At 43.6% G+C, this 72,089-nt stretch overlaps 1 protein-coding gene across 3 annotated transcripts; it reads left to right on the top strand.

Moving 5' to 3' along the window:
* Window positions 1–18,828: 18,828 nt before the first annotated feature.
* On the top strand, window positions 18,829–65,119 carry LOC122929121 (Friend leukemia integration 1 transcription factor-like). 3 transcript variants are annotated; one of them, XM_044282605.1, is made up of 9 exons: window positions 18,829–18,967; window positions 49,627–49,808; window positions 50,890–51,056; window positions 54,553–54,756; window positions 55,275–55,352; window positions 55,435–55,494; window positions 55,609–55,653; window positions 59,006–59,089; window positions 64,051–65,119. In XM_044282605.1, the coding sequence occupies exons 1-9, from the start codon at window positions 18,950–18,952 to the stop codon at window positions 64,557–64,559; spliced, it is 1,347 nt and encodes a 448-aa protein (XP_044138540.1). In that variant the 5' UTR covers window positions 18,829–18,949; the 3' UTR covers window positions 64,560–65,119. The 3 variants fall into 3 exon arrangements, with proteins under 3 accessions (XP_044138540.1, XP_044138537.1, XP_044138538.1); XM_044282602.1 differs by lacking the exon at window positions 18,829–18,967 and adding an exon at window positions 19,177–19,326; XM_044282603.1 differs by lacking the exon at window positions 18,829–18,967 and adding an exon at window positions 19,178–19,326 and having other exon boundaries at window positions 59,006–59,053.
* The last annotated feature ends 6,970 nt before the right edge of the window (window positions 65,120–72,089 follow it).

Genomic DNA, 72,089 nt, shown 5'->3' with positions numbered 1-72,089 from the left:
ACACACCAGAGGCTGCAACACCTAAGCAAGAGGCATCACTAACACTGCCATGAAGACCGAGGAACTCTCCAAACAAGTAAGGAACAATGTTGTTGAGAAGTACAAGTCAGCGTTAGGTTATTAAAAAATATCCAAATCATTGATGATCCCCAGGAGCACCATCAAATCTATCATAACCAAATGGAAAGAACATGGCGCAACACCAAACCTGCCAAGAGCCGGCCGCCCACCAAAACTCACGGACCGGGCAAGGAGGGCAGTAATCAGAGAGGCAGCGCAGAGACCTAAGGTAACCCTGGAGGAGCTACAGAGTTCCACAGTAGAGACTAGAGTATCTGTACATAGGACGACAATAAGCCGTACGCTCCATAGAGTTGGGCTTTATGGCAGGGTGGCCAGAAGAAAACCATTACTTTCAGCTAAAAACAAAAAGGCACGTTGTGAGTTTGGGAAAAGGCATGTGGGAGACTCCCAAAATGTATGGAGGAAGGTGCTCTGGTCTGATGAGACTAAACTGAACTTTTCAGCCATCAAAGAAAACGCTATGTCTGGCGCAAACCCAACACATCACATCACCCAAAGAACACCATCCCCACAGTGAGACATGGTGGTGGCAGCATCATGCTGGGGGGACTGGGAAACTGGTCAGAGTTGAGGGAAAGATGGATGGTGCTAAATACAGGGATATTCTGGAGCAGAACCTGTCCCACTCTGTGCGTGATCTGAGGCTAGGACGGAGGTTCACCTTCCAGCAGGACAGTGACCCCAAACACACGGCTAAAGCACAGTGGCGGATCCAGAGCCTGGTCTCGGGAGGGGCACTTTCAGATTATTTTCTGTCCGCCGCCACAAAACAATGGTACTTATAGAACAGACTACACAGTGTAGCGGTATACTGTATATTGTGTGGCACAGTGTAGAGGTATACTGTATATTGTGGGGCACAGTGTAGGCTATATGTGTATAACATAAACATATTTCACATGAAAACTTACAGTTACTTGACTTGACCCTTGGGGATCTCGGACGCCACTTCCACACTTTGGCCGGGGGCTCGGCGGAGCTGATGTGTTTTATCCTAATGAGAAAGATTTCATAATAAGGATTTGGAGAAGGGGAAGAGGAATAGCAGAGCAGGGAGAGGCTGGTGCTGCTACTAGGGGGTCATACCATGGGGGAGTAATAAAGCCCACCATAATGCCCACCCAGTAGAAATATTTCTCCTTATAATGTGACAGTGCAAAAAATACCCCCTTGTAATGCCCCCAGTTGAGCTAATGTCCCCATAGTGCCCCAGTATAAAATACCCCTATATAGTGCCCCTAGTAAATGACCCCATAGTGCTCCACACCCAGTAATAAGAGCCCCCCTGTGCCAGTAATAACAGCCCCCAGTGATAACAGCCCCCAGTGATAACAGCCCCTCTGTGCCAGTAATAACAGCCCCCAGTAATAACAGCCCTCAGTAATAACAGCCCCCCTTTGCCAGTAATAACAGCCCCCCTGTGCCAGTAATAACAGCCCCCAGTAATAAGAGCCCCCCTGTGCCAGTAATAACAGCCCCCAGTGATAACAGCCCCTCTGTGCCAGTAATAACAGCCCCCAGTAATAACAGCCCCCCTTTGCCAATAATAACAGCCCCCAGTAATAAGAGCCCCTCTGGGCCAGTAGTAACAGCCCCCAGTAATAAGAGCCCCCAGTGATAACAGCCCCCAGTGATAACAGCCCCCCTGTGCCAGTAATAAGCGCCCCCAGTAATAACAGCCCCCGCCAGTAAAAGTATTGTATATAATTAAAAAAAAAAACACATACTTACCTCCATGTCAGCGATGCGATGCAGGCCTCTTCTGGCCTGTGTCTCACGCTGTATGGCTCAGGCAGCGCGATGACGTCATCGCGCCGCCTGCGCCAGCCTCTGATAGGCTGCAGGCACTTGGCCGGCAGCCTATCAGAGGAAGGGAAAGGGACACGCCTCTCCCTCCCCTGCCGCAGCACAGGCATCTGTATCGCTGTCCTGAGGACAGCGATACAGATGACTGGAGATGAGCGCTTCCACAATGGAAGCGCTCATCTCCCTGTGCCCCGCTGCCGCCCGCCGCCAGCTCGGGGGGGGGGCAATTGCCCCGTTGCCCCCCCCCCCTGGATCCGCCACTGCTGAAGCAACACTTGAGTGGTTTAAGGGGAAACATGTAAATGTGTTGGAATGGCCGAGTCACAGCCCAGATCTCAATCCAATAGAAAATCTGTGGTCAGACTTAAAGATTGCTGCTCACAAGCGCAAACATCCAACGTGAAAGAGCTGGAGCAGTTCTGCAAGGAGAAATGGGCAACAATCCCAGTGGTCAGATGTGGCAACTGCTCATAGAGACTTATCCAAAGAGACTTGGAGCTGTGATTGCCGCAAAAGGTGGCTCTACAAAGTATTGACTTTAGGGGGGTGAATAGTTATGCACATTGACTTTTTCTGTTATTTTGTCCTAATTGTTGTTTGCTTCATAATAAAAAAACAACATCTTCAAAGTTGTCGGCATGTTCTGTAAATGAAATGATGCAAATCCTCAAACAATCCATGTTAATTCCAGGTTGTGAGGCACCAAAATACAAAAAAACAGTCAAGGGGGGTGAATACTTTAGCAAGGCGCTGTGTGTATATATATATGACATAAACATATACAAACCGGATTCCAAAAAAGTTGGGACACTATACAAATCGTGAATAAAAACTGAATGCAATGATGTGGAGGCGCCAACTTCTAATATTTTATTCAGAATAGAACATAAATCACGGAACAAAAGTTTAAACTGAGAAAATGTACCATTTTAAGGGAAAAATATGTTGAATCAGAATTTCATGGTGTCAACAAATCCCCAGAAAGTTGGGACAAGGCCATTTTCACCACTGTGTGGCATCTCCCCTTCTTCTTACAACACTCAACAGACGTCTGGGGACCGAGGAGACCAGTTTCTCAAGTTTAGAAATAGGAATGCTCTCCCATTCTTGTCTAATACAGGCCTCTAACTGTTCCATCGTCTTGGGCCTTCTTTGTTGCACCTTCCTCTTTATGATGCGCCAAATGTTCTCTATAGGTGAAAGATCTGGACTGCAGACTGGCCATTTCAGTACCCGGATCCTTCTCCTACGCAGCCATGATGTTGTGATTGATGCAGAATGTGGTCTGGCATTATCTTGTTGAAAAATGCAGGGTCTTCCCTGAAAGAGATGACGTCTGGATGGGAGCAGATGTTGTTCTAGAACCTGAATATATTTTTCTGCATTGATGGTGCCTTTCCAGACATGCAAGCTGCCCATGCCACACGCACTCATGCCACCCCATACCATCAGAGATGCAGGCTTCTGAACTGAGCGTTGATAACAACTTGGGTTGTCCTTGTCCTCTTTAGTCCGGATGACATGGCGTCCCAGATTTCCAAAAAGAACTTCGAATCGTGACTCGTCTGACCACAGGACAGTCTTCCATTTTGCCACACTCCATTTTAGATGATCCCTGGCCCAGTGAAAACGCCTGAGCTTGTGGATCTTGCTTAGAAATGGCTTCTTCTTTGCACTGTAGAGTTTCAGCTGGCAACGGCGGATGGCACGGTGGATTGTGGTCACTGACAATGGTTTCTGGAAGTATTCCTGAGCCCATTCTGTGATTTCCTTTACAGTAGCATTCCTGTTTGTGGTGCGGTGTCGTTTAAGGGCCAGGAGATCACGGGCATCCAGTATGGTTTTACGGCCTTGACCCTTACGCACAGAGATTGTTCCAGATTCTCTGAATCTTCGGATGATGTTATGCACAGTTGATGATGATAGATGCAAAGTCTTTGCAATGTTTCGCTGGGTAACACCTTTCTGATATTGCTCCACTATCTTTCTGCGCAACATTGTGGGAATTGGTGATCCTCTACCCATCTTGGCTTCTGAGAGACACTGCCGCTCTGAGGAGCTCTTTTTATACCCAATCATGTTGCAATTGACCTAATTAGTGTTAATTGGTCTTCCAGCTCTTCGTTATGCTCAAATTTACTTTTTCCAGCCTCTTATTGCTACTTGTCCCAACTTTTTGGGGGATTTGTTGACACCGTGAAAATTTGAATCAACGTATTTTTCCTTTAAAATGATACATTTACTCGGATTAAACGTTTGATCTGTCATCTACGTTCTATTACAAATAAAATATTGACATTTGCCATCTCCACATCATTGCATTCAGTTTTTATTCACAATTTGTTTAGTGTCCCAACTTTTTTGGAATCCGGTTTGTACTTGCAGACGCTTGCTGCGTTATAACCCTATGAAATGGCTGTTTAGTTGCAGAAATGAAATAAATCTGCTGCACCCGTCTAAGGTACTTTCATACTAGTGTTTTTGTTTTCCGGTATTGAGTTCCGTCCTAGGGGCTCAATACCAGAAAAAAAACCTGATGTTTTATCCTAATGCATTCTGAATAGAGAGCATTCCGTTCAGGATGCATCAGATCAGTCCCTTTTACGTTTTGTGGACGGAGAAAATACCGCAGCATGCTGCAGTTTTATCTCCAGCCACAAATACTGAACATATGCCGGATCCGGCATTCTCTTACATTGAAGTGTATTAGTGCCGGATCCTGCATTGTGTTCCGGCAAAACGGACCCGACTTTCCAGTCTGCGCATGCGCAGACCTTAAAAAAAAAAAAAAAAATGAATACCGGATCCATTTTTCCGGATGACACCGGAGAGACGGATCCGGTATTTCAATGCATTTGTCAGACGGATCCGTATCCGGATCCATCTGACAAATGCCATCCGTTTACGTCCGGCGACGGAACTGCCTGCCAGAATCCTCTGCCTCAAGTGTGAAAGTAGCCTAATAAACCATCCTGTGCTTCTGTAGAGGGGCTACATTGAACCCACCCCCTGATGATGTGAATCACACCCAGATAGTGGAATCTGGAACTCCATGTTTTTCAGACCCTACATTTCCTTTGGGCCTGGGCTACAGAGACAGGAGAAGAGAATTCTCCGGATTCACCAGCCAGTAGAGTGCACGGGGTGAAGTTATCGAAAACACACTCCAACTGAGCTGCTCCGACCACAGGTCCCTAACCTGAAGATGTTTCCTCTAGTCAGGGAGCCCATAGTTCTACTACTTTAGTCAATCAGCTGAGAACCTGTTCAATGATATTTTCCTCAAGAATAACTTTTCATGGGAAATTGTTATATAATAGATATCAAAAATGGGGATCCAATATTTATGCAATATCAATTGTTCCCCTGATACATGCAAGTTAATATTGCTGTGGATTTGGTTTTTCTCATGTGGAATCCTAATCGCATCAGCACCAGTATGGTTTCGGCTACATGGCGATCCTGGTCACATGACAGGTGTTGTCCCCAGGTATCTGATTGTAGTGGGGGCAGCAATAGAAATAAATGCACGTTTGTGAAGACCACGAAACCAGAATGGCGCCCATGGCCACCATAAGCAAGTGTAACTCCATGCGTTCCTAGAGGGCGAGGGCATTGCGCAAAGATGTCACGAGTCTCTGCCTATCGCTCACTACCGCATTAGGGTTCAGGCACACAAACGTATTTTCTTTCCTTATCTGTTCCGTTAGTTTTTTTTGCGGACTGTTTGCAGAACCATTACTTTCAGTGGGTCCACAAAAAAAACAGAAGTTACTCTGTGTGCATTCCGTTTTCCATATGTCCACATGTCCGTTCCACAATAAAAGATAGAACATGTCCTATTATTGTCCGCATTACGGACAGGGATAGGACTGTTCTATCAGGGGCCAGCTGTTCCGTTCCGCAAAATACAGAATGCACCAGACGTCATCCTTTTTCTTGCGAATGCGGATCCATGTTTTACGGATCCAGTCTTTTTGCAACATTAGTCATTCTCCTGTTGTTAATGTACTAGCCATGATATTTCGCTACAGGGTTGCTTTTCTTTAAAAAAAAAAAGCGGGCAGTCATTGCGATAATCTTCACATCCTTCAAGAAAACAGCACTGACACACATCTAAAGACAATTGTAGCGGTATATAACGTATCCCGAGGCAATGGTATTCACAAAGGCCTCATGCACACGACGTTGTCCTGGTCCGCATCCGAGCCGCAGTTTTTGCAGCTCGGGTGCGGACCCATTCACTTCAATGGGGCCGCAAAAGATGCTCCGTTCCGTGGCCCCGCGAAAAAAATATAGCATGTCCTATTCTTGTCTGTTTTGCGGACAAGAATTGGCATTTCTACAATGTTTTGTGGATCCGCAATTTGCAGACAGCAAAAAAACGGAACAGTCATGTGCATGAGGCCAAAGGCAGATGGTGGATCCTGGCCCAGAGAATCCAATACTTATGCAACATTAGTCCTTCACCTGTTATCAACACACAGTCAATGATATTTTATTATGGAAACTTTTCTTAGGCCTCATTCACATTTCTGTTTTTCACGGACGTATACTATCCGCCTTTTCCACAGACACCACAACTGCCCATTGATTTTAATGTGTTCACACATCGGTGGAAAGTAGAAAAATCACGGAGACGTGCCCTACTTTGGTCTGTGATGCAGACTTAACAGGCCTATTGAGGTCTATGGGTCCGTGAAAAAACACTGACACAACACGGATGGCATACGTGTTTGGTCTGCGGTTTTCACGGAGCAGTGGTAGAAGATGCTCTGGATATTAGTTTTCAGCCAAGCAGTTTCCGTGGAATACAGATGACACACGGGTGCAAACACGGATCCATCACATATATCTTCACGGATGGAACACGTACAGATTTTCCACGAGGCCTGTGACGAGATCTGTGACAAGACGGTCTGTGGTTCATCCGTGAAGATGTCCAAATGACACTGCTAGGCTGACAATGCATTTCCAGATCATCTCCTACCAATAGTTCCAAAAAACACGGATCAAACACGGATGGCCTCCATGTTGTGTCCGTTATTTTCATGGACCCATAGACTATAATGTGCTTGAAGGATCCAGGGCATACTTCTGTGGAAAACCACTGATGTGTGAATCCACACGTGAAAGTCAATGGATCTCCGATAGGTCCGCGATTCACTGACGTGCGAAACAGGTCCAAGTCAAATAGGTGGATCCAATACTTATGCAACATCAGCCGTTCGCCTGTTTTCAACACACAATCAATTATATAAAAATCCCGGAAACAAGCAAAAAATATTCAAATAGTTTTTTAATAAAAAGGCTAAATACGGTCGGATTGCCCAATTGTGGCCAATATAAGGAGACACGCTCTGTCGATGATCTATTGAAAGATGGATTTTATGTTCTATAGTTCGGAGGGCGGAGGTTTCTAGAAATCATTGAGGTCACCCCATGCCGGGTCCGAGGACACGCCCCAGCGCCCCGCAGATGTCGTCGAACTCTAAGGGTTAATCGCTTCCTGCATCTCTGGTAGCTGAAACTTTACAAGCTGTTTAACAAGTTGGGAGATCCAGTTACCCCCGGGTGCAGGGGACAAGGGGGGGCTTCAGGTTAGCGGCCGTCACATCAATCAGCGTTACCTTATAAAATAACAGCAAAGTGAAGGCATCGAACCTGTTTCCTCCCCCCCCCCCCCCCCACCTTGTCCCTTCTGTCTGTGGCTATTTTAAGCTCTGTTGTTTGAACTTCTAAGCCCCCAGAGGGGTCTGCAGGGACGACCTGGGACCCTCAGATAAGACCTCACTGATTTGGAAACTTTTGGCTGAAATAACATTAAGGGATAGAAGTTGGAAAATTGGTCACTGAGACGCCCCCCACCCCCTACCTCTTCCATCACTTACTGAGACACCTTATACCTCTCCACTAATAGTGAGCCCTATCACCTCTCACCCTGGACTACAACCTCCACCGTGTTGGTGCGTGATGTCCAGAGGGTGAGCTGACCAGTGAAGGGGAAAATGACCCCCGGGAAGAGGAGATTTCTGCAGAGAGGATACAATGTGGCTTCAGGAGCAGCAGAAAGAATGTTGCAAATATTTTGATACTTTTTGTTACATTTGGATCGTACCAAAAATAAAAAATAAAAGGTAGGGACTGACCCCTAGAGATATTGGACGGGTCGTTTGTAGTTAAATGAACAAACCGCATAGACGCAAAGCCACAGTCTTCGAGACCCCCACTGGGGGTAGTCATCCACTGAATGATGGGGGCATTGGGCCCACGTGGTCCCGAGGAAGGGGGGGGGGCTCCAGATTTTACCAGCTATGGCTTATATTATCGGAATGGAGGAGCAGATGCACATAGGATATCAGAAGACAATACCCATAGTAAATGACGGAGGGGGGACACGGCTGAGTGCAGGACGTGGGGGCAAGGGCCACGCAGGAAGTGGCTCTCAGTCCTTGGTGTTATGACAGCGGGGAGGAAGTCACTGATGGCATTTTGTAGATTGTGGATGATGGGTCTTCAGGAGCTGAGATCTAACAATCATGGGATACCCATCATCCACACACACAATGGCCGCAGGGGGGCAGGGTGGTGGTCTCAGGGCCTTGGGGGCACCATGCAGCAGGTTGTAAAAGAATTTAAGTTGTCAACTTTTCTCTATCTTCTTTTTTTCTGGGACTGCCCATGGAGGAGGGGGATGTCCTAGGCGGGCCTTCACCATTTGGGACCTTCCACCACCCATCTGTCCTCAGTGGGCAAAACCCGCTGTGCTGTTGTATGGCTTGGATACTACACAGCAATACATGTTCACTGTATAGCACTTGTATGTGGGCACTATATGGCGGTATTATGTACACGCTGCAGTGACAAACCTATGCGGGCAGTGTAGGGCACATTTATACAGACCACAGGGCGAGATCAGGTGGGCATCGTACGTCAACGTGATGTAAACACAGTCTATAGCAGCATTATTTAAAGACTGCATGGCAGCATTCTGTAGGTGGTACTGGGTAATATGTAGACGATAGGGCAGTATTATATGTTTCACAGTATTATGTAGAGGATTTGTCTGTGTTAGGTAAACTCTTAATGAAGCAAGGTCGGCCAAAATGATATAGCTACTTCATGGCAGTATTATGTAGACTCTGTATGGCAGTTCTACTTAGGCACTATATGGAAGTATTATCTGTACATTTTATGGCACTATATATACGCTTTGCTGCAGCATGATGTCGGCACATAGACATTATAGCAACAGCAGTTTTAAAGGGATTGTCTCTTCTCAGACACGGATGGCATATCACTAGGCTATGCTGCCAATATCAGATACACTGAGGAACAGAAGTATTTGAACACCCTGCGATTTTGCAAGTTCTCCCACTTAGAAATCATGGAGGGTCTGACATTCACATTGTAGGTGCGTTCCCACTCTGAGAGACAGAATAAAGATAAAAATCAGGAAATCACATTGTATGATTTTTAAAGAATGTATTGTCTTGCACGGCTGAACAGAAGTATTTGAACACCTGAGAAAATCAGTGTAATATTTGGTACAGACGCCTTTGTTCGCAGTCACAGAGGTCGGACTTTCCAGCAGTTCTTGACCAGGTTTGCACACACTGCAGCAGGGATTTTGGCCGACTCCTCCGCACAGATCTCCTCTACATCTGTCAGGTTTCGGGGCTGTCGCCGAGCAACACGGAGTTTCATCTCCCTCCAAAGATGTTCTATTGGATTTAGGTCTGGAGACTGGCTAGGCCACTCCAGAACCTTGATATGCTTCTTACAGAGCCGCTCCTTGGTTATCCTGGCTGTGTGCTTTGGGTCATTGTCATGTTGGAAGACCCAGCCACCACCCATCTTCAATGCTGTGAATGAGGGAAGGAGGTTGTCGCTCAAAATCTCACAATAAATGGCCCGATTCATCCTCTCATTAATACCATGCAGTCGTCCTGTCCCCTTCACAGAAAAGCCCCCCTAAAGCATGATGTTACCCCCCCCCCCCCCATGCTTCACATTGGTGATGGTGTTCTTGGGATGACACTCATCCTTCTTTTTCCTCCAAACACGATGAGTGAAGCTTAGACCAAAAAGTTCTACTTTGGTCTCATCTGATCACATAACTTTCTCCCATGCCTCCTCTGGATCATCCAGATGGTCATTGGCAAACTTCAGACGGGCCTGGACATGTGATGACTTGAGCCGGGGATCCTTCCGTGCAATGCATGATTTAAAACCATGGCGGTGTAGTGTTCTACCGACAGTGACCTCTGAAGCTGTGGTCCCAGCTCTCTTCATGTCATTGACCAGCTCCTCCCTTGTAGTTCTGGGCTGATTCCTCACCTTTCGTATCCTCAGTGATACCCCACGAGGTGAGATCTTGCATGGAGCCCCAGTCCGAGGGAGACTTAAAGTCGTCTTTAGCTTCTTCCATTTTCTAACAATTGCTCCAACAGTTGATCTATTTTCACCAAGCTGCTTGGCAATTGCCCCGCAGCCCTTTCTAGCCTTGTGGAGGTCCACAATTTTGTCTCTGGTGTCTTTTGACAGCTCTTTGGTCTTGCCCATGGTAGTAGTTGGCGTCTGACTGACTGTGGGGTGGTGTGAGGGATTACCAGGGCGACTTAGGGTCTCTAGGAATCCTGAGTATGAGTCGTCCTACCATCGGGGTCCGCTCATACGGTGAGGAGTCAGGGAGAGGATTAGGGACGCTGTAGGAGGTGACCCGCTCCCTTATTACTCCTTTTGGCCAGGCTGATTCCCTTTTACCCTTTGACACAGCACGGTTTCCCCCACTCCCCACCGTGACAGTATTACCACAAGGGTGGCCCTGACTGGACAGATGGAACACCCTGGACTGGAGCAGAGCTCCAGCACCAACCACAGCTGAAGTACAACTCACTCCAGCCAGGAAACCACAGAAGATAAAAGCCAAGTGACCACACCCAGTCAGGGAGTTAACCCTTACAGCTCCAGACAGAGGGAGGCTACAACTTAAAGGGGAAGTGCACACACAAGCATACTAAACACGTAACCACCGGCAACAGCATGCGTGGCAACTATGTCATGGCAATCACCCAGAAGGCTGGCACTGCCACTGCCACCGCATGCTCTCACAGCAACACGTTGCCGCGGGCAACTGCAAGTGTGGCTACAGTGTCACAGAGCAAACCAAAGGCATTCATTAAGCCAGAAATCTAGGCCAGATTTCAGCGTCTGGTGCTCAAAGCTCCTGTGATGCACCAAAATTATCAAATGCTATGTCTCTCTTTATAAGTATGGCCAGCAATCTTAGTAAAGATGGTACGGTACTATTCTATAGGCACAGTATGGCAGTAATACAGTATGTAGAAACTGCAGAGCCATATTATGTGGGCAGTGGATGAAGTAGGCTCTGTACAGCAGTACTGGGGTATGTTCACAGTGAGACTTTGTGCTCAGACTTCGGTGAGTTTTCTTCTGCAGGAAGTGATCTATAATAACATTGTATCAGCTGAGGCCGAGCATTCACTTCATGGTTTATCACAAAAAGAACTTACAGCTCATTGCACAAAGATGGCACAAGAGCATCAGCCGTTTACCACAGCTGCAAAACCACAAGCAACACGCAACCTCCACACATTACAGCTCAACTGCAGCCGCACGGTTACACAACTGCACACAGATGTCCCGAATATAACAACAGTACAACTATTATAGCAGTATTATATAGTTATATTCTTGTACATAGCAGGCAGTATTATAGTAGTTATATTCCTGCACATAGGAGGCAGTATTATACTAGTTATATTCTTGTACATAGGAGCAGTATTATAGTAGTTATATTATTGTACATAGGAGGCAGTATTATAGTAGTTATATTCTTGTACATAGGGGCAGTATTATAGTAGTTATATTCTTGTACATAGGAGCAGTATTATATAGTTATATTCTTGTACATAGGAGGCAGTATCACAGTAGTTATATTCTTGTACATAGGAGCAGTATTATAGTAGTTATATTCTTGTACATAGGAGCAGTATTATATAGTTATATTCTTGTACACAGGAGCAGTATTATAGTAGTTATATTCTTGTACATAGGAGGCAGTATTATAGTAGTTATATTCTTGTACATAGGAGCAGTATTATAGTAGTTATATTCTTGTACAAAGGAGCAGTATTATAGTAGTTATATTCCTGTACATAGGAGGCAGTATTATAGTAGTTATATTCTTGTACATAGGAGCAGTATTATAGTAGTTATTTCCTTGTACATAGGAGGCAGTATTATAGTAGTTATATTCTTGTACATAGGAGCGGTATTATAGTAGTTATATTCTTGTACATAGGAGCAGTATTATAGTAGTTATATTCTTGTACATAGGAGCAGTATTATAGTAGTTATATTCTTGCACATAGGAGCAGTATTATAGTAGTTATATTCTGGTACATAGGAGCAGTATTATAGTAGTTATATTCTTGTACATAGGAGGCAGTATTATAGTAGTTATATTCTTGTACATAGGAGCAGTATTATAGTAGATATATTCTTGTACATAGGAGGCAGTATTATAGTAATTATATTCTTGTACATAGGAGCAGTATTATAGTAGTTATATTCTTGTACATAGGAGCGGTATTATAGTAGTTATATTCTTGTACATAGGAGGCAGTATTATTGTAGTTATATTCTTGTACATAGGAGCAGTATTATAGTGGTTATATTCTTGTACATAGGAGGCAGTATTATAGTAAGTATATTCTTGTACATAGGAGCAGTATTATAGTAGTTATAGTATTGTACATAGGAGCAGTATTATAGTTATTATATTTTTGTACATAGGAGCAGCATTATAGTAGTTATATTCTTGTACATAGGAGGCAGTATTATAGTAGTTATATTCTTGTACATAGGAGCAGTATTATAGTAGTTATATTATTGTACATAGGAGGCAGTATTATAGTAGTTATATTCTTGTACATAGGAGGCAGTATCATAGTAGTTATATTCTTGTACATAGGAGCAGTATTATAGTAGTTATATTATTGTACATAGGAGCAGTATTATACAGTTATATTCTTGTACACAGGAGCAGTATTATATAGTTATATTCTTGTACACAGGAGCAGTATTATAGTAGTTATATTCTTGTACATAGGAGCAGTATTATAGTAGTTATAGTATTGTACATAGGAGGCAGTATTATAGTTATTATATTTTTGTACATAGGAGCAGCATTATAGTAGTTATATTCTTGTACATAGGAGGCAGTATTATAGTAGTTATATTCTTGTACATAGGAGCAGTATTATAGTAGTTATATTCTTGTACATAGGAGGTAGTATTAAAGTAGTTATATTCTTGTACATAGGAGGCAGTATTATAGTAGTTATATTCTTGTACATAGGAGGCAGTATTATAGTAGTTATATTCTTGTACATAGGAGGCAGTATTATAGTAGTTATATTCTTGTACATAGGAGCAGTATTATAGTAGTTATATTCTTGTACATAGGGGCAGTATTATAGTAGTTGTATTCTTGTACATAGGAAGCAGTATTATAGTAGTTATATTCTTGTACATAGGGGCAGTATTATAGTAGTAATATTCTTGTACATAGGAGGTAGTATTACAGTAGTTATATTCTTGTACATAGGGGCAGTATTATAGTAGTAATATTCTTGTACATAGGAGGTAGTATTACAGTAGTTATATTCTTGTACATAGGGGCAGTATTATAGTAGTTGTATTCTTGTACATAGGAAGCAGTATTATATACCACACCACTTCAAATACATAACATAAACACAAGACAAGAACACATTTCTACATCCTGATTGTGTCACATCCAGTGTGTCCTAAATACTGCTTTTTTAGTTATATATTCTGAATCTGTGAGCAGTATATTTCCTCTCTGACACACCACAACCCAAAGTGTGCTAATTGTAAAGTAATAAATTACTACAAGCAGCAGGGACACTCTAGTACTGTTCCGTCGCATCTAAGTTTATCAGATGTAGCATTTGTATCTAATCCTATCATGTGTGATACAGTCCGCTGTGTAGACTAAAATTTTCATATATCCACTTGATGGACATGGGCCCTTCTGTTCCTTTCTAGAGAGGCTCTAATAGCAGATCTCTCCCAGTATTAGCAGTCCAGGGCATTGCACCGACCTATAAATATGCAGCCTTTGTAGGAGGAAAAACATATTCATGGTTCCCAGTGTAAGAGGCTTGGGAATAACTGGTCTAGGAGTTGCCTCCACAACAATTTCTAGTAGAACAGCGCCCCTAGTGGCCACTCACATCACTGACTCCAACCTAGTTGTTTCCATTACAGGCTTGGTGCAGACTGTGGAGATGCTGATGTGTTTCCAATAAGCAGAAAGACATATTAATGGGCATTTTACCTAGAAATGGTACTCTAGGTTTTTTTTTGTATCTTTTTATGCTGCCCTCTACTGGAGTGAGTTTTTGCAACTTTTTTTGTTTTTTAAGATAATAAATCGAATGCCTAGATCTGACGTGATCCCCATTAACATACAGACCACGCCCACCTCCCCGCCCACTTTTCACGAGAGCAGCGTAAAATTTCAAAAAGTTGCACATTTTTGTCCAAAAATTGGAAGTTTAAACTCCGCCCCCCCCCCCCCCCCACACACACCACACACACTCACACACACACGCACCTCTTGCTAGCAATACATGGAAACACTCTTGTTTACGTCCTGTGCAATTCTTGTGATTCTCACAGCTGAGGGTTTGTTACAATTGCATCCAGACCATCTCTCTCCTGTCCTGACATCACACTGTATCAGCGCAGGTAAAATGTATCAGTTGGGAATCTAGACGGTATATAGCGCACAAAGATAGACCGGATCTCATTGTAACAAACCCTCAGCTGCTCTACACATCTTGGATCTAAACATTCATGGCAGCCATCTTGGTTGCAGAAGGATTACGTTAAGGGCTCGTGCACACGACCGTATTTTCTTTTCTTTCCGTTCCGTTTTTTTTTTTTTTACAGGTCCGTATGCTGAACCATTCACTTCAGCGGGTCCGCGAAAAAGACGGAAATGACTCTGTGTGCATTCCATTTCCATATGTCCGTATGTCCGCATGTCCGTTCCGCAAAAAAAAAATAGAACATGTCCTATTCCTGTCAGGCATTGTTACAATGGATCCGCAATACAGACGTCACACCTATGTCATCCGTTCTTTTTGCGGATCTCTGTTTTGCGGACCGCAAAATACATACGGTCGTGTGCACGAGTCCTTTTGCACATTATAGCAGAAGTATAGCATACAATAGTGGGCCACTATGGTCTCATCTTGAGCTTCCTGGTTCATGACTAGAATTCAGACCAGCAGTGTAGACTGACACACAGACACGGCAGGAATAGAGAGCAACTATGTGATGTAACTCTGCAAAACAATACAGCTTTACATATTATTATGGGGATATGGAAAGCTGGGTGCTGGAATGGCAGCCATTTTTGGTTGTTGCTATGCCCTTATATCCGCTGACTGTCTCCCTTGACAAAAATACAATTGGGCCTGCTGAAATCCAATAGGCCCGAGACTCCTTTCCCTGACATTTGAGAGGAAAGTCAGGAATCCTACATTCGATGTTCGTCTGTTTCCGCCTAAAATCGATGAATGAACGCCTGTCCTACAGGTATAGCCGTCTTGAGGTATCCCCTATCCACAGGGATGTGTCTGATCGGCGGGGGTCCCTGCTGATCACTACAACATGGGCCTCTATTTGAATGGAGCAGGAGGCCCTGGCAGTCAGACCCCCGGCAACCAGGGGAAAAGTTGTTGTCATGGGACCGCCCCAATGTAAAATGGTGACACGGCCATGGGCACCCCCTTAAAGCTATTCCGCTGTGTATAGGATGTTCTAATGATAGGAAGTATTTCCGGCAGCTTGGTAAGCCATTTCCTGGTTCTGAATGATGTTTGGGGGGGGGGGGGGGTTATATGGCTGCCCACGTCCCGGCCCTGTGCCCCCTCCCCTCCTGCGTCTCTGTAACCTGCGGCTTTAGCTGGAGATGTAGATATAGCGGTGTAAGCAACAAAGAGACTTATCTTCATCTACGGTTCCCCAGAAATGTCGTCTAACCGTGGAAACTGTGAGTCACCCCCAAACAGAGGCGGAGGGCGAGGCCCCCACATCCAGGGTCATTAGTACAGTCCATGCTAATGATAGTGAGAGTTATAGTAGATATTAGGACACGTCATCTGTATCTGATCTGTGGGGTCCGACGCCCGACACTGCCAGAGATCGGCTGTTTGAAGCAGCCTCCCCACAGCGCCGTACATTGTATAGTGGCCGTGCTTGGTACTGCAGCCCAGGCCCATTCACTTCAATGAGGCAATGTGACCAATGAACGTGACATCACAGGCGTAGGAAGATGCTGTGACAGCCGATCCGCTTGGGTGGCGGGAATCGGACCCCACTGATCAGATATTGACGACCTATCCTGAGGATAAGTCATCGATATTCTAGTACTGGAAAACCCCATTAGTATCAGATGGGTGGAGGTCAGACTCCGAGCGCCACCGTCTCACTAGCGGTAGCCATCTCCGGCGGATGAACAGCCTGTCAGATCCGTGCTACCGCTAGTGCACCGTGCCGCCAGAAGTCCTGCTCTGGCCCCATTCACTATGATGGAGGTCCGGCCGCAGCGCGGCAAACATGCCGAGAGGCGGCCAGAATAAAGCTGTAGCATGTTGCAGTTTTATTCCGGCCGCCTCTCAGCGTGTGTTGCCATGCTACAGCCGGACCTCCATTATAGTGAATGGGGCCGGATGGGACTTCCGGCGGCACGGTGCACTAGCGGTAGCACGGATCACCGCTGGAACAGCCTGCCGGAGAAGGCTACCGCTAGTGAGAAAGTAGCCTGAAAGGCTGAGGCGCTCAGACCAAGCACAGCGCCATCCATTGTATAGTGGCTGTGCTTGGTATCGCAGCTCAGCCCATTCACTTTAATGGGACTGAGCTGCACTTTTGTCATGTGACCGATAGATGTGACATCACATGGCCCCAGAAAAGCTGATCAGGAGGGGTGCCGGGACCCCACTGATCAGATATCCATGACCTCTCCTGAGATTGTTTGCTGTTCCTTTTTACTACTATCATCGGTGTAGTTATAACTGCCAGAATTAATGTTTTTATTGACAGTAGGATGCCTAATAGTATTAGTATTTGTACTATCGGTATGTGTATAATCAGTAGTATGAGCAGTATTCTTAATAGCATTATTACTAGTAGAAGCATCAGTAGTATGGAAATATCAATACTGTTGGTAAAGTAATTATTGGTGAGAATCAGTCTTTATTAAAAAGTGTATAAGTGTATAAGTATTACCGGTGTATTAGTGCCAGTAGTATGATGATAGTATTATTATTAAGCCTCATGCACACGACAGTTGTTTTTCTCGGTCTCCGTTCCATTTCTTTTCCGGATAGGATGGGGACCCATTCATTTCAATGGGTCAGCAAAAAAATGCTGATAGTTCATTAGTTTGTGTTTCGCGTCTGTTGTCCGTGTTTCCCTTCAGCAAAAAAAATTGTGCACGTCCTACTTTTTTCACATTTGCGGACAAGGATAGGCATTTATTACAAGGGATCTGTGGGAAAAAACTGATCCTCCCCAAAAAACGGATGCCGCATCCATTTTTTTTGGCGGATGCACAATTTGCGGATGCAAAAAACAACTGTCGTGTACATGTAGCCTAACAAGTAGTAATAGGAGGATTATCAGTATTTTACCAGTACTCTCAGAGGTATTAGTATTGCTATGGTTATTCCTATACCTATTATCTGTACTAATATTATTATCAGTATTATAAGTATAACCACTTACTGTCCTTTTCTATTAGTAGCAGTGTAGCTGTACACTTTATTATTTGATGCATAGAGAAGTATAGGTAGTAGTAATAGGATTATTACAAGTAGTAGTAGTATAATTATATATTACATAAGTATATCAGTATAAGTAGCAGTATTATTATCAGTATGATTAGTAGCAGGATGTGTATAGCCTGCAGGAGTTACTCTTTACATTATTATATAATAGAGTATCATTGGTAGTAGTAATATGATTATCAGAAGACTAGTAATGGTATATGTATTATCAGTAGTAGTAACAGTATTTTTAGTAGCAGGATGTGTATAGCCTGCAACAGTTACTCTTCACCTTATTGTTAGTAGTATAGAGAGTTACAGCAGTATTAGTTTAGCAGTATAAGTATTATCAGTATTAATATTATTAGTAGCTGTATAAGTATTATTATGAGCAGTATGTGTACTATCAATAGTAGTATCAGTAATATTTTTAGTATCAGTATTATTAGTAGTAGTAGTAGTAGTTGTATTATCATTATTATTAGTACAATTAATAGTATTATAGCAGTATAAGTATTATCAGTAGTAGTAATGGTAGTAGCAGTATTATTAGTATCCGTTTTATTAGTAGAAGCATAGGTATAATTATTAGTAGTAGCAGTAAAAGTATTAACACTAGTACTATCAATATTCTTAGTAGTAGTATAGCAGTATTAGTAGTAGTATCAGTACCGGAATACCCTGCAGCAGTTACTCTTCCCCATCCAGGACACCACAGACCCCCTCACAGGAGCCCACCCCTCCTTACACCTGCAGACCCTTCACTTCTGGCTCTGGAGCTGCTGACAGTGGAAGGTCTTGATGTAGTCCACCCCATGCCCCCCCATCACCACCATTTCTCCATCTCTGCACCCCCATCCCATCTTTGGGGGGCTCTTTTCCACCTCTTTGGTGGAGCCTTCTCTTTGCTGGCTCTTTTGCTTTCTCCTTCTTCTGTGCAGCAAGTTCAGGACTGAAGCTTTCAGCTGAAAGTTTCATTTTTGAACATCTGTCACCAAGAAGGAAACCAAAGTGACATCACTTCCCCAAAAAGAAGGGGACACAGAGTCAGAGAGCAGAGCAGGCTCACACCCAGCCCGCCCCAGCTCTGCTGCAGAACCTCACCTGGACATGGCCTCCTCCTGAGGCTCCTGCAGCACCTGCTCCTCAGCTCCACAGGAGGTGACATGGACTGCACCATCAAGGTAGGTGATGATGGAGCTGCAGAGGAGCCCCAGGAGCCGGACACCATGGACTGCAGCCACCCCCTTCCTTCTTCCCCTGTGACACTCAGCCCTGGGGCGGTTATTCCGAAGCCCCAACTCTTTCCTTCTGGTACCAGATTTCCTCTTCCTTTAGTGGTTCATGTCTCAGCTTAAATAACAACAAGCAAAAACCTCCAGTTCTAGAGCTCAGAGCTGGGACCAGGGGAGCACACCAGCCAGGATGGGGAGCCTGCAGCAGGCACTTGGGGGGTCATCAGGTCTGGGGGGGCCACCACCTGCTGTCCATGGACAAGAAGGGAGGAAGAGTCCATGGTGCTCAGGATCCTGGGGCTAAACAGGTGGGTGATGGAAGTGCAAGGGTGTCCTAGAGATCAGAGGAGACCTCCAACCATACATGGTCCCCAGGCAGGTGTCCTCTGCTCTCACTGTCTGAATCCACATCGATGTCGCTTACTGTCACTCATTATTACATTTATACTATTCAGTAATGTCTGCACATACTGCTGTGTTTTTAGGTATTTATTTTTTGACTCGGAAATCATAAATTATGAAAATATAATAATCGTGTTTATTGGATATTTTTTTATAGTTTTTATGTCATCATTCGTTTCCTCTATTATTTTATAATAGAGACAGAGATAGATAGGAGATAGGAGATAGATAGATGAGTGGAGCTACTGTATGTTGTACAATACTCGCTCATGCTCGTTTTATTTAAAATTATTTATTTAGCATTTAATTTATTATTTTTATTTCGCATTTGTACCTTTTTTTGCTACATATTTAGTATTTTTTATTTCTTTATTTTTATTATAATTCCTCCACATTGGTACCCCCCATATTTTATTTTTTATTTATTCATTTATTCTAATTCTAATAAGAACGCTCTTTGCTCTCCTCACAATGATCGGTCCGGTCCGGATTTATTATAACTGCCGCTAAAAGCTGCACAATCATAAAAATCAAGAGATAGATGAGATCTGGGCGCCAAGATGATGATGATGATGATGGCTGCTCTGCTGTAGTGTCAGGTTAGGGCGCCTATGAGCTTAAAAACCCCTCTCTATGGGCATCTGGTGCATTTTTATTTTTATTTTTTTACTTCTTCATATTTTATTCGTTTTTCTGTATATGTTATTTGTCTTTTATTTATGTTGCTTATCATATTTCTATATTACTATTTCTATTCTCTGTGATGCACTGATGTGTTTTTTTTTTACTATGGATTAATTTTCTATGTATAGATCAGATATCATTTTCCCTTAGTAGATCATTATTATTGTTAATTAAGAATTAATGTATTTTTTATGTTTGTGCATTTTATTATGTTTGTATTGGTTTTATAATGAAGCACTGTATTACTTCAGGAGAATTTTTTATTTATTGATTTAACTTTTTATTTAGTTATGTATCAACTTCGTTTTTATATCTGACAAGGTTACTAAAAACTAAAAAAAGCAAAATATATAGTTGTTAGTGTTAATTAATTTAGGAATTCATGCATTTTTTTACTTTTTTTCTGCATTTTTGGTTTGTTTTTGTATTCGTTTTCTCTTGTGGTATTATTTAAAAGTTTATTTTAAGTATTTTTTTCCTGCTTTTTATTTAGTTATGCATCAATTTCGTTTCTTTATGAGAAAGGTAGCAAATAATCCAAATATATAGTTATTATTGTTAATTAATTAATTTTTTTATTGTTGTGCATTTTTATTTTATTTTATTCGTTTTATTCAAGTTTTAATTTCAAAGATATTATATTTATATTACTCTACTATAATTATAGTATTATATTAGATTTGGACCCTAACTTTTTTCACTGTGCTTTTGTTTTTTTTTGTTTTTAAATATATATGAGAAAAGAAAAAAAGCAGCACACATTAATGGCGGGTGCAAATCCTTCCAAGGACCTGTGACCAAGGTCCCATATAAATATACATATATATATATATATATATATATATATATATATTTATTATTTTATAATATATACTTTTTATCATTTTTTTATATAATATATATATAATTTTGTTCCCTTTTTTATAATATATATTTTTTATTATTTATTACATTTTTATATTATATTATATATATATATATATATATAAAAATGTTGTTACTTTTTATTTATTGAGGCAAAGGTATCAAAAAATCTAATTGCATAAATCTTCCTGGTGGGCTCCATCCTGCTCTTCAGCTGTGGTACTCTCAGCCTGTGGCTGTCAGGGCATGCTGAGAGTTGTAGTCTGACCTCAGGTTGGAGAACTCTATTTTACATAGTAATACGTTGGATGACGTACATATAAGTCGTGCATAATATACAAGATTCTGATTGGAAACACAATGAATATCGACACCTGATCCAGATAAATCCATATTCCTGGGGTCAGAGTCGGTTCGGCCTCAGGACAGTTTTGCAGAAAATGCTATTTAGTGACAGTTTTCGTTCGGTTTTAGGTATGAGGAAGCTGCTGTTTCCGCAAAGAGCAGCAGGTTCAGGGAGGGAGGGGTTAACCCCTTGGTGGTAGAATTGGTTGACAGATAAAGATGTAGCAGACCTCACTGTGTCATGCACCAGATACAGCTGCAGTGCTGTGTAAAAAGCACCAATGACACACTCAGCTCTGCTACATCTCTGTGTAAAACTACACATGCATGCACAACAAATGCAGGTTTGTTTGTTTTGTTTTTGTTTTTTTCATTTTTTGCACATGACAAACTCAGCTTTGCCACATTTTGCAGATCCATGTTAGGCATTTCTAATAATGGAGGAAGATGTATAATACATAATACATGGTGATTTCTTAAGCACTTGCACATGTGCTATTTCCATATGTAAGCATGCATAAAAAACATAAAACACAAAAAGGTTCAGGACGCCAGAAATTACCCAACTATTGATTTATTATTTTTATAGAGTACAGATGTAGTAGTGATGACTTTGTCATTGACTTCTTTGGAACGGTGCCATTAGTACATAGTGACGACTGAACCAAAAGTGGAAGGCTTTACCTGCAGTCCCATGCAAAACTGATTTTAATTAGCAAATGGTTTAGGTCGCAGGGTACGATATGAAATGGATTGTACAGGTTTAGCAGAGCTGACATTGTCATTGGACCCTTTGGCACTGTGCCGTCAGTACGTTGTCAGGACTAGTAGGCTCTACTTGCAGACTAGAAATCCAGGACCGCATTATGAGTTGCTGCACATGACAAACTCAGCTCTGCATCTCCATATTACATTTCTATATGAATGCATGCATACCATGTATCAGAATCATGTGTTCAGACACCAGAAGGCACAGAACGTATAATACATTTCTCAGAAAACATCCTGCAGAAAACCTGTGTCCTGTGTAGTAATGCAATTGCGCCATTTTCCACTACAGCCCTGTAATTGTATTCTTAAAGGGCCATAGCCGTATTTATAATCCTTCTTTAAACATGGAGGTTATATATGATTATAACATCCGTAGCAGATAATTTTTGTGCACAGCAACTCAGAATGATCTGGCGGTCACCGTTACTGCTGGTGTCAGTGGTGCAGCTCCAAATGTATTATTGTACTGCTGGTGTCAGTGGTGCATCTTCAGATGTTGTATCATTGTATGCTAGTGTCAGTGGTGCCGTTCTAAATGTATTACTGTATGCTGGTGTCAGTGGTGCAGGTCCAGATGTCATATCATTGTATACTAGTGTCAGTGGTGCAGCTTCAGATGTTGTCTCATTGTATCCTAATGTCAGTGGTGCAGCTCCAGATGTATTATTGTATCCTAGTGTCAGTGGTGCAGCTCCAGATGTTGTCTCATTGTATGCTAGTGTCAGTGGTGCATCTCCAGATGTATTATTGTATCCTAGTGTAAGTGGTGCAGCTCCAGATGTTGTGTCATTGTACTCTGGTGTCAGTGGTGCAGCTCCAGATGTATTATTGTATTTTAGTGTCAGTGGTGCAGCTCCAGATGTTGTATCATTGTACTCTGGTGTCAGTGGTGCAGCTCCAGATGTATCATTGTACTCTGGTGTCAGTGGTGCAGCTTCAGATGTATGATTGTACGCTGGTGTCAGTGGTGCAGCTTCAGATGTATGATTGTATGCTGGTGTCAGTGGTGCAGCTTTAGACGTATGATTGAACTCTGGTGTCAGTGGTGCAGCTTCAGATGTATGATTGTACGCTGGTGTCAGTGGTGCAGCTTCAGATGTATGATTGTACGCTGGTGTCAGTGGTGCAGCTTCAGATGTATGATTGTACGCTGGTGTCAGTGGTGCAGCTTCAGACGTATGATTGTACTCTAATGTCAGTGGTGCAGCTTCAGATGTATCATAGTACGCTGGTGCCAGTGGTGCAGCTTCAGATGTATCATAGTACTCTGGTGTCAGTGGTGCAGCTTCAGATGTATGATTGTACTCTAGTGTCAGTGGCGCAGCTTCAGATGTATGATTGTACTCTGGTGTCAGTGGTGCAGCTTCAGATGTATCATAGTACGCTGGTGTCAGTGGTGCAGCTTCAGATGTATCATAGTACTCTGGTGTCAGTGGCGCAGCTTCAGATGTATGATTGTACTCTGGTGTCAGTGGTGCAGCTTCAGATGTATGATTGTACGCTGGTGTCAGTGGTGCAGCTTCAGATGTATGATTGTACTCTGGTGTCAGTGGTGCAGCTTCAGACGTATGATTGTACTCTGGTGTAAGAAGTGCAGCTTCAGATGTATCATTGTACTCTGGTGTCAGTGGTGCAGCCTCAGGTGTATGATTGCACTCTGGTGTCAGTGGTGCAGCTTTAGATGTATTATTGTATTTTAGTGTCAGTGGTGCAGCTCCAGATGTTGTATCATTGTACTCTGGTGCAGCTTCAGATGTATCATTGTACTCTGGTGTCAGTAGTGCAGCTTCAGATGTATTATTGTATGCTGGTGTCAGTGGTGCAGCTTCAGACATATGATTGTACTCTGGTGTCAGTGGTGCAGCTTCAGATGTATGATTGTACGCTGGTGTCAGTGGTGCAGCTTCAGACGTATGATTGTATTCTAATGTCAGTGGTGCAGCTTCAGATGTATCATAGTACGCTGGTGCCAGTGGTGCAGCTTCAGATGTATCATAGTACTCTGGTGTCAGTGGTGCAGCTTCAGATGTATGATTGTACTCTAGTGTCAGTGGCGCAGCTTCAGATGTATGATTGTACTCTGGTGTCAGTGGTGCAGCTTCAGATGTATGATTGTACGCTGGTGTCAGTGGTGCAGCTTCAGATGTATGATTGTACTCTGGTGTCAGTGGTGCAGCTTCAGATGTATGATTGTACGCTGGTGTCAGTGGTGCAGCTTCAGACGTATGATTGTACTCTGGTGTAAGAAGTGCAGCTTCAGATGTATCATTGTACTCTGGTGTCAGTGGTGCAGCCTCAGGTGTATGATTGCACTCTGGTGTCAGTGGTGCAGCTTTAGATGTATTATTGTATTTTAGTGTCAGTGGTGCAGCTCCAGATGTTGTATCATTGTACTCTGGTGCAGCTTCAGATGTATCATTATATGCTTGTGTCAGTGGTGCAGCTCCAGATGTATCATTGTACTCTGGTGTCAGTAGTGCAGCTTCAGATGTATTATTGTATGCTGGTGTCAGTGGTGCAGCTTCAGACATATGATTGTACTCTGGTGTCAGTGGTGCAGCTTCAGATGTATGATTGTACTCTGGTGTCAGTGGTGCAGCCTCAGATGTATGATTGTACTCTAGTGTCAGTGGTGCAGCTTCAGATATATGATTGTACTCTGGTGTCAGTGGTGCAGCTTCAGATATATGATTGTACTCTGGTGTCAGTGGTGCAGCTTCAGATGTATGATTGTACTCTGGTGTCAGTGGTGCAGCTTCAGATGTATGATTGTACTCTGGTGTCAGTGGTGCAGCTTCAGATATATGATTGTACTCTGGTGTCAGTGGTGCAGCTTCAGATATATGATTGTACTCTGGTGTCAGTGGTGCAGCTTCAGATGTATGATTGTACTCTGGTGTCAGTGGTGCAGCTTCAGATGTATGATTGTACGCTGGTGTCAGTGGTGCATCTTCAGACGTATGATTGTACTCTAGTATCAGTGGTGCAGCTTCAGATATATGATTGTACTCTGGTGTCAGTGGTGCAGCTTCAGATATATGATTGTACTCTGGTGTCAGTGGTGCAGCCTCAGGTGTATGATTGCACACTGGGTCAGTGGTGCAGCTTCAGATGTATGATTGTACTCTAGTGTCAGTGGTGCAGCCTCAGATGCATGATTGTACTCTAGTGTCAGTGGTGCAGCTTCAGGTGTATGATTGTACTCTGATGTCAGTGGTGCAGCCTCAGGTGTATGATTGTACTCTAGTGTCAGTGGTGCAGCCTCAGGTGTATGATTGTACTCTGGTGTCAGTGGTGCAGCCTCAGGTGTATGATTGCACACTGGGTCAGTGTTGTGTAACCTCAGCAGAACACTCGCACATCCTCCTCCCATTTACAGAAACTGCTTACTCAAAACAGCGCAGTTAACCCTTCCCCTTCACGCCGGGTGCATCTACAGTGCGTGTGGAAAGTCTTCAGACCCTTCCACTTTTGTTATGTTTCTCCTTGTGCTAAAATACAAAAAGTATCCAGTTCTTCCCCATCGTTCTGCGCTCAACCGCCCAGAATGAGAACGTGAGAACAGAAGGTTAGAAATCTTTGCAAACTTATTAAAAAGGAACATTTTGCATTCAGACCCTCTGCTGTGACACTTGACATTTAGCTCTGGGACCTCCCGTTTCACTGGATCATCTCTGAGATGTTTCTACACCTTGATTGGAGCCACCTGTGGTAAAGTCAGTGGATTGGACATGACGTGGAAAGACTCAACCAGGTCATGAGGAGGAAAGAACTGCCTTTAGAGCTCAGAGACAGGATTTTGTGGAGGCACAGATCTGGAAAAGGGGGACAAAAAGGTTTTGCTGCAATGAAAGTTCCCAAAAGCCCAGTGGCCTCCATAAATTCTTACATGAAAGAAGATTGGAACAAGACTCTTCCTAGAATGAAGTAATTGGGGGAGAAGGGTTTTAGTAAGAGAGGTGACCAAGAACCCAATGGTCATTCTGGCTGAGCTTCAAAGATTCTGTGTGGAGATAGGAGAAACGTCCAGAAGGTCAACCATCACTGTAGCCTTTACCAATCTGGGCTTTATGGCAGAGTGACCAGAAAGAAGCCTCTCCTCAGTAAAATACACATAAGTTTGCACAAAAAAAAAGCACCTAAAGGACTCTTAGACTGTGAGGAACAAGATCCTCTGGACTGATGAAACCATGAATGAACTTTTTTGGCCTCAATTCTAAGCATGGAGAAAACCAAGCCCTGCTTATCACCTGCTCAATACCAGCCCTACAGTGAAGCATGGTGGGGGCAGCAGCATGCTGTGGGGACTGGTCAGGGTTGAGGGAAAGTTGAATGGAGCAAAGTATGATCCAGAGCTCTGGACCTCAGGCTGGGATGAAGGTTCACCTTCCAACAAGACGATGAGCCTAAGCACACAGCCAAGACAACACAAGAGAGACTGATTAGGGACAACTTTGTGAATGTCCTTGAGTGGCTTGGCCAGAACCCTGACTTGAACCCAATTGAACATCTCTGGGGAGACCTGAGAATGGCTGTCCATCAACGGCCCCATCCAACCTGACAGATGTTGAGAGGATCTGCAGAGAAGAAGGGCACAAAATCCTCAAATCCAGGTGTCTAAACCTTGTGGCATCATCCCCTAGAAGACTGGAGGCTGTAATCACTGCCAAAGGGGCTTCAACTAAGGGCTCTTGCACACGACCATATGCCCTCCGAGATATAAGGTCAATGAGCGGGTCATATGTCCCGGAGCGGCATTGATCATGCGCACGGGAGCACACGGCATCATAGATTACAATGATTCTGTGCACATCGGGCCGCCCACGGGACTATTGTCCCGCACTCCTATGATCTTATAAGTGCGGGACAATAGTCCTGCGGGTGGCCCAACGTGCACAGCATCATTGTAATCTATGATGCCGTGTATTCCCGTGCACACGATCAATGCCGCTCCGGGACATATGGCCCGCTCACGGACCGGATGTCTCGGAGGGCATACGGTCGTGTGCAAGAGCCCTAAGTCCTGAGTAAGTCCTGAGTGAGATACCGGACTGGATTCCTGCTGAGTGCAGGAGCGCACGGCGTCATTGGTTGCTATAACGCCGCGTGCTTCGTGACGCCGCTGTTGTACAGTAATACACTTGTATAGATCATACGAGTGTATTGCCAGTCCGGTATCTCACGGACCGTGTTCCACGGACGTGTGAAAGTTACTGCAAGATTTTAGTTTCTCCTCTTCAATAAATTGGCAAAGAGTCTGTTCTCACCTTCTCATTATGGGGGTCGAGCGCAGAACGATGGGGAAAAACTGGAATTCTTTTTATTTTAGTACAAAAAGCAAAACAAGAAGTCACGAAAAGTGAAAAGGTCTGAAGCATTATATATATATAGGAAATAGACTCTAGAGCCAAGTGACTCCACATGAGGTTGTCTTCTGCTGGAACTTTGGGGCCCTTTATGATGTTAAACCCTGGGGCCACTGGAGGATCCTCTGGTATTCTGGTGACTCAGACCACCCTGCATTCACAGATAGATACACACAAATACACATATATCTACAGTATCTCACAGAAGTCAGCACACCCCTCACATTTTTGTAAATATCTTATTCTATCTTTTCATGGGACAGCACTGAAGATCTGATACCATGTACAGTAGTCAGTGTACGGCTTGTATAACAGTGTAAATTGGGCGTGCCCCCAAAGTAACTCAACACAGAGCCATTCATGTCTAAACCGCTGGCAACAAAAGTGAGGACACCCCTAAGTGAACATGGCCAAATTGTGCCCAAAGTGTCAATATTTTGTGTGGCCACCATTATTTTCCAGCACTGCCTTAACTCTCTTGGGCATGGAGTTCACTAGAGCTTCACAGGTGGCCACTGGAATCCTCTTCCACCTCTCCATGATGAGATCACGGAGCTGCTGGATGTCAGAGACCTTGCGCTACTCCACCTTCCGTTTGAGGACGCCCCACAGATGCTCAATAAAGTTTAGGTCTGGAGACATGCTTGGCCAGTCCAGTACCTTTACCCCTCAGTTTCTTTAGCAAGGCAGTGGTCATCTTGGAGGTGTTTGGGGTCGTTATCATGTTGGAATACTGCCCTGCAGCCCAGTTTCCGCAGGGAGGGGATCGTGCTCTGCTTTAGTATGTCACAGTACATGTTGGCATTCATGGTTCCCTCAATGAACTGTAGCTCCCCACAGCTGAAGCCCCAAACCATGACACTCCCACCACCATGCTTGACTGTAGGTAGGACACACTTGTCTTTGTACTCCTCACCTGGTTGCCATCACACACGCTTGGCACCATCTGAACCAAATAAGTTTATCTTGCTCTCATCAGACCACAGGACATGGGTCCAGTAATCCATGTCCTTATTTTGCTTGTCTTCAGTAAACTGCAGGTTTTCTTGTGCATCATCTTTAGAAGAGGCTTCCTTCTGGGATGACAGCCATGCAGACCAGTGTGATGCAGTGTGCGGAGTATGGTCTGAGCACTGACAGGCTGACCCCCCACCCCTGTAACCCCTACAGCAATGCTGGCAGCACTCATACAACCTCTGAGCATGTCCACTCAGCTTCTCTGGTCGACCATGGCGAGTCCTGTTCTGATGGAACCTGTCTTGATAAACCGCTGTATGGTCTTGGTCCCCGTGCTGTAGCTCAGGTTCAGGGTGCTGACAATCTTCTTATAGCCTCGGCCATCTTTATGTAGAGCAACAAATCTTTCTTTCAGATCCTCAGAGAGTTCTTTGCCATGAGGAGCCATGTTGAACTTCCAGTGACCAGTATGAGTGTGAGAGCGATACCACCAAATGTAACCCTGCTCCCCATCCTGAGACCTTGTAACACTAACGAGTCACATGACACCGGGGAGGGAAATGCCAATTTGGCCATGATCACTTAGGGGTGCACTCACTTTTGTTGCCAGCAGTTTAGACATTAATGGCGTGTGTTGGGTTATTTTGAGGGCACACCCAATGTACACTGTTATACAAGCCGTACACTGACTACTGTACATTGTATCAGATCTTCAGTGTTGTCAGATGAAAAGATAGAAGAAAATATTTACAAAAATGTGAGGGGTGGACTGACTTCTGTGAGATACTGTAGATACATATATACAGATGCAATAAAAAGTATGTGAAGCCTTTGGAATGATATGGATTTCTGCACAAATTGGTCATAAAATGTGATCTGATCTTCATCTAAGTCACAACAATAGACAATCACAGTCTGCTTACACTGATAACACAAAGAATTAAATGTTCCCATGTTTTTATTGAACACACCATGTAAACATTCACAGTGCAGGTGGAAAAGTATGTGAACCCTTGGATTTAATAACTGGTTGAACCTCCTTTGGCAGCAATAACTTCAACCAAACGTTTCCTGTAGTTGCAGATCAGACGTGCACAACAGTCAGGAGTAATTCTTGACCATTCCTCTTTACAGAACTGTTTCAGTTCAGCAATATTTTTGGGATGTCTGGTGTGAATCGCTTTCTTGAGGTCATGCCACAGCATCTCAATCGGGTTGAGGTCAGGACTCTGACTGGGCCACTCCAGAAGGCGTATTTTCTTCTGTTTAAGCCATTCTGTTGTTGATTTACTTCTATGCTTTGGGTCGTTGTCCTGTTGCAACAACCATCTTCTATTGAGCTTCAGCTGGTGGACAGATGGCCTTAAGTTCTCATGCAAAATGTATTGATAAACTTGGGAATTCATTTTTCCTTCGATGATAGCAATCCGTCCAGGCCCTGACGCAGCAAAGCAGCCCCAAACCATGATGCCCCCACCACCATACTTCACAGTTGGGAGGAGGTTTTGATGTTGGTGTGCTGTGCCTCTTTTTCTCCACACATAGTGTTGTGTGTTTCTTCCAAACAACTCAACTTTGTTTTGATCTGTCCACAGAATATTTTGCCAGTACTGCTGTGGCACATCCAGGTGCTCTTGTGTAAACTGTAAACGTTCAGCAATGTTTTTTTTGGACAGCAGTGGCTTCCTCTGAGGTATCCTCCCATGAAATCAATTTTTGTTTAGTGTTTTACGTATCGTAGATTCGCTAACAGGGATGTTAGCATATGACAGAGACTTGTGTAAGTCTTTAGCTGACACTCTAGGATCCTTCTTCACCTCATTGAGCAGTCTGCGCTGTGCTCTTGCAGTCATCTTTACCGGACGGCCTCTCCTAGGGAGAGTAGCAGCAGTGCTTCATAAATAAATTTTTACTGTAAAGAAACATTTCCCCGAACTCGGGTTCAGTTTCCTTGGAATCGAACCCGAGTTCGGGAAATGTTTTTTTACAGTATAAATCTATTTCTGAAATTATTATGCGAAATCTCGCGAAGTAATAACTTCGGCTCATCGACAAGCTACTAGAGAGCGGCCTGGATGTATTTCTGGAGCGTAATAATATCACAGGCTATAGCTACTAGAGAGCGGCCTGGATGTATTTCTGGAGCGTAATAATATCACAGGCTATAGCTACTAGAGAGGGGTCGTTGTTCCAGGGAGTAATTCTGATTGGAGCCGGGAAGGGATTAGTTTTTACCCATGTTGACCCATATGTCCATGTGCCTGCTGGCAGAGCAATGCGCTGATTGATTTTACCCTTTTTGACCGCCGATCTATTACAGTACCCCCATATATGATGATAGGGAGAGCACTGTATACTATATATATATATATGTTGTGGGCGGAGTTACAGATGGAGTGGCGCTATATACTGCACTCTGTCTTTGTACTGGAGGGGTTAACTCGTCAGATGTAGACACAGCCGTTAGTGGTAAGAGACCCTGCGGGGGAGATATGTCGGGTCCTGAGCAGGTTCCATAACAAGAAATACCGCAAAGACAACCCCCCCCCCCCCCTCTCAAAAAATAAAATCCCCTCCCCCAGACGCAGTCTGTGCAGTATCTTCGATTCTAGGTTATTTCAGTTATATTTGTCACATAGCTTTGCAGACCTGACTACTAAGAAACAAGAGGAGTCCTAAGGTGTCAGAGGCGGGCTCACTTCTTCCTGGAGCTATTTAGTGAACTCAGTGGCGCCCCCTATACGTCAGCACTTAGAGGACGTTGCATAGATGACGTGTAAAGGTTGGGATCCCTTCAAGTCACTGTTGTACGGATAATCAAAGATCTCGCAGTGTTAATCTTTTTGATTCAGTTCTTCACCATTTGCAAGATCTTTGCTTGCTGTCAGTGAATGGGGGACATTCTTATTTACACTCAGTGTCTAAAAAAAACCTAATCATATACAGTTGTCTCTCTCCTGTCCTGGTAGTTTGCTACAATGTATCAGTTTGGAGAGCAGAGGGTTGTACAGGCTGCATGCAATGGTACCAAACCCTCAGCTGTTAACCCTGGGTTCACACCTGAGCGTTTTACAGCGCGTTCAAACGCGCTGTAAAACGCTCAAGACATGAAATCCAATGCTTCCCTATGGGAATGGTTCACACCTGGGCGTTTTACAGCGCGTACGAACGCGCTGTAAAACGCCCGACGCTCAAACAAGTACTTGAGCTTCTTTGGGGCATTTGACGCGCGTTTGTGGCCATAGGACACTGCAGTCAATGACACAAACGCGCGTCAAACGCGCGTTTACTATTACAAAAAACGCGCATAAAAACGCGCAACAAAAACGCGCGTAAAACGCGCGTTTGCGCAACGCTCAGGTGTGAACCCAGGGTAAGAGTATTAGGTGATTACAGATTTTTAAAGGGGTTGTTCAGCCTTTACTAAGTGATGACCTATCCTCAGCCATCAGTAGCTGACCAGTGAGGGCTTCTGACACTAATCAGCTGTTTGGGTGTCTGCATTGGAACTACACAGCTCATTAGTGCAGCGCTGCTCCTTTGACTTCAATGGGAACAGTGCTGTAGTAACGCGTTCCCTCCACTACAAGGTTGATGGCGCTGTGTGGTGCCTGCTCCGGGTTACGGCAACTGAGCTACACCGGAATAGCTGATTGGTGGAAGCACAGGGTGTCGGACCCCCATTGATCAGCTACTGATGGCCTATCCTGAAGGCTGGACAACCTATATAACCCCTATAAACTAGAATGTTCACATTCACTGATAGCAAGCAGCAGTCTTGAAAATAGATGAGCCCTTTAAAAAGGGTTCTCCCATGATTAACATAAAAAAATCATCCATCATATAGTACATGAAAACCTCTTTCTAACAAACCTAGAACCAGCCCTGAACCTCACATGGATCCAGAGATCTCCTTTCATTCTTCCAATTACTCAAGGGGGAGCGTCCTTTCTCAGGGAGCATGTCCTTTCTGCTGCAGCTCTCTCCCTATCACAGCTCATGGCGCATGTCCTTTCTGATACAGCTCTCTCCCTATCACAGCTCACGGGGCATGTCCTTTCTGATACAGCTCTCTCCCTATCACAGCTCATAGGGCATGTCCTTTCTGCTGCAGCTCTCTCCCTATCACAGCTCATGGGGTATGTCTTTTCTGATACAGCTCTCTCCCTATCACAGTTCATGGGGCATGTCCTTTCTGCTGCAGCTCTCTCCCTATCACAGCTCATGGGCATGTCCTTTCTGCTGCAGCTCTCTCCGAATCACAGCTCATGGGGCATGTCCTTTCTGCTGCAGCTCTCTCCCTATCACAGCTCATGGGCATGTCCTTTCTGCTGCAGCTCTCTCCGAATCACAGCTCATGGGGCATGTCCTTTCTCAGGGGGATGTCCTTTCTGCTGTCCTTTTTGTTGCTGCTTTCTCCCTGTAACTGTCACAGTTTCTAACAGTCGAGAAACTGGCCATTGTGTCCATGACCCGACCTGTAATATAACATAACGTACGGCAGTCACATGACTCGTCCTGTAATATAATATAAAGTACAGCGGTCACATGACCCGTCCTGTAATATAATATAAAGAACGGAGGTCACCTGACCCATCCTGTATTATAATACAAAGTACAGCGGTCACATTACCCGTCCTGTAATATGATATAATGATATCAAGTACGGAGGTCACCTGACCCGTCCTGTAATATAATATAAAGTACAGAGGTCACATGACCCATCCTGTAATATGATATTCAGTACAGCAGTCATCTGACCCGTCCCGTCCCTAATATAATATAAAGTACGAAGATCACCTGACCCGTCCTGCATTATAATATAAAGTACAGCAGTCACATGACCCATCCTGTAATATAATATAAAGTACAGCAGTCACATGACCCATCCTGTAATATGATATTCAGTACAGCGGTCACATGACCCATCCTGTAATATGATATTCAGTACAGCAGTCATCTGTCCCGTTCTGTCCCTAATATAATATAAAGTACGAAGGTCACCTGACCCATCCTGTAATATAATATAATATAAGGTACAGCGGTCACCTGACCCGTCCTGCATTATAATATAAAGTACAGCAGTCACATGACCCATCGTGTAATATAATATAAAGTACAGCAGTCATCTGACCCGTTCCGTCCCTAATATAATATAAAGTACGAAGGTCACCTGACCCATCCTGTAATATGATATAAAGTACAGCAGTCACATGACCCATCCTGTAATATGATATAAAGTACAGCAGTCACATGACCCATCCTGTAATATAATATAAAGTACAGCGGTCACATGACCCATCCTGTAATATGATATAAAGTACAGCGGTCACATGACCCATCCTTTAATATAATATAAAGTACAGCAGTCACATGACTCGTCCTGTAATATAATATTAAGTCCACATACATTAATATATACCACTCATATAGTGTGCACTATGTGCTAGGAAACCACGCTGTATCACATATGATTAGCTTAGATACACCAACCTAACAGACAGTATGACGTATGATCGGATTAGATACACCATCCGAACAGACAGTGCCACATATGATAGGCTTTGAAACATGGCTCAACAGAGTATCATATGTGATAGGCTTAGATACACAGGTCAGCAGACAGTATCACACATGATAGGATTAGATACACAGCTCAGCAGACAGTATCACACATGATAGGATTAGATACACAGCTCAGCAGACAGTATCACATATGATGGGCTCAGATACAGCAGCTCAGAAGACAGTATCACTGATGATATCACATGTGATAAGCATAGATACACTGGCCCAATAGACAGTATCACATGTAATAGGCTTAGATCACACAGTATCACACATCATAGGCTTAGATACGCCAGTTAAGCAGACAGTATCACACATGATAGGATTAGATACACAGCTCAGCAGACAGTATCACACAGGATAGGATTAGATACACAGCTCAGCAGACAGTATCACACATGATAGGATTAGATACACAGCTCAGCAGACAGTATCACACATGATAGGATTAGATACACAGCTCAGCAGACAGTATCACACATGATAGGATTAGATACACGGCTCAGCAGGCAGTATCACACATGATAGGATTAGATACAGCAGCTCAGCAGACAGTATCACACATGATAGGATTAGATACACAGCTCAGCAGACAGTATCACACATGATAGGATTAGATACACAGCTCAGCAGACAGTATCACACATGATAGGATTAGATACAGCAGCTCAGCAGACAGTATCACACATGATAGGCTTAGATACAACAGCTCTGTTTCATTAAATGAATGGAAGTTGTAGTCCTGTGCGACATGGAAGTTATATTATAGTTTTCCAGGTCAGTTCGGGAATCTCCTAAAAGTCAAAAGTTTATGTCAGACGGAAAGTGTTTCCTTCCTCCATTAACCCCTGCACCTCCCCGCTCAGCACAAAACTGCAGGTCTGAGCTCATGGGATGATTGGGGCCCCGGGCCCCGCGTGACGCTGAGTAACCTTCCTACTATTTTGCTCTTTTGTGTTGTCATGATCTCTGTTTCTTCTCCAGTCACATCCAAAGCAGACGCAATATACCTGGTAGCCATATACAGTGGGAAAAACAAGTATTTGATACACTGGGTTTCCCGCCTACAAAGAGCGGAGAGTCTGTCATTTATATCGCCGTTCACTTCTCCTGCGAGAGACAGAATCTAAGAAATATCCAGGAAATCACTTTGTATGATTCCTAAATAATTCATTTGCATTTTATTGCAAGAAATAATTATTTGATACAACAGACAATCAGTGTAATATTTGGTACAGACGCCTTTGTTCGCAGTCACAGAGGTCGGACGTTTCCTGCAGTTCTTGACCAGGTTTGCACACACTGCAGCAGGGATTTTGGCCGACTCCTCCGCACAGATCTCTTCTAGATCTGTCAGGTTTCGCGGCTGTCGCCGAGCAACACAGAGTTTCATCTCCCTCCAAAGATGTTCTATTGGATTTAGGTCTGGAGACTCCAGAACCTTGATATGCTTCTTACGGAGCCACTCCTTGGTTATCCTGGCCGTGTGCTTCGGGTCGTGGTCATGTTGGAAGACCCAGCTACGACCCCTCTTCGATGCTCTGACCGAGGGAAGGAGGTTTTTTGGCCAAAATCTCACAATACATGGCCCGATTCATCCTCTCCTTAATACAGTGCAGTCGTCCTGTCTCCTTCGCAGAAAAGCACCCCGAAACCATTATGTTACCCCCCCATGCTTCACAGTAGGGATGGTGCTCTTGGGGTTGTACTCATCCTTCTTCTTCCTCCAAACACGGCAAGTGGAGTTGATACCAAAATATTCTACTTTGGTCTCATCTGACCACATGACCTTCTCCCATGGTCATTGGCGAACTTCAGACGGGCCTGGACATGTGCTGGCGGGAGCAGCGGGACCCTCCGTGCCCTGCAGGATTGGAATCCATGACGGTGTAGTCTTGCCTATTGTCCTGTGGCCCAGGTCTACAATGTTGCCCCTGGTGTCCTTACACAGCTCTTTGGTCTTGGCTAGAGAGAGGAGAGCGAATTTCATGTTATAATATTCGTTCACGCTTCGTTTGGTGGTAGAAGCAGAATTGCGTTATGGATTCCGTTACCACGGACCGTAACGCAATTCCATGACGGGATGCCTTTAGAGCCATTCCGTTATTCATTCCGTCATAATAGAAGTCTATGGGCTGCAAAACAGATCCGGATCCATCATAACGAAAACGGGACGGATCTAGTCTTGGCCGTGGTGGAGAGGCTGGAGTGTGACTGATTGAGCACAGGTGTCTTATATACAGGTAACGAGTTCAAACAGGGGCAATCAATCCGGGTAATGAGCGCGGAGTGGGGGGGGGGGGGCTTCTTAAAGAAAACCTAACAGGTCTGTGAGAGCCAGAATTCTTGCTGGTTGGTAGGTGATCAGATACTTATTTCATCCAATAAAATGCTAATTAATTATTTACGAATCGTACAATGTGATTTTCTGGATTTTTTTTTTTAAATCCTGTCTCTCACAATAAAAATTACAATTTTTTGTAGGTGGGAAACTTGCAAAATCTCCAGTGTATCAGAAACTTATTTCCCCCACTGTATATAAGGCCTCAACTTGAATGTGTCCGTGATCCGTCCTCACTAGTGTTGAGCAAACTTGTGTTTTAAGTTCGGCGTCTAAACTTCGGGTTATCGAAGTATCCCGTTATGGATTCCGCTACCACGGACCATAACGGAATTTAGAATCCATAACGGGACACTTCGCTAACCCGAACCTGAACTTTAGACGCCGGATTTAAAACACAAGTTCGCTCAACACTAGTCCTTACCGCAAAAAAGTTGTATTTTTTTTGGGGGTGCGGAGGCTCGGACAGAAACACCACGGAAGCTTCCGTGGGGTTCCGATCTGTGCTTACGTTCCGCATCTCCATGATTGTGGACCCATTCAAGTGAATGGGTCCATGATGCGGAGTGCACACGGGCCGGTGGCCGTGTATTGCGGACCCGCCCTACGGGCCCACAACGTTCATGGTGTGTACCAATGTACTGTACAAGGCCTGATTCACCCCTTGGGCTGAGGTGCAGTCAGGCTCTTAGGCCTCCTGTACACGAACATGTGCCGCCCGTTGCCGTATTGCGGACCGCATTTGCAGATCCGCAATACACGGGCGCCGTTCTGTGTGCACTCCGCATCACGGATCTGGACTCATTCACTTCAATGGGTTCGCAAATCCAGAGATGCGGAATGGTGCGGAACAGAAGCACGGAACGGAACCCTACGGAAGCACTACGGAGTGGGGTTTCGTCCCGTACTTCCGTTCCGCAAAAAGATAGAACATGTCCTATCTTTTTGCGAAATGGGCGGATCGCGGACCCATTAAAGTGAATCTGCTGCAGCTGCAGCTGCCCCGCGGTCGGTGTGGCATTTTCCCTGCGCTAACACATTGTAGCAGTCTGGATCCTGCTTATACTGCACTGGCCAGACTGGATACAATGTAACAAAACCTCAACAGTGAGAAGTATTAAGTCAGGACAGAAGTTCGGCCACTGGATGTAAACAGGAGCATTTCCATTCACTGACAGCAAGAAGAGATATGAATAACGGTGCGATATGGAAACATAAAATCTACTAGAGCTTTCCATTAGACAACAATTAAGGTTATTCCTGGTGATTTCTGGGGGTCTCGGCTCCTAGACCCCCCACTTATCTTCTGTCCGTCTCAATGACTCTTTGCATACTGCTGCTAACATGAAGAATTTCAATAAGCAAATATTTAAGAAAAATGCTCATAAGGCAATTCCCTAATTCTTAAAGGGGTGCTCCACCACCGCCGCTTTCCTCGTACATTGTGCAGCTGTAGGAATCCATGCAAGCTGGAATCATGGCTTGCTGGGACTTGTAGTGAGGAGAAGCCTGCTGCCTCATTATCAGGACTGTTTGTCCCAGTCTGGGGACCGCTCACCGCACATCATCTCCCAGCACAGGAAGCGGCGAGTCCATTGTGATAACCACTTCTTATCTGCAGCTCCAGACGGTAGGAAATTTCCGTCCCAGCATCCGGAGTATCCCCCCTGCACCCCACCCTCTACAATCAGGGAGAGGCCTGCACCCAGAGGAATGCAGGGTCTGCCACCTCCACTGGGCAAGCACTGCAGGCGCTCAGCAGACAGTCCCCAAACCAGAAACTTTCATTTATAGAAATCAACTGAGATTTGTACAGATATATATATATATATATATATATATATATATACATTCCCAAGCAGCACAGAGTATGTCAGGAAAGGAGCGTGCTCCTCCTGTTATTATATAGTAGTAGGAACAGAGTCCACAGCAGCACAGAGTATGTCAGGAAAGGAGCGTGCTTCTCCTGTTATTATATAGTAGTAGTAGGAGCAGAGTCCACAGCAGCACAGAGGATGTCAGGAGAGGAGCGTGCTCCTCCTGTCATTATATAGCAGTAGGAGCAGAGTCCACAGCAGCACAGAGTAGGTCAGGAGATGAGTGTGCTCCCCTTGTTGGAGTCATTAAGAGTTGCATAGTAGCAGGGGCAGGGCCCAGAGCAGCACAGAGTATGTCAGGAAAGGAGTGTTCTACTGCTTCTCCTGTTATTATATAGTAATAGGAGCAGAGTCCACAGCAGCACAGAGTATGTCATGAAAGGAGTGTGCTCCTCCTGTTATTATATAGTAGTAGGAGCAGAGTCCACAGCAGCGCAGAGTATGTCGGGAGAGGAGTGTGCTCCCCTCTTTGGAGTCATTGAGAGTTATGTAGTAGAAGGGGTAGGGCCCACAGCAGCACAGAGTATGTCAGGAAAGGGGTGTGCTCCTCCTTTTATTATATAGTAGCAGGAGCAGAGTCCACAGCAGCACAGAGTATGTCAGGAAATGTGTGTACTCATCTTTTTGGAGGTCATTATTTGGAAGTTACATGTTAGTAGAATTAGCACCCACGGCAGCACAGAGTATGTCAGGAGAGGAGTGTGCTCCTCCTGTTATTATATAGTAGTAGGAGCAGAGTCCACAGCAGCACAGAGTAGGAGTGTGCTCCTCCTGTTATTATATAGTAGTAGGAGCAGAGTCCACAGCAGCACAGAGTATGTCAGGAGAGGAGCGCGCTCCTCCTGTTATTATATAGTAGTAGGAGCAGAGTCCACAGCAGCACAGAGTATGTCAGGAGAGGAGCGTGCTCCTCCTGTTATTATATAGTAGTAGGAGCAGAGTCCACAGCAGCACAGAGTAGGTCAGGAAAGGAGTGTGCTCATGTTGTGGGAGGTCTTTACTTGACTTGCATAGTGGTAGTAGTAGATGAAGAGTTCACAGCAGCACAGAGTATGTTAGGAAATGAATGTAATCATCTTGTAGGATGTTATTATTTGAGTTAGGCCTCTTTCACACTACCATGTTTTTTTTCTGTTTTGTGGGCTGTTTTTTTGCGTTCCGTATACGGTCCGTATACGGAACCATTCATTTCAATGGGTCCGCAATGCGTACTCCGTATGCATTCCGTTTCCGTATCTCCTTTCTGTGCAAAGATAGAACATGCCCTTTATTCACGTTCCGTGGCTCCATTAAAGTCAATGGGTCTGCCAAAAAAACGGAATGCATATGTAAATGCATCCGTATGTCTTCCGTATCCGTTCCGTTTTTTGTGGAACCATCTATTGAAAATGTTATGCCCAGCCCAATTTAATTTATGTAATTACTGTATACTGTATATGCCATACGGAAAAACGGAACCGAAACAGAAACACAACGGAAACAAAAAACGGAACAACGGATCCGTGAAAAACGGACCGCAAAACACTGAAATAGCCATATGGTAGTGTGAAAGAGGCCTTACGTAATAGTGGGAGCAGGGTCCACAGCAGCACAGAGTATGTCAGGAAAGAAGTGTACTCATCTTGTGGGAGGTCATTATTTGACATAGCGGTAGTAGTAGGTGTAGGGTTCACAGCAGCACAGAGTATATTAGGAGAGGAGTGTGCTCTCCTAGGAAGCAGTAACCTGCCCACACCAGGAGGAATATGGAGAGAAGGGAGAAAGTTGATTTATACACACGGAGAACAGAGCACCAGCAGCACAGAGTACTTCAGAAACGTGCAAATTCCGTCATTTTCATCAGTCCTACAATTATTTTCAACAAAAGTACTGAAGTCATGATAACTCCCAGGTATTACTTTCCATCGGACCTGTCACTAATTCTGACACGTCTGTTTTAGTAAATCTTTAGTAAGTTCTGGGGCATCTTCTCTTAGGACTTTGTGACGTGTGGTTCCTCCTGTTACTCCTCCTGGAAATGCCTGGGTGATAGCATTACTCTTGACAGAGCGGCGTTTCCTGTACCGCTCAGCACTGATTGGACAGTGTCAGTGTGTGCAGGGGCACGCCCCCAACTATTAGGAAAGTTGGGTGGAAGCTGCAATAGACATTCAGGTGACAGGTCAGCATCTGGGAAAGCTGGGTGATGTGGTCCACCTTACAGCCCCATTGCTGTCAGTGAGGTCGGGCAGATCTCTTTGTGCCAGGGCGAGGCTCGGGTGCGGCGCCATCTGTGGTTACTCAGATTTTGTAGCCAGGTCACATGACGTCTGATCTTCTTACAGATCGTTCACACAAAGACTTGACTCCTGCCCATTTCCTATCACATCGCCCTGTACGTCTCCGGGTGTCAGCCGCTTTGAGGGCTCTTAAAGTGGCGCTCTGCCTTTAATAAAAATACACTCTATAGTTGTCAGATGTAATATTTGCCTTTTTTTTTTTACTGTTGTCACTTATTTTTTCCTTACTTTTTACTCTGTGCAGCATTTTCCCCATGTGGAAACCGTCAACAAGCTGCTGTTGACAGACCTATTTGCAAATTACGTGTCTCCATAGAGAGCGAGTGCACGATCCGGCGTCTTTGTGTTGTGAATTTGTTATTTTTATGTTGTTTTAGCTTATTTTTCAACATTTCCTTCAACAGAGGTAGAAAGACCTCATGTGGCCACATAGAAACCATCAGCAAGATGCTGTTGACAGATCTCAAAGTCTTATAGACCTCTTAGGCCTCATGCATACGACCGTTGTGTGCATCCGCGGCCGTTGTTCCGTTTTCTTCCGTTGACTTTCAATGGGTCCGTGGAAAAATCCGCGTCCGTGATCCGTGTCTGTTTTTTCCTATCATTTCAAAGGCAAACTTGACTTAGATTTTTTTTCATTTTTCATGTCTGTGGATCCTCCAAAAATCAAGGAAGACCCACGGAAGAAAAAACGGACACTGATCACGGAACGGAAACTGTTTTTGCGAACCGCAAAAAAAAACGTCCATGTGCATGAAGCCTAACGAGCATTTTTACTTCTCTAATGTACCTCCAATTAGTACTTTAAGGGGCCCAAAGGCCTCCCCATCACATAGAAGGACACAATGGCACATGGCAGGTGGGGGCCCTTGTACACATTTTGCATCGGGCCCCAGGAGCCTCACGTTCTAACTTTTTGAATATTTATACTAATAAGACATAACACATTCCTGTGCAATCACACCGGCCATTAAGATTACGGAAATAAGATCCATAGGCAGAAGCGATGCTGCTTACTGACAGTTTCCACTTATCACAGATGGTGATGAAAATATACTACAAAGATGCCGAGTTTTATAGTTGTGCTATTTAAAGGGGTGGCTCTTTGACACAGCGCCACCCCTGTCCATAGGTCATGTCTGGTATTACAGTTTAGCTGCATTTCAGTGACGGAGGCTGAGCTGCAGTACCACACACAACCTGTTGGACTGGTGTGGCGCTGTTTTTAGAAGGCTGCAGCCATGCTTTTCTGAAACTGAGAAGTCATATCCCCATCTGTAGGAGACGGGGGCGCAGGTTTGGCAGGAGCGCTGCTGCGCAGATCACTTGTGGTTTTCTCCTTCCTGTTTACCATGGAACCTTCTATCTGTTCGGTAATCGACGGCTTTCGCACATCTCGCTATTTTTGTCAGCGCCGCAATCCACAAGAAGGGGGAAGTGACGGCTTCTGTGGAACAGCTACTGCTGCTGTCCTCAGGGCTGAGAGTACCAACATTAACGCTCTAACCCAGGGCCGCAAAACTGCTTGTCTACCGTTTGGCCACAAGGGACGCTGTTTATAATGCTTAAGACAGCAGAACAGAGTATTTCAGGAGAGAAGTGTGCTGATCTTGTGGGAGAGTTTACATAGTGGAAGCATATTTCCTTCTGTAGCGTGTCGGGTTAGTGACAGGTGGCGTAGAGGAAGGAGCGAGGTCCACAGCAGCACAGAGTATGTCAGGAGAGAAGTGTGCTGATCTTATAGGAAGCAGTAACCTGTCCTGTTATAATTGAAGGGGTTGTCCCATCTCAGACATGGATGGCGTATCGTTAGGGCCCCCGAAGTGAATGAGAACAACCCGCGCATCCATTCACTGCAACGGGAGCTCCGAGCACATGCAGTAAAAGGCCCCAGCAGCACAGAGTATGTCAGGAGAGAAGCATGCTCATCTTATAGGAGGGCTGTCACCTCTCCTGACATGTCTTTTTTTTTTTTAGGAAATAATTGTCCGCTACATGAAATGACAATTCTGGCTCCTCTTTTCATAGAACTCTATGTTGTTCCGTCCCTCTATTAATCATACTAGAAGTTTTTTAATAAATTGGCATCTCGATGTCACCAGTTGGGGGTTTGTCCAATAAGTGTTGCCAGCGCCAGACTGTGCAGGGACTTACCCCTTTCACAAGGTTAATAGTAACACCCAGTTGGCAATGTATTCAGAAATTTATAGTAGGAATAATAGAGGACCCGCACAACAGACAGTCATAAGAAAAAGATGCTCCAGAAGGCATCTAATAAAACAGACGTGCCAGGAGAGACGACACAGTGAAAGCAACAGAGCCCACAGCAGCACAAGGGTATTTCAGGAGAGAAAAGACTATTGTGGGAGGTCACTATCTAAGATTTACATAGTGGAAGGAGCAGGGTCCAGAGCAGCACAGAGTATTTCAGGAAAGAAACATGCTGCTTATGTGAGAGGTCACTATCTGAGAGTTCCAAAGTGGAAGGAACTGGGTCCACAGCAGCACAGGGGTATTTCAGGAGAGGAATGTGTTCATATGTGGGAGGTCACTATCTGACACTTATACAGCTGTAGAAGTAGGATCCACAGCAGCACAGGGGTATTTCAGGACAGGAATGTGTTCATATGTGGGAGGTCACTATCTGACACTTATACAGCTGTAGAAGTAGGATCCACAGCTGCACAGGGGTATTTCAGGAGAAGAGCAGACACTTACAGGAAGCAGGCAGGAACCAATCACAGGCAGCACAGAGTATTTCAGGAAAAGAGCAGACACTTATACAAAGCAGGGAGGAACCAATCACAGGCAGCACAGAGTATTTCAGGAAAAGAGAAGACACTTATAAAAAGAAGGGAGGAGCCAATCACAGGCAGCACAGAGTATTTCAGGAGAAGAGCAGACACTTATAAAAAGCAAGGAGGAGCCAATCACAGGCAGCACAGAGTATTTCAGGAGAGGAGAGCACTGATCTTGCTGTAAGAAATTATCTGTGCACTCCAGGAGGGGAATAGGATCACAGGAGGAAGGCTGCCGTGACATATACACAGTGAGAGGAACAGTTCAGCAGGCAGCACAGAGTATTTCAGAGCCCTGCAGAGTCAATCTCCTCGTGTACTGACAAGAATTGCGTGGCTCGACCTCTACAAGATACCGCCGCTGCAGTCATTGTGAAACCCGAATATGACACCTTTACCAACCCAGAAAACACGACGTGGACCAGGCCTGAAAACGCAATCAAGGCAGAAAAACGAGTGAGTGCTCTAGAGAGACGACCGCCATCAGGATCACGGCCGACCCCACCGGATTTCTCCTGCCCCTCAACCCCCGTAAAGTGGTTTCATTCCGCTCTCGAGAAGGACCATTGGCAGTGGAAACCTCTTAACTAGTTGAACATCCATTTAAATCAAGTGGAAAAGGGTTGTCCACCAGCTTGCTGACTGTTTCCAATAAAAAGTAGCAGAATTGCGATTGCAGCTCTGAAGTATAAAATGAGCTATTGTATTTACAAAGTGACTGCGCTTATTATGAAGGTCATGCAGGACCTGGCCTAATACCATATAACAGTAGACGTATTGGCCGTCACCCAGCTTTCCCTGGAACTGATATCACAAAGAGGCAGAATCGATCAGATGAACAGAAGACAAAGTCTCAGAGATTTTAATTTTCCGGGGATTTTTTATATATTTTTTGTCTGAAAATAAAATCCACCGTAAATTAATGAAATGCAAATAGTTCCAGGTAATTACAGGTTCTGAGGAGAGATAAGACTAATGTATAAGGAGTCACGTGACACCAGTAATCACCAAGTCCGAGCATTGGACAACTACTCCCATCGTATATCATAGGACAGGGAGGTATAAGAGATCACATGTGCAACAGGACGTTAAGTGAAGATACAGAGATGTATCTAAGCCTATCACATGTGATACGGTCTGCTGAGTTAAAACTGTCTTGTGTGATACGGTCTACTAAGCCACTGTATCTAATCCTATAATGTGTGATACTGTCTGATGATCTGAGTATCTAACCTAGCATGTGTGATACTGTCTGATGATCTGAGTATCTAACCTAGCATGTGTGATACTGTCTGATGATCTGAGTATCTAATCCTATTGTGTGTGATACTGTCTACTAAGGCTCTGTGATACTGTGTGATGATCTGTGTATCTAACCTAGCATGTGTGATACTGTATGCAGAGCTACAGTATCTAATCATATTGTATGTGATACTGCCTGCTGAGCTTTGTATCTAAGCCTATCATGTGTGATACTGTCTGATGATCTGTGTATCTAAGCCTAGCATGTGTGATTTTGTCTGATGATCTGTGTATCTAAGCCTAGCATGTGTGATACTGTCTGATGAACTGTGTATCTAAGCCTAGCATGTGTGATACTGTCTGATGATCTGTGTATCTAAAGCCTAGCATGTGTGATACTGTCTGATGATCTGTGTATCTAAGCCTAGCATGTGCGATACTGTCTGATGATCTGTGTATCTAAGCCTAGCATGTGTGATACTGTCTGATGATCTGTGTAATTAAGCCTAGAATGTGTGATACTGTCTGATGATGTGTGTATCTAAGCCTAGCATGTGTGATACTGTCTGATGATCTGTGTATCTAAGCCTGGCATTTGTGATACTGTCTGATGATCTGTGTATCTAAAGCCATCATGTGTGATACTGTCTGATGATCTGTGTATCTAAGCCTAGCATGTGTGATACTGTCTGATGATCTGTGTATCTAAGCCTAGCATGTGTGATACTGTCTGATCTGTGTATCTAAGCCTAGCATGTGTGATACTGTCTGATGATCTGTGTATCTAAAGCGATCATGTGTGATACTGTCTGATGATCTGTGTATCTAAGCCTAGCATGTGTGATACTGTCTGATGATCTGTGTATCTAAGCCTATCATGTGCGATACTGTCTGATGATCTGTGTATCTAAGCCTAGCATGTGTGATTTTGTCTGATGATCTGTGTATCTAAGCCTAGCATGTGTGATTTTGTCTGATGATCTGTGTATCTAAGCCTAGCATGTGTGATACTGTCTGATGATCTGTGTATCTAAGCCTATCATGTGCGATACTGTATGATGATCGGTGTATCTATACCCTAGCATGTGTGATACTGTCTGATGATGTGTGTATCTAAGCCTAGCATGTGTGATACTGTCTGATGATCTGTGTATCTAAGCCTGGCATTTGTGATACTGTCTGATGATCTGTGTATCTAAAGCCATCATGTGTGATACTGTCTGATGATCTGTGTATCTAAGCCTAGCATGTGCGATACTGTCTGATGATCTGTGTATCTAAGCCTAGCATGTGTGATACTGTCTGATGATCTGTGTATCTAAGCCTAGCATGTGTGATATTGTCTGATCTGTGTATCTAAGCCTAGCATGTGTGATACTGTCTGATGATCTGTGTATCTAAGCCTAGCATGTGTGATATTGTCTGATCTGTGTATCTAAGCCTAGCATGTGTGATACTGTCTGATGATCTGTGGATCTAAAGCGATCATGTGCGATACTGTCTGATGATCTGTGTATCTAAGCCTAGCATGTGTGATACTGTCTGATGATCTGTGTATCTAAGCCTAGCATGTGCGATACTGTCTGATGATCTGTGTATCTAAAGCCATCATGTGCGATACAGTATGATGATCTGTGTATCTAAGCCTAGCATGTGTTATACTGTCTGATGATCTGTGTATCTAAGCCAAGCATGTGTGATACTGTCTGATGATCTGTGTATCTAAGCCTAGCATGTGTGATACTGTCTGATGATCTGTGTATCTAAGCTTAGCATGTGTGATACTGTCTGATGATCTGTGTATCTAAGCCTGGCATTTGTGATACTGTCTGATGATCTGTGTATCTAAAGCCATCATGTGTGATACTGTCTGATGATCTGTGTATCTAAGCCTAGCATGTGTGATACTGTCTGATGATCTGTGTATCTAAAGCGATCATGTGCGATACTGTCTGATGATCTGTGTATCTAAGCCTATCATGTGCGATACGGTATGATGATCTGTGTATCTAAGCCTAGCATGTGTTATACTGTCTGATGATCTGTGTATCTAAGCCTATCATGTGCGATACGGTATGATGATCTGTGTATCTAAGCCTATCATGTGCGATACTGTCTGATGATCTGTGTATCTAAGCCTAGCATGTGTGATACTGTATGATGATCTGTGTATCTAAGCCTATCATGTGCGATACTGTCTGATGATCTGTGTATCTAAGCCTAGCATGTGTGATACTGTCTGATGATCTGTGTATCTAAGCCTGGCATTTGTGATACTGTCTGATGATCTGTGTATCTAAAGCTATCATGTGCGATACTGTCTGATGATCTGTGTATCTAAGCCTAGCATGTGTTATACTGTTTGATGATCTGTGTATCTAAGCCTAGCATGTGCGATACTGTCTGATGATCTGTGTATCTAAAGCCATCATGTGTGATACTGTCTGATGATCTGTGTATCTAAGCCAGTCATGTGCGATACTGTATGATGATCGGTGTATCTAAGCCTAGCATGTGTGATACTGTCTGATGATGTGTGTATCTAAGCCTAGCATGTGCGATACTGTCTGATGATCTGAGTATCTAAGCCTAGCATGTGTGATACTCTCTGATGATCTGTGTATCTAAGCCTGGCATTTGTGATACTGTCTGATGATCTGAGTATCTAAGCCTAGCATGTGTGATACTCTCTGATTATCTGTGTATCTAAGCCTGGCATTTGTGATACTGTCTGATGATCTGAGTATCTAAGCCTAGCATGTGTGATACTGTCTGATGATCTGTGTATCTAAGCCTATCATGTGCGATACTGTATGATGATCTGTGTATCTAAGTCTATCATGTGCGATACTGTCTGATGATCTGTGTATCTAAGCCTAGCATGTGTGATACTGTCTGATGATCTGTGTATCTAAGCCTGGCATTTGTGATACTGTCTGATGATCTGTGTATCTAAGCCTAGCATGTGTGATACTGTCTGATGATCTGTGTATCTAAGCCGCGGCGTACCCCCTATGAGATAGAACCTGAGATTGACTTCCTACTATTGATGGCTACAGCACTCTCCATAGATATTTCCTCTTTGTCCCTGATGAGGTCTGTGGGGTAACACCGGTTTGTGTAACCTGAGGTCTGTGGGGCAATATCCTCTGGCCGTACAAGGCAGAGCGTGTGCAATCCTGTGCCAGGAAGAGTTGTCATCTGGGCATTATGTATACTGGCCTGGTGGGGGCCGGGGCCAGGACAGCAGACTCTTCCCAAATGTAGGAAAGCCTCGCTATAGCTGCATGTGTTCAGGTAATGAAGCAGGGAAGCTGCCTGGCATTGAGCAGACATAAATTGAATATTGGCTATTTTTGGGCAGCCTGTGCCCATGGCTTCATAGACAGGATACAGGCGGCCATAGGCGGGTGCTGCACACTACAAATATTATTATTATAAGGGGAGTGATTACTGTGACAGGTAATTGCAGGCAAATGCATGGAAGACACAGATCCTGTCATCCTTGCATCTTTTAGGCTCATCACAAGTTTTAGTTTGGTAACAACCTAGAAACAAATGTAGCAAACCTTTTGTATGTGGTCACATGACATAATCAGGTGCCTCCACTCTAGCGCTATATACAGTGTAACTGAGCATACCCCATTACTGTAAACGCAGGCATAGATACCCATGGTGCGCCAGTCAAGATGCCACGTGACCACCTGCGCATGTCACTAGAAAGGCCTGATATCAGAGGCAAAAACAGAAGGTCAGAAATGCTTTTTCACCTTTAAGTGGACAATCCCTTTAAGTCATCTGGGGGTCACTGATAAACTATTTGCTGACTTGGTGATGCGATAACAAAAAAAAAAAAAAATTTCTGTGGAATTTCCGGAGATATGAAGAATCGCGGCTCTGAAGAATATATTTATATTTTTATAACAACATCTAGAAGTTTCTTGGCCGAAGCTGCTTCCATTGTTGTCGCTTCCGCCGGGGAAAACTACATTGTTGTGGTGGTTTAAGAACTATTTATTATAAGGCTGGAGGGGGAGGGGACTGCCCGTCAGGAGAGCCGATTATAGGGGAAAGGGGGGGGGGGGGGGGCTACAAAGGGACTGGAAGAAAGGTGATCTCCTCTGTGAGTCATGTGACACAGGAAGCCAGGAAGTGCCCTCTGCCAAGGAGTCAGGGAGGCGGGGCTAACTTCTTCTGATTGGCTCCTGTGGGACTAACTGGGTCACCCAGTTGTATCCATTGGTTCAGTTTCTTATGTATAGAGGACCTAATCCAACCTTCTGATGGAATCCTGTTAACCCATTTGGTGCCACCTGTTATATTATTATTATGGGGCTTGGGATGTTTCTCTAACCCTGTAAATCTCAAGGGACCCTCAAAAACAGAACCTTCTGCCATTACATAGTCACCAAGGAGAAGGCAATATGGAAACCAGGAGGTCCTCACAGGACAAACCTGTTAAGCCCTGCTTTAGCATGCCGTATCTACATGGGCATTGGAAAATACCCTTCTCCATCCTGCCGAATCGCCAGAATTGTTCAGATCTTGAGGGACCACCAAGCTTTTGCTATCACTTAGCCATCAAAGAGCTTGAGACATAGAAACTAGGTTAACCACACAGGACAAAACTTTTAAGCCCCCTATTAGGTAGGGTCTACGTTGAGCATTTGAATATTTTCCCCTTCATCCTGCCGATTTGCCAGAATTGTTTGGCTCTCGAGGGACTTCCAACTCAAACTTTTGCTATTACTTAGCCATGAGAGATCTTGTGGCATAGAAATGAGGTTACCCACAAAGGGAAAAAAACTTTAAGCCCAGCTTTATTATGTAGGGTCTATCTGGAGCACTGGAATATTTTACCTCTCATCCTACCGAATCGCCATAATGATTCACATCTCAGGGACCTCAAGTGAACTTTCTGCTATAACGGAGTCAACTAGCGTCCAGAAACATGGAAACTAAGCTGGAAAAACCCTTTAAGCCCTGCTTTATTGTGAAGGATTTATATGCATGTTAGTAAATAACCCTCTTCATCATTTTAGTAACAAGGAAAGCACCTTGTGAGGATTGACACTATGTATCATCTCATTTCTTGTCCCCGTTTCTTCATCTAGGAGGCCCTTTCGGTGGTCAGTGAGGACCACACTCTTTTCTCTCCTCTTCTGATGAAGACAGAGATGCCCGATGAATATTCACCTATTAAGGAACGTGGAAATTATCCTGAGGCCACATGGATGTCCACCAGTGATCGTCAGCAGAACATTAAACAGGAGACAGAAGAGCAATCCAGGAACCGGTGAGGAGTCATCCTGAGGTTACATTGGGTTGATAACGTTTGAATAAAATCTGTGAATGTTTCTAGAAGTCCTTTGGTTAGTTTTCAAAAGTCAAGAACCAACCAAAGATCCATAGAATGTGATCCTACCTTCACCATTCTAGATTAGACCAATGATGAAGGCTACTCAACTCTTCTGCCATCTTGAAAGATATAGTCTTTCTATAAAAAAAATAAAGAGAAGGACAGTGTCCACCACCAGGAGATCAGGGGTGTTGTTAGTGGGACACCTAGATGACCAGAATAGCTGAAGAAAATAAAAGAAGTCATACTAACCTTACCAATCCCACTCCCATGGATACCAGGTCCCCCATTGGTCTTTTCTTCCTGGTCAATCTTGACATAGAAGTGTGACCACTGACACATTCACAAGTTGAGACAGGTCACTGCTTTGTCGAGAAGGGATCGGAGAGAAGAGCATGAGCTTCCCTGGTGGTAAAAAATTGGTTTCTCTAAGGTGCATACTATTATCTGTAATAGTTCAGGCTACATGTACTTTTGTATTTCTCCATAGACGTTGAGATGCAATACCAGATATAACCTATAGACAAGGGTGGCGCTGTTTGAGAGAGAGACAACTGTTTACATAGACACATAGCCATAGTTCACCTGATTAAAACGCTGTTTTCCGTGTGTTGATTGGAGGTTCCGTTCCAGAGTTATAATACTTTTTCTTAATATGTAAATTGGGAATTCAGTGCAACGAGGTCGTCATCGTTGCTCTTGTTGCAGCAGAGCTCCCTCCTTTCTGTGGCCAGCCCTTCCCTGACTGTTTTGATTGACAGGGCCAAGCAGAGAGGGAGGGGCTGGCTCACAAAGGAGTGGAGCTCTGATGCAACAAGTGCACAGGTGACGCCCTTATTGCACCAAAGGTCTAATTTACATACTAAGAAAGTCTCATAACTCGGGAACGGAACCGCAGATCAACAAAACAAAAACCGCGCTTTAATCAGGGGAACCACAGCTTTGTGTCTGGACAGGGAGGTCGCACGAGAGAGTCACTTTAATACATCAATGATTTTTCTTTTGTTCTCTCGCTAAGACTCCCCTCAGGTGGAGTATCAGTATTACAAGTGAACAAAACCGAAGAGGACAATGAGACCCCCCATACAAACTACCAGACCACCTACCCCGACACCACGAGTAATGGCACCGAGTCACCAAGTCATATGAACGGCAACGAGGAAAAGAGGGTGATCGTACCTGCAGGTCAGTAGAAAAAAATGGTATAACAGTATTATAGTAATTACATAATAGGGGGCAGTATTATAGTAGTTATATTCTTGTATATAGGAGCAGTATTATAGTAGTTATATTCTTGTACATAGGAGCAGTATTATAGTAGTTATATTCTTGTACATAGGAGGCAGTATTATAGTAGTTATATTCTTGTACATAGGAGGCAGTATTATAGTAGTTATATTCTTGTACATAGGAGGCAGTATTATAGTAGTTATATTCTTGTACATAGGAGGCAGTATTATAGTAGTTATATTCTTGTACATAGGAGGCAGTATTATAGTAGTTATATTCTTGTACATAGGAGGCAGTATTATAGTAGTTATATTCTTGTACATAGGAGACAGTATTATAGTAGTTATATTCTTGTACACAGGAGCAGTATTATAGTAGTTATATTCTTGTACATAGGCGGCAGTATTATAGTAGTTATATTCTTGTACATAGGAGCAGTATTATAGTAGTTATATTCTTGTACATAGGAGGCAGTATTATAGTAGTTATATTCTGGTACATAGGAGCAGTATTATAGTAGTTATATTCTTGTACATAGGAGGCAGTATTATAGTAGTTATATTCTTGTACATAGGAGCGGTATTATAGTAGTTATATTCTTGTACATAGGAGGCAGTATTATAGTAGTTATATTCTTGTACATAGGAGCAGTATTATAGTAGTTATATTCTTGTACATAGGAGCAGTATTATAGCAGTTATATTCTTGTACATAGGAGCAGTATTATAGTAGTTATATTCTTGTACATAGGAGCAGTATTATAGTAGTTATATTCTTGTACATAGGAGCAGTATTATAGTAGTTATATTCTTGTACATAGGAGCAGTATTATAGTAGTTATATTCTTGTACATAGGAGCAGTATTATAGTAGTTATATTCTTGTACATAGGAGGCAGTATTATAGTAGTTATATTCTTGTACTATATTCTTGTACATAGGAGCAGTATTATAGTAGTTATATTCTTGTACATAGGAGCAGTATTATAGCAGTTATATTCTTGTACACCAGGGATGTCAAACTCGTGGCCCTCCAGCTGTTGCAAAACTACAACTCCCATCATGCCTGGGCATACTACAGCTATCAGGGAATGATGGGAGTTGTAGTTTTGCAACATCTGGAGGGCCATGAGTTTGACATCCATGTTGTACACAGTAGCAGTATTATAGTAGTTATATTCTTGTACATAGGAGCAGTATTATAGTAGTTATATTCTTGAACATAGGAGCAGTATTATAGTAGTTATATTCTTGTATATAGGAGCAGTATTATAGTAGTTATATTCTTGTACACAGGAGGAGTATTATAGTAGTTATATTCTTGTACATAGGAGCAGTATTATAGTAGTTATATTCTTGTATATAGGAGCAGTATTATAGTAGTTATATTCTTGTACACAGGAGGAGTATTATAGTAGTTATATTCTTGTACATAGGAGCAGTATTATAGTAGTTATATTTTTGTACATAGGCAGCAGTATTATAGTAGTTATATTGTTGTACATAGGAGGTAGTATTATAGTAGTTATATTTTTGTACATAGGCGGCAGTATTATAGTAGTTATATTCTTGTACATAGGAGGCAGTATTATAGTAGTTATATTCTTGTACATAGGAGCAGTATTATAGTAGTTATATTCTTGTACATAGGAGGCAGTATTATAGTACATATATTCCTGTACATAGGAGCAGTATTATAGTACTTATATTTTTGTACATAGGAGCAGTATTATAGTACTTATATTCTTGTACATAGGCGGCAGTATTATAGTAGTTATATTCTTGTACATAGGCGGCAGTATTATAGTAGTTATATTTTTGTACATAGGCGGCAGTATTATAGTAGTTATATTCTTGTACATAGGAGCAGTATTATAGTAGTTATATTCTTGTACATAGGAGCAGTATTATAGTAGTTATAGACTTGTACATAGGAGGCAGTATTATAGTAGTTATATTCCTGTACACAGGAGCAGTATTATAGTAGTTATATTCTTATACATAGGGGGCAGTATTATAGTAGTTATATTCTTGTACATAGGCGGCAGTATTATAGTAGTTATATTCTTGTACATAGGAGCAGTATTATAGTAGTTATATTCTTGTACATAGGCGGCAGTATTATAGTAGTTATATTCTTGTACATAGGAGCAGTATTATAGTAGTTATATTCTTGTACATAGGAGCAGTATTATAGTAGTTATATTCCTGTACATATGAGCAGTATTATAGTAGTTATATTCTTGTACATAGGAGGCAGTATTATAGTAGTTATATTCTTGTACATAGGAGCAGTATTATAGTAGTTAGATTCCTGTACATAGGCGGCAGTATTATAGTAGTTAGATTCTTGTACATAGGAGCAGTATTATAGTAGTTATATTCTTGTACATAGGCGGCAGTATTATAGTATTTATATTCTTGTACATAGGAGCAGTATTATAGTAGTTATATTCTTGTACATAAGAGCAGTATTTTTAGTAGTTATATTCTTGTACATAGGCGGCAGTATTATAGTAGTTATATTTTTGTACATAGGAGCAGTATTATAGTAGTTATATTCCTGTACATAGGAGCAGTATTATAGTAGTTAGATTTCTGTACATAGGCGGCAGTATTATAGTAGTTATATTCTTGTACATAGGCGGCAGTATTATAGTAGTTATATTCTTGTACATAGGAGGCAGTATTATAGTAGTTATATTCTTGTACACAGGAGGCAGTATTATAGTAGTTATATTCTTGTACATAGGAGCAGTATTATAGTAGTTATATTCTTGTACATAGGAGGCAGTATTATAGTAGTTATATTCTTGTATATAGGAGCAGTATTATAGTAGTTATATTCTTGTATATAGGAGGCAGTATTATAGTAGTTATATTCTTGTACATAGGGGGCAGTATTATAGTAGTTATATTCTTGTACATAGGAGGCAGTATTATAGTAGTTATATTCTTGTATATAGGAGGCAGTATTATAGTAGTTATATTCTTGTACATAGGAGGCAGTATTATAGTAGATATATTCTTGTACATAGGGGGCAGTATTATAGTAGTTATATTTTTGTACATAGGAGCAGTATTATAGTAAATATATTCTTGTACATAGGAGGCAGTATTATAGTAGTATTATTCTTGTACATAGGAGCAGTATTATAGTAGTTATATTCTTGTACATAGGTGCATTATTATAGTAGCTATACTCTTGTACATAGGAGGCAGTATTATAGTAGTTATATTCTTTTACATAGGAGCAGTATTATAGTAGTTATATTCTTGTACATAGGAGCAGTATTATAGTAGTTATATTCTTGTACATAGGAGCAGTATTATAGTAGTTATATTCTTGTACATAGGAGCAGTATTATAGTAGTTATATTCTTGTACACAGCAGCGGTATTATGTAAATTATATTCTATAGTTTGGTTATATTCTATATCTTTCTGACTTCAGACCCATTGGCTTGGACACAGGACCATGTAGCTCAGTGGTTGGACTGGGCAGTGAAGGAATATGCCCTCTGCGACGTGAACACCTCATTGATGCAGGGTGTAGATGGGAAAGAGCTATGCAGGATGACGCGGGAGGACTTCCTACGAATGGCATCCTCTTACAGCACCGACATGCTGATCTCACACTTGTCATATCTCCGTCAAAGTATGTACGCGCGAATATATTTTTTGCAGTCAGTTCACCACATGCAGCGTGAACACTTAGGCCCCTTTCACACGAGCGAGAACTCCGCGCATGATGCGAACGCATTGCGCCCGCACGGAATCCGGACCCATTAATTTAAATGGGTCTGTGTACATGAGCGGTGGTTCTCACGCATCACTTTTGCTTTGCGTGAAAATCGCAGCATGTTCTATATTCTGTGATTTTCACGCAGCGCTGGCCCCATAGAAGTGAATGGGGCTAAGAGATGTTGTTTGTAAACATTCAGTTTTTCATCACGCGCGTGGAAAACGCAGTAAATCGCATTGCACTGGCGCGATAAAAGCTGAACAACTGAAAGCGATCGCAAACAAAACTGAGTGGCTTTCTTTGCGAAATCGCGCCGTTTTCACTGAACGCATCCGTACATAATGCGGACACGCTCGTCTGCAAGGGGCCTTAACGTGTTTTTGTTCACATTTCGCTTCTAACAAGTTCCATTTTTTCGTTAATTCCCACAGACAGCCCGACGTTCACATATTCTGTGGTCCCTGCTGCTCCAGCTTATCCAGTGGCCCCAAGGCACACAGTGAAGTCAGGTAAGTCAGGCCACTGGTGGCATACGGGATGTGATAGAGCCGCGCCTTGTAGCTGACCATGGCTCCTATGCTGTATTTGCAGAGCCAGCATATGACGAGGTGCGGAGAAGCTTGCAGTCCATCAGCAATACAATCCACAGAGGTGAAAAGTCATAGTCATCTAAGCTCAGTACAACAGGAGCAATTAATAAATGCATGATTAATATAAATGAGTCAATCTCATCAAAAAAAAATTATATATTATTTTGTACTATAGGTTCCCCGCCCCAGACTCCAGCCATCACCATACGCAATACACCAGGTGAGTGGGAACACGTAGACCAGGTCAAGGGCATTTCCAGTGTATGGTAAAAAGTTATGCAGCCTTGTATTATAGTTTGTGCTTCAATTCCTTAAAAAAAAAAAGATCTCTGCTTGCTGCCAGTGAATGAGAATATTCTTGTTTACATCCCGAGACTGGAAGCCAGTACAGGCCTAATACTTCTCATATAATTGTATCCACTCTAGATGATTCTGTATAGAGTCCAGACTGATACATTTAGGCCTTATGCATACGGTCGTTCCGTGCATTGGGGACCGCAATTGCAGTCCCCAATACACGGGCAACATCCGTGCAGCAGGCAGGACACATTCAACTTGAATGGGTCCGTGATATGTCCGCACCGCAAAAAATATTACATGTCATATATTTTTAAGGTGCGGAACCACGGAAAGAAACACCACAGAAGCACTCCGTCGTGCTTCCGGTGTTCCGTTTCGCATCTCCAGAATTGGGGACCCATTCAAGTGAATGGGTCCACACCTGTGATGCGGGTTGCGGCCCAACGGCCGTGTGCATGAGGCCTTACCTGTACTGATCCAAGTAACCAGGGTCATAACGAGGATGAAGGCAATCGAAGGACCTGCCCTGGGTGCAGTTACACTGGTTTTCTGACTCTTTTTGATGAGCTATCCTCAATATTTGATCATGGGGGTTCAGCACCCGGGACCCCCACCGATCAGCTGTTGAAGAAGGTACTGGCACTCCTGTGAGCGCCGTGGCCTTTTTGCAGCTTATCGAGTACAGCGCCATACATTGTACAGTGGCTGTGCTTGGTATCGCAGCTCAGCACCTATTTCTTAAATGGGACTGAGTTGCGCCTAGGCCACGTGACTGATGAACGTGATATCGCTGACCTAGGGTACGCTACAAGGAGTGCCGGTGCCTTCTCAAACAGCTGATCGGCAAGGGTCCCAGGAGTCGGACCCCCACCGATCAGATACTGGTGACCTACCAAAGGATAGGTCATCAGTTAAAAAGGGTTGGAAAACCCCTTTAAGTAAAAGTGTGAAGGGGGTGTAGTATTAGTATGTCTGGAGGTCCTTTTCACGCAGCTTCAAGTTACAACAGCCAGAGGTTTATACTACAGTCGTGGCCAAAAGTTTTGAGAATGACACAAATATTAGTTTTCACAAAGTTTGCTGCTAAACTGCTTTTAGATCTTTGTTTCAGTTGTTTCTGTGATGTAGTGAAATATAATTACACGCACTTCATACGTTTCAGAGGCTTTTATCGACAATTACATAACATTTATGCAAAGAGTCAGTATTTGCAGTGTTGGCCCTTCTTTTTCAGGACCTCTGCAATCCGACTGGGCATGCTCTCAATCAACTTCTGGGCCAATTCCTGACTGATAGCAACCCATTCTTTTCTAATCACTTCTTGGAGTTTGTCAGAATTAGTGGGTTTTTGTTTGTCCACCCGCCTCTTGAGGATTGACCACAAGTTCTCAATGGGATTAAGATCTGGGGAGTTTCCAGGCCATGGACCCAAAATGTCAACGTTTTGGTCCCCGAGCCACTTAGTTGTCACTTTTGCCTTATGGCACGGTGCTCCATTGTGCTGGAAAATGCATTGTTCTTCACCAAACTGTTGTTGGATTGTTGGAAGAAGTTGCTGTTGGAGGGTGTTTTGGTACCATTCTTTATTCATGGCTGTGTTTTTGGGCAAAATTGTGAGTGAGCCCACTCCCTTGGATGAGAAGCAACCCCACACATGAATGGTCTCAGGATGCTTTACTGTTGGTATGACACAGGACTGATGGTAGCGCTCACCTTTTCTTCTCCGGACAAGCCTTTTTCCTGATGCCCCAAACAATCGGAAAGAGGCTTCACTGGAGAATATGACTTTGCCCCAGTCCTCAGCAGTCCATTCACCATATTTTCTGCAGAAGATCAATCTGTCCCTGATGTTTTTTTTGGAGAGAAGTGGCTTCTTTGCTGCCCTTCTTGACACCAGGCCATCTTCCAAAAGTCTTCGCCTCACTGTGTGTGCAGATGCCTGCTGCCATTCCTGAGCAAGCTCTGCACTGGTGGCACTCCGATCCCGCAGCGGAATCCTCTTTAGGAGACGATCCTGGCGCTTGCTGGACTTTCTTGGACGCCCTGAAGCCTTCTTAACAAGAATTGAACCTCTTTCCTTGAAGTTCTTGATGATCCTATAAATTGTTGATTGAGGTGCAATCTTAGTAGCCACAATATCCTTGCCTGTGAAGCCATTTTTATGCAGCGCAATGATGGCTGCACGCGTTTCTTTGCAGGTCACCATGGTTAACAATGGAAGAACAATGATTTCAAGCATCACCCTCCTTTTAACAGGTCAAGTCTGCCATTTTTACCCAATCAGCCTGACATAATGATCTCCAGCCTTGTGCTCGTCAACATTCTCACCTGAGTTAACAAGACGATTACTGAAATGATCTCAGCAGGTCCTTTAATGACAGCAATGAAATGCAGTGGAAAGGTTTTTTTGGGATCAAGTTCATTTTCATGGCAAAGAAGGACTATGCAATTCATCTGATCACTCTTCATAACATTCTGGAGTATATGCAAATTGCTATTATAAAAACTTAAGCAGCAACTTTTCCAATTTCCAATATTTATGTAATTCTCAAAACTTTTGGCCACGACTGTAGCTGTTGTAACCTGATCCCTACAGGCAGCAGCTCTGTCCGCAATGAGGTTTGGAATATGTGTGCGTGTATTGTGTGTGTGTAATGTGTATGGATTTGTAATATATGTTTCTATGTGTGTAATATGTGTATTGTGTGTGTATCCGCATGTATGGACATACAGTATGTGTATCATGCAGCAGTGCTATATGCATATAGTGACATGATGTATGTTGTTGTATAGGGGTTCTATTTATGTTTATGATAGATGCATGTATTATTGCCAATTGTAACTGTATGGACGCGTTCACACACACCAGGTTTACCATTGGCAAATCTGACACCTGTTTATTAGAGGATGACACTTTGATCCAGACATAGATTAGTTCATTCAATGGGGAAAATCCACATGGGGTTAAAATAAACCGTTGGCTTTTTTGTAAATCCCAAGCATGATGCCTCCACTCCAGGATTTCCCCCCCCCCCCCCCCCCATTTCCTTCAGCGCATGTGCCCAAAAACCCCAGTCACATCCTGGGTAACACATCAGGATGAATGAGTGTAAACCTCCATTCACTGACAGCCATCACAAATCTAGAAAATGACAAGGCAGGGAAACAAAGTATATGAAAAAGTTGTAAAACTTTTTTCATCTTTGTTCGCACTAAGAAAATGCGTTATATATAATCAAGTCATTTTAGAGCCTGAAATCTTTCCTTTCCAGATCCGTACCAGGTGTTGGGTCCGACGAGCAGCCGTCTGTCTAATCCAGGTGAGATGTCACAGCAAACTTCATTATATAGGCCAGGTATGAACACACCCAAAATCTAAGCTACCCGCAGCTGAAATGTATCTAAGGACTCAATGGGGGCAAAACTGAACTGAACAGAGCAGAGTGCTCCAAAATGCATTCCGTTCCGTTTAGTTGCGTTCCTATACCAGAGAGAAAACCGCAACATGTGGGATGCGGAGCAAGACGGATCCAGCATGACCCCCAATGTAAGTCAATGGGAACCGTTTTCTCTGCCACAATAGAAAACGTATCCGTCCCCCATTGACTTTCAATGCAGTTCATGATGGATCCGTCTTGGCAATGTAAAAGATAATACAACCGGACACATTGAACTTGAATGGGTCAGTGATCATCTCCTATGATTGTCTGTTTTGCGGACAAGGATAGGCATTGTTACAATGGATCTGCAAACAAAAAACGGATGCAATACGGATGTCAAGGTCGTGTGCATGAGCTTTTACGTCTGAAAAAACATGCATAATCCGCACCGTGTGCAGCCACACTTAGGGATCATACACACGACGGTATGTCTTTTGCGGTCCGCACAAAACAGGGATCCACAAAAAAATTTAAAACACAGATGATTGTGTTACATCAGTTTTTTATATTTTTTTTGCGGATCCGTTGTAACAATGCCTGTCCTTGTCCGCAAAATGGACAAGAATAAGACATGTTCAATTTTTTTTATTCAGAACCGACTTGCGGACATGCGTATACGGAATGCACACGAGTCATTTCCGTTTTTTTTTTTACGGCCCCATTGAAATGAATGGTCTTGCAAAGGGGCTGCAAAAAACAAACAAAAACGGAACGGACACAGACATAAAATACGTTTGTGTGCATGAGCCCGTAGAGTGTGTTCACACATAACAGATACTCTGTGAATTTGCAGCCATGGATTTGCGTGTGGCAAATTCGCTGTTTTACCGTACCAGAAAAGTGGATGCGGTTTTAAGAAATCTCCTTGCTTTGAAAAAATAAAAAATCCCCAGCGTAAATTGACCTGCGGTGCGGATTCTAAATCTGCATCGTGTCAAGTTATCCACCGCAGAGGTCATCTTTTGAAATGCATACGGTAAAATCCGTGGCAGATCTGCAGCCAAATCCGCTATGGAACGAAGACGGAAGCAAAATCCTCAGCGGAAATGTGGATTTGTCGTATTTTTTGCTGCAAAGGGTGAAATCCGCGGTGGATAACCGCAGCGTACACGCTAGGGATCTAAAATCCGCCCTATGGGTCAATTTCCAATGTGTATGAAATTTGATAAAACCGTCGTCCACTCCGCTGGTACCGCAAAACCACCATCCTATCCGTAAGAGGGTTCTATAATGAAGGAGAAAGACAATTACACAGAATATTGGAGCCCGGGGGGCCAAGCGCGTGTTTGTGTATTTCAGTAAGAGGAGTACGTTAATTATAACGCAGGGGGGTCTTGTGCAGATAACGTTGCTCCACAGGCTGCACAACCTCTGTAAGCCGGGGGTAAAGCTGTGAGGATTTAGTAATACCGCACAAGCTGCTCTGTTGACACAATATTGTGTAAGAAAACATCGCCATGTTGTAATGCTCGCTCTCTCATTACTTTGATGATTGTCCCGAGTCTCTGGTTTCATAGCCCAACCTTCCTCCACCAATCGACTACTTCTGTCTGCTCAGCTGGCGACCACTTGTCGATCTCAGTCCTGCAGAAAGCAGATTACGCCTCTCCGCAGGACGTCTGGCCCTTTAATTACTCGCGCTGAGCGTACAAATGTGTGAATGTTTTTTATTAGGCCAGCGCCCATAAGCCGGCTTTTCATTAATTAGCTGTAATCACCTTATAATGACTTCATCCCAAAAGTAAAGCCAGAGGTCGGCCATATTGCAGCAGTCTAAGGGCTCCTTCACACGCCGGGGGTCATTCTCTAAGACAGGCTTCTTTACGTCGGTCTTAGATTCCCCTCCACGCTTCCGTAAGATTCGGCTAATTTATGACGAGGCCTGCATCTGGGTGGAATCTTTTTTTCTGTCAATATCTGCAGCAGGTGTAAATGTTACTAATAGGGATGAGCGAATTTCATATTTTGAAATTCATTTTCGGTTTGTGTTGTGGTATTTACTGAATTGCGTTAGGGATTCCGTTACCACGGACCATTTTAGAGGCATTCCGTTATTCATTCCGTCATAATAGAAGTCTATGGCCGGCATAACGGATCCGTCCGGTTTACGTTATGCAGGAGAGGACTCAGGATCAGGAGAGGGCTCCCCTGCATAACGGAAACGGGACAGATGCGTTATGCAGGCCATAGACTTCTATTATGACGGAATGAATAACGGAATGCCGTTATGGAATTGCGTTATGGTCCGTGGTAATGGAATCCATAACGCAATTCAGTAAATACCACAACACGAACCCGTACACGAACTTCAAAATATGAAATTCGCTCATCCCTAGTTACTAAATTTGCCAGGATCCATGTCCCAGCCCCCGCCACTCCTAGGTGACAAAGATTGCGCAAAAACACCCGTGCGGCAAAATATTGTCACATAGGAATTAAAAAAAAAAATCACAAAAAGGGGATTTGCTGTTTTTTTTTTACACCTAAACTATTTTTGGTCCCAAAAACTCATGAGCTTTTTTTTAGGTGTTTTTGCCCATATAACATGATGTTTTAGCACCTGATGTTTTTTTTGTTTGTCTCCCCCTCCCCCAAAAAAAAGAGCACCTGAAGGGTTAAAAAAATACCCTTTGTTCTTGATTTTGTTTTGGGGATTGTTTTTCCTGGAGTTTCCATTCAGAGTTTTATTTTATTTTATTATTATTATTACTTTAGACAAAAACACCGCCTCCAGATCCTGCATTGAAGTTTATGAGAAATATTAAAGGGGTTTTCCGGGATTTTGATACCGATGGCCTACCCTCAGGATACGTCATCAATTTCCGGCCTCTTTTTAGGCCAATGACGTCACGTTCACAGGTCAGATGACCTATGTGCAGGTCTGTCCCATTCAAGTGAATGGGGCTGAGCTGTAACACAAAGCACAGCCACTGTGCAATGTATACAAAAATACAAAAAAAACAAAAAAAAAACCCTCAAAAACGCCAGAAAAAAAGTGTGTGGTACCAGCCTAAAAGAAAACTTGTCCTAGTTGCCCATAGCAACCAATCAAAGTGCAGCTTTCATTTCAAATCCTGCACTTGTAAAATGAAAGCTGCACTGTGATTGGTTGCTATGGGCAACTAAGAGAATTTTTCTTGTAGACAGTTTCACAAGTGTATGAGGGGCGTCCATTTTGAGTTTTCCTCCACTGTGATCACCTGTAAAGCCATGCACTGACACAGCTCAGCAGGGAGTGCGTCAGAATGCCATTCACCCTAAGGCAAAGGTAACACTGGTCGCGCGATACTTGTTGCGGGCAGGATCGCTGAGCGGTGATCCCATGGAAAAGGGGATCGCCGCAAGAAATCCAGCCGTGTTGGATTTCATGCGACTGCCAAGGTGATCTCATTCATTTCTATGGGATCACCGTTACTCAGCAATCATGGCTGCGATCAGTGTCGCCGTGTAGTCCTTGCCTAATAGATCTTTATTAGGGTGAATAGGACAAGGGACAAAAAGATCTCAGGTTCTAGCCCCCTAGGGGGGCTAAAAGTTATTAAAAGGGTTTTCTGAGATTTTTATACTGATGACCTATCCTCTGGAGTGGGCTACTGGAGACCTCTGGATAGGTCATCAGTATCTAATCAGTGGGGGTCCGACACCCGATATCTCCACCGATCAGCTGTTTTCAGAAGGCAACGGCGCTCCTGTGAGTGCCACGGCCTTCTCGTAGCTCACCCAGGACAGTGACGTACATTGTATAGCGGCTGTGCTTGGTATCACGCTCTGCCCCATTCACTTCTATTAGGCTGAGCTGTGCCTAGGCCAGGTGAGCGATGAATTGTGACGGCACTGGCCTAGAAAAAGCAATGAGAAGGCCGTAGCGCCCACAGGAGCCCCCACCAATCAAATACTAATGACCTATCCTAAGGTCACCAGTAAAAAAAAAAAAAACTTTAAGCAAAAAGTTAAAAAAATAAAATAAAATAAAAAAACATCAAAATATTAAAAGTTTAAATCACCCCCTTTCCCAATTTTACATATAAAAATATATAAACAATAAAAAAGAAACATATTCGGTATCACCGCATCCAAAAATGTCTGAGCCACTAAATTATTTTCAAAATTTCCTATGCGGTGAACACCATAAAGGAAAAAAAAAATTTTTTAAACACACAATTGATCATTTTTTAATCACCTTGTCCTTCCCCAAAAAATTGATCAGTGATCAAAAAGTCGTACATACCACAAAAATTGTGCCAATAAAAACTACAGTTCTTTCCACAAAAAACAAGCCATCATAAGCTCTGTAGACCAAAATAAAAAATAAAATTGCTATCCGAAAATGGAGATGCAAAGAAAATGTCGATTTTTTAAAACTTTTTTTTTTTTTTATGTAATAGAACAAAATAAAAACTATACAAGTTGGGTATCACCGTAATTGTATTGAGCTGCAGAATAAGGAAAGTGAACACTGTTACGTCAAAATCCCAAAAACCTTGGCGGAATTGTGTTTTTTTTTTTCAATTTTACCCCACTAGAATTTTTTTTCCCCGTTTTACAATACAAGACCAGGTAAATTACCTGGTGCCATTAGAAAATGCATCTTGCCCCGCAAAAAATAAGCCCTCCTCTGGCTATGTGAACTGAACAATAAAAACTTTATGGCTATTGTAACGTGGGGAGGAAAATGCAAAAATGTAAATAGGCTCGGTCTTTAATTAATAAGGCTAGTCCGTCAGCGACCACCCGCCATATGCTTTTTCACCATGAATTGAGGCTACAACAGAAACCACTGCAAACCGCGTGCGCATTTCGCCATGTGGTTCTTGTGTGAATACGTCACAGTCACATGTGGGGATCGTCCCTGATATTTTTGTCTTAATTTTTTTTAGGGAGCGGCCAGATCCAGCTGTGGCAATTCCTCCTGGAACTCCTATCGGACAGCGGGAACTCCGGCTGCATCGCCTGGGAAGGAGTGAATGGGGAATTCAAGATGACGGACCCGGACGAGGTGGCCCGGCGCTGGGGGGAACGCAAGAGCAAACCCAACATGAACTATGATAAGCTGAGCCGGGCGCTGCGCTACTACTACGACAAGAACATCATGAGCAAGGTGCACGGGAAGCGCTACGCCTACAGGTTCGACTTCCAAGGAATCCAGGTGGTCCAGCAATCCCACAACAACGACCCCTCAGGCTGCAAATACCAGGATGGGAACTATTATACCCAGCAAGCCAAGTCAGCTGTGCCACTACCCCCCCACCACAACCAGTCCCCCGCCCTGCCTGCCACCATCATCCCTGTGCAGTACTTCAGCACGTCCCCCAGTGGTGGACTGTACCCAGGGCAGACAAGACAACATGGCGGCCATCTGGGGTCACATCTTGGGACTTACTACTGAGTCGTAGGAGGACATTCATTACAATGGAGGTTGAACTGCAGATATTATTCGCCAATACAAAAACCCTGGTCTATTAAACTCTGTTTAACCAATGGGTGACAACCATTATGGCCGCCGGTACTTTACCAGATTCCAGAATGGCAAATCTGGCCAGAAAGCTGGGTGCAAACCAATATGGCTGCTCTCATAGGGAGCGTGACCCAGCTTTTCCAGGTGTCTGAACATCAAATCTGGCCAGATTTGCCATTCTGGAATGTGGTAAAGTACTGGCGGCCATATTGGTTGTCACAGATATAGAGAGGAAACGGAGGAGGAGCGGAAATTGTGACAACCTCACTGAAGACGGCTCCGGGGCTGAGGTTTACTGAGGTCTTAGCACTGGGGTGTCTCATGGCAATTACGTGGGACCGCGATCTGCGCTGGGTAACGGGCTTCCGTAACTCTCTCTGCTCTGTGAATCTTGTCTTTGGAGACATTTATTGGTGTTTTTTTTGTTTGTTTTTTCATTTATGTTATTTGTATTTTTATTAAATGCATTAGGCTTTGACGTTTCCTTTAAATTTGCACCCTTGCCCACTGAGCCTCTTTCTGTGTACTGCATCGTTTGGCCAAGAAGTGGTGGGTGGGCATCTCTGGGTTAAAGGGGGATGTCCAGAATAAAAAAATAAAAACATGGCCCCTTTCTTTCAAAAATAGCACCACCACTGTCTACAGGTTGTGCGCGGTATTGCAGTTCTGCCCCATTGACACCAATGGAGCCGGGCTGTAATACAAGACACAACCCAAGGATATGGCTGGCTGCTGCTGCTGGTTGTGGAAGTAAGCAGCCGTGTCTTTATAGAGAATGTGTCGCCTATTGTTTAACCCCTTCAATACCGAGCCACTTTTCACCTTCAGTCCCAGGCCGATTTTCGCAAATCTGACACTGTGTCACTTTATGTGGTAACAACTCTGGAACGCTTTTACTTATTTCCAAAGCCATTCTGAGATTGTTTTCTCGTGAAAAAATTTGAGCCAATATGTTTTATTTATAAAAGAAAATCCAAAATTTACCGAAAATTTTGAAAAATTAGCAATTTTCAAAATTTCGATTGCTTTCTCCGCAAACAGCACTTGAATGGGTCAGTACTATCAGGAGCAGTGCGGAGGCACAGAGCAGAAGCACTACGGAGCGCTTCCGTACTAGCCACATAACTAGGAATGACTGGGCCCCATAGCAAATTTTGGAACGGGGACCCCGCCCCCCAGCAACTTCTTCTCAACCCCCTTCTCCCGTGCAACCCTCACTTCCTGTGACTAGTCAAGATCGCTCTCTCAGACCAGGCCCGGCAGCCGCTCTGTCCATTTCCTACAGTGTCTCTGTATAATAAATTACATTAAGGCCTCATGCACACGACCGTATGTATTTTGCGGAATGGAACAGCTGGCCCCTAGTACTATCTTTGTCCGTAATGCGGATGTGGACATACGGAAACAAAATGCACACGGAGCACCTTCCGGAACGGAAACGGACACGGAAAGAAAATACGTTCATGTGAATGAGCTGTAAATCTTTTATGCCTCCTCCTGGGTGGGCCCCTTCTGGGTTTGGGCCCCAAAGCAGCCGCTTCCCCTGGTGTGGACAGAATATTGCGGACCCATTCCAGTTAATGTGTTCCCATCTGCCAACAGCGGGCACACGTTCGTGTGAATAAGCCCTAAGGCAAATACTCATTAATTAATACACCCCATGTGTTTACTTTATGTTTGGATCATTTTGTAAATGTCATTTTATTTTTTTAGGACCTTACAAGGCTTAGAATTCTAAAATAAATTCTTAAATTTTTTTTTAGAAAATTTCCAAAACCAACCTTTTTTAAAGGAACAGTTCAGTTATTAAGGGCTCTTTCACACTTGCGTTGTCCGGATCCGGCATAGAGTTCCGTCGTCGGGGCTCTATGCCGGAAGAATCCTGATCAGGATTATCCTAATGCATTCTGAATGGAGAGAAATCCGTTCAGGATGCATCAGGATGTCTTCAGTTCCGGAATGGAAAGTTTTTTGGCCGGAGAAAATACCGCAGCATGCTGCGCTTTTTGCTCCGGCCAAAAATCCTGAAGACTTGCCGCAAGGCCGGATCCGGAATTAATGCCCATTGAAAGGCATTGATCCGAATCCGGCCTTAAGCTAAACGTCGTTTCGGCGCATTGCCGGATCCGACGTTTAGCTTTTTCTGAATGGTTACCATGGCTGCCGGGACGCTAAAGTCCTGTCAGCCATGGTAAAGTGTAGTGGGGAGCGGGGGAGCAGCATACTTACCGTCCGTGTGGCTCCCGGGGCGCTCCAGAGTGACGTCAGGGCGCCCCAAGCGCATGGATCACGTCATCCATGCACACAGGGCGCTCTGACGTCATTCTGGAGCGCCCCGGGAGCCGCACGGACTGTAAGTATACTGCTCCCCCGCTCCCCGCTACTACTATGGCAACCAGGACTTTAATAGCGTCCTGGCTGCCATAGTAACACTGAACGCATTTTAAAGACAGATCCGTCTTCAAATGCTTTCAGTTCACTCACGTTTTTCCGGATCCGGCGTGTAATTCCGGCAAGTGGAGTACACGCCGGATCCGGACAACGCAAGTGTGAAAGGGCCCCAAGTCAGTTTCTGAGGCTTAAATAGTAGAAACCTCTTATAAATGACCCCATTGTAGAAACTACACTCCTCAAGATATGCAAAACTGATTTTTACAAACATTGTTAACCCTTTAGGTGTTCCACAAGAATTAAAGGACATTTTTTTTAAAGATTTTTCATTTTAATCCATTTTTTCCAGTAACACAGCAAGGGTTAAGAGACACACAAAACTCAATTTTGATTACTCTGATTCTGTAGTTTTCAGAAACACCCCATATGTGGTGGTAAGCTGCTGTATGGGCACACGGTAGGGCGCAGAAGGGTAGGAGCATCGTATGTTTTTTGTGGGGCAGATTTCACTGGGATAATTTTAAGTTATGTCACATTTGAAGACCCCCTGATGCACCCCTACAGTGGAAACGCCCAAAAAGGGACCCCATTTTTGAAACTATGGGATAAGGTGACAGTTTTATTGGTACTATTTTAGGTTACATATGATTTTTGATCACTCAATATTATGCTTTTTTGTGAGGCTGTTCTGGCATAGTTTTTTTTTCTGGTATTCACCTGACAGAATAGATCATGTGTTATTTTTATAGAGCAGGTCATTACGGACGCGACGATACCAAATATGTGTATTTTTTTTTGTTTTGTTTTACATAATAAAGCATTTTTGAAAAAAATATTATGTTTATGTCTCCATTTTCTAAAAGCCATATTTTTTAATTTTTTGCCGATCGTCTTGTGTAGAGGCTCGTTTTTGCGGGAAGAGTAGACCTTTCTATTGGTACTATTTTAATGATTTTTGGGATTGTTCAATATTACACTTTTTTAGGGCAAGGTGACCAAAAAATGGCTGTTTTGGCACAGTTTGTTTTTATGAGAGAGTAGATATTGTGATATTTTTATAGAGCAGGTTGTTACAGATGCGGCGATACCTAATGTGTCTGTTTTACACAGTCAAAGCATATTTGAAAATAAAAAAAATCTTGTTGTTTTGTGTTGCCATTTTCTGAAGGCCATTTTTTTTTTTTTTTTAGGGCGATTGTCTTATGTAGGGGCTTGTTTTTTTGCGGGAAGAGATAATGGTTTGATTGGTACCATTTCAGGATACATAGGACTTTTTGATCGCTTGGTATTATACTTTCTGTGAGACAAGGTGACCAAAAAAATAGTGTGGATCATGTTATTTTTAAAGAGACGGTCGTTACGAACACGGCAATACCTAATATTTCTGACTTTTTTTTCCTATTTTTTACGCTTTTATATCTTTATTATGGTAAAGGGGCATTTTTTTTATTTTGTAAAAGGTCTCATGCACACAAACCTATTTTTTGTCCGTGTCTGTTCTGTTTTTTTGCAGCCTGCATCTGGAAATTACTCCGTGTGCGTTCCATGTCTGTATGTCTGTTCCACTAAAAAATAAAACATGTCCTATTATTGTCCGCATTACGGACAAGGATAGGACTGTTCCATTAGAGGCTGGATGTTCCGTTCCGCAAATGTGGAACGTTCACATCACGCATTGCACCCGTGCGGAATACTCGCCCGTGTGAAAGGGGCCTAAGGGTTCTCAGGCTAGGCCGCTGCCTTTTTACTGGAGCCCTGTGCAGCAGAGAGCAGGGGCTCAGCTCTCACATTAGAGCCGTTTAACCCCTTACATGCCAACGTCAATAGTGAGTGCGGCAACAGAGTGGATTATAGAGGTGAGGCTCCCTGTGTCCCCCATCAGCTACCTGTGATCTTCATGTGGCAGGCTGGGACCTAATGAAGGCTCCAGACCTCACTGCAGTATATCCGTATGAGGCTGCACCTCTCTGGAGCAGCCTGCTGGTGCCTGTCAGTATAGCACTGACAGTATAATACAATGTACTGCATAAGCAGTACAGGTGACTATAGAAGGGATCAAAAGATCACCTGTCAAAGTCCCCTTGTAGGACTAGTAAATGGTTAAAAAAGTGAAAACGTAAAAAAATATACCTTTCAATGTCGTCGTCCTACAGCAGCAGCGCCCACGGAGATTTCTAATCCTCCTGAAAGCATAGGACAGGAGATGTCAATTAATCAATTTAAATGCAGATCCTATAAAACTACCTATAAGGCCTCTTGCACACTAAGGTTTTTTTTTTTCCGTTTCCGTTCCGTTTCTTGGCGTGAAGGTACTCCGTATGCCTTCCGTGTCCGTATTTCCGTTCAAAGATAGAACATGTCCTATTATTGTCCGCATAACTGACAAGGATAGGACTGTTCTATCAGGGGCCAGCTGTTCCGTTCTGCAAAAAACTGAATGCACACGGACGTCATCCGTATTTTTGGCGGATTCGTTTTTTGCGGACCACAAAATACTGAAAAAGCCATACAGTCGTGTGCAAGAGGCCTAGCTTAGTCCCTCCTATTGTGTTTTTTTCTGTCCTTCCTGGGAAAGGACTTCCTTCTGGTGAAGGTGGAGATGTTGGGAAGTATTCACTTTACTTTTCTATTATAAGAATGTTCCCTCCGTTCGGATAGAGTATGGCTAGAGTGTTTAGCAGCCTTAGGCCTCCTGCACACGAACGTGTGCGCCCCGTGGCCATGCTGCGGCCGGCCGCAATGCACAAACACCAACCGCGGGGCAACCGCAGCGGATCGCGGACCCATTCACTTTAATAGGTCCGCGATCCAGCCGTTCTGCAAAAAGATAGGACATGTTCTATCTTTTTGCGGAACGGAAGTATGGGACGAAACCCCACGGAAGCAGTCCGTAGTGCTTCCGTAGGGTTCTGTTCCGCACCATTCCGCATCTCCAGATTTGCAAACTCTTTGACGTGTCCCTCTGGTGGTTCCGCCTCTCCCCGGCCGGCGTTGCGTGTGTATGTCTGCGCATACGCCGCCTCGCTGGGGGAGGGATAAAAACAGTCTGGTGTCCGTCATTCACGCCGCTCTGCCGGGATTTCTCCACGCTTCTAATAGGTAAGAGGGCTTAGCCCTAGATCGCTAAATAAGGGGGTCTCCCTCTTATGTCGAGTTGGGTTCAATGCTGTATTCTCAAGGGGTTCTGATTTACAAGAGTTGTATGTATTCAGGTAGTCTGCTGCCATCTAGTGGATATTCATATTATTACCACTGACGGATGATATTAACCTCATCATACAGAGGGTATATATATATATTTATTATTAGACTATTAGTGACATGGGCTGGCGACTAGGTCTAGCTATTAGGGGTTGGTCACAATGGAACAGATTAAACTAAGTCTTGCTCTGCTCTATTGTAGAACAATGTCTCCACCGAAGCTCCACCGCAAGAAAGTCCGCTGGGAAGACATCCTATTATGGATGAAGGATTTTGTACATGAGGCATTTAAGCTTTTTAAGCAGTCAGCTAGTAAGGATAATGAAGCAGGAGCTTCTCAGACAGAGTTCAGGCCGGCGGCTACTTCTGAAAAGATGGATCCTTCACCCAGAGAGTCCGACATGATTGAGGAATACAGTTAGACGAGATTAACTTCTCAGAATCTGAAGAAAGAGATCAAGAGATGAATTTATTTCCGTATTCCGTTACAGAGAATGTCAACATTATTTAAATCTCTTGAGCCTGAGTGTGTAGTACAGACGGAAATAATTGGAAATGACGGTATCCCTAAAAAAATAGAGAGCGTTTAAAAGTTGACCCCTAAGTGAAGAGTCTTATGATCAATGAGTGGAAAAAACGCCAGATAAGGGACTGATCGATATTCAACAAAAAGGTTTAAAACCATGTGTATAATAGTTCAAGAGGGAAAAAAACAGTGGGAAGAACCACCCAAAGTAGACGTGGCTATTTTGAAGTTATTCAAGCGCACGTTGGTTCCACGCGAAGACAGATCTAATTTTACAGACCCAATGGTTAGAAGGATAGATAATGCCCCATAATGACCTATCTCCAGGACAGTCAAAAGCAGCAATAGCTTCTTATACGGTCGCTAAGAACCTTAGATCATGGCTTCTCCAGATGGAGGAGGACATAGATAAAGGTGTGCCTAGAGAGGACATTTTGCTATCTTTTAAAAAGATTGCTCTGGCTTCTGATTTCCTCTGTGATGTTTCAGTACAACAAGCGAGGTCTGCAGCACGGTCCATGGCGTTGTCTACTGCAGGCAGAAGATCCCTATGGATAAAGCCTTGTGAGGCAGATGCCCACTCCAAAAACACACTGTGTGCCATATAATACCGTCCGAATAGACTCTTTGGAACTGAGCTAGACACACTCATGGAAAACGTGTCAGATAAAAAGGGTAAGTCCCTTCCTTATGCTGCTCAGAAGTGGTTTTCTTCCTTTTGCACAGCTAATAGAGGAACGAGACACAGAAGAGCAGACGGAGCAGAGACATCCATTTTAAGAGGGGGTATCTCCACAGGATCCTCTACACTGCGATGAAGAGGCAGTGGAAGAGGAGGGGAGGCTGGAGTTCTGACACCAGAGGTATGCCTGTATGGGGGAGACTGACCCATTTCCATGTAGAATGGGAGAAGGTGGTGAAGGATCTATGGGTTATAGATACCATAAAAAGTGACTATCGTATTGAGCTGCAGGCCAGACCCCCAGACAGGTATGTCAGAACACAGAAAATACAAGGTCAAAAACAAGGCCTAGTAGAACAGGCTATAAGAGAGTTCATTCAGATGAACGTTCTAGAACCTGTTCAGGAAAGAGAGGTCTTTCATGGTATATATTTGATAGCATTTCTGGTTCCAAAACCTCAAATGAGGTGGAGAACTATCGTAGCTCTAAGGTATCTAAACAAATTCATACGCAAGAAAAGATTCCGTATGGAGACGATTCTGTCCGCACTAAGTCTAATAGAGCCAGGAGACTACCTTGCTACGATAGATCTAAAGGACGCGTATTTGCACATCCCTTTTTATACAGGTCACCGATGATTCCTACACATTGCAGTTTCTT

The sequence above is a fragment of the Bufo gargarizans genome, chromosome 2 (genome assembly GCF_014858855.1).
Source record: "Bufo gargarizans isolate SCDJY-AF-19 chromosome 2, ASM1485885v1, whole genome shotgun sequence".
Classification (NCBI taxonomy): domain Eukaryota; kingdom Metazoa; phylum Chordata; class Amphibia; order Anura; family Bufonidae; genus Bufo; species Bufo gargarizans.
The sequence above is the reverse complement of the archived record's forward strand: the minus strand, read 5'-3'. Positions and strand labels throughout refer to the sequence as shown.

What these genes read in the sequence shown, in the direction of transcription:
- LOC122929121 (XM_044282602.1), top strand. Translation starts at nt 19,273, where the DNA reads ATGGACAAGAAGGGAGGAAGAGTCCATGGTGCTCAGGATCCTGGGGCT. An exon ending in CTTGTCATATCTCCGTCAAA is followed by an intron (nt 54,757 to 55,274) that starts GTATGTACGCGC and finishes TAATTCCCACAG; the next exon opens with ACAGCCCGACGTTCACATAT. An exon ending in CACCATACGCAATACACCAG is followed by an intron (nt 55,654 to 59,005) that starts GTGAGTGGGAAC and finishes TTTCCTTTCCAG; the next exon opens with ATCCGTACCAGGTGTTGGGT.